This window comes from Carassius auratus, unplaced genomic scaffold, assembly GCF_003368295.1.
Source record: "Carassius auratus strain Wakin unplaced genomic scaffold, ASM336829v1 scaf_tig00024100, whole genome shotgun sequence".
Lineage (NCBI taxonomy): Eukaryota > Metazoa > Chordata > Actinopteri > Cypriniformes > Cyprinidae > Carassius > Carassius auratus.
This window is the reverse complement of record NW_020525317.1, coordinates 1-72,089: the sequence shown is the minus strand read 5'-3', so window position 1 is coordinate 72,089 and position 72,089 is coordinate 1. Positions and strand designations below refer to the sequence as shown.

Below are 72,089 nucleotides of genomic sequence, written 5' to 3'. Positions count from 1 at the left end.
TGGTTACATACGGACCACAGTTCTGCAATTACAGTATCTGACACAATACAGTATATCTGGACCCTGCAGCATTCTCCACTCATTGGGCGGTTGGGTGGTGACACCAGGGTCCTTCGTGTCAACAGTTTTAAAATCCCTCTATTCATCATGCAAATAATTTTGTATTAATTTTCGATTTAGCTTAGAAATGCGTCAGCAATTTGTTTTAATTCCCTCTTGAGCAAATTACACCCTGCTAATAATCCTAATTACTCCTCCTAATGTATTTCCCCACAAACATTTCCTCCAGGGTGAGCCATGAGTGTAGGGCCTATTATGGTTGCTTAAAGGGATAGTTCACCCAAAAATAAAAATTATGTCATTAATGACTCACCCTCATGTCGTTCCAAACTCACATTCATCTTCGGAACAAAGTTTAAGATATTTTAGATATAGTCCAAGAGTCAATCTTTCGTTCGTTATCTGGCTTGGCTCGGTGTTCACCTTCAGTTCTCTCTTCACAGCAGTTCAGTCGGTGTACTGTTTGATTAAATAAATTACTCCGGGTTATTGGTTTATTTTGATTCAGAGGGAGTGTCAGCCTCGTTAAAAAAGTTAACAGTTTAAGTAATTTGTGGATTAATGCTTATTGGAGACACGAACCATTTCAAACGATTCAGTTCAATTTGATGAACTGGTTCAAAAAGATCCAGTTACATCGAATGATTCGTTTGCGAACCGGATATCACTATACTGCAGTGAATGTGCTCACAACAGACCCGGAAGAGAAGACAATGCTGAATAAAGTAATAGTTTTTACTATTTATGGACCAAAATGTATTTTCGATGCTTCAACAAATTCTAACTGACCCTCTGATGTCACATGGACTACTTTAAAGATGATTTTATTATCTTTCTAGACATGGACAGTAGACCATACATGCACTTTCAATGGAGGGACAGAAAGCTCTCAGTCTAAATCTAAAATATCTTAAACTGTGTTCCGAAGATGAATGGAGGTCTTTGGAACGACATGAGGGTGAGTCATTAATGACATCATTTTCATTTTTGGGTGAACTATCCCTTAAAAAATGCTGGTGTAGTTTACACTTAACTATGATCAGTGTATTAAAAAGCTTTGCGGCACATATTCTTTCAATTGGCAAACAAGGTTATGCCACAAAACCAAATTTAAATGATTCCCAGTATGAACTTTGTAATAGCCTTCTGCCAATTAATAACACTTTTGCTTCAATGTCAGTGTTATCAGAGCATGTTTTTCTCTGCTGCTGAAAGCAAACATATTTAGAATGTCATAGTATGTGAGCGCTAAAGATCTTTAGCAGTGCTTTACACTGGCATTGCATTCGAGTAATGCTTTTGAACTCTGTTTTGCTTTCAGAGAATGCATGAAAGAGGTGTGTGCCAGTGTGCCATGTGTCATGGCATCGAGGTTTATTCTGCTCATAGATAAGAACACAGCATAAGCCGCTCTTCTCCCCAGTCGACAGGCCTTTCCACAGAATTATCTCCATCCAAAGTTGTTCTGGACGTCTGTCTATTTTTAAACTGGCTGTTTGGAATGCTAGGCCTGTCTTCTGCCATTATGTAAACTTTTTTCAATAAAGTTATTGCTTTTAGGACATGCCCAGTCAAAAAAATTACTTTTTGCCAAATTTTCTCTACATTAATTTGAGTTCATTTAATTGTAACTTGCATTAAGTGGATGATTAATTTGCTATAAGCCTTTCCATTCTTATTCGACTAATCTTTTGAGGTTTATGTGTTTTTAGGATTGGCGTTTGAGGGTTTAAACCCAAAATGTTGAGAATATCATCTTTTTATGACCATCAGTTTGCTCGTGTGGCTTATCTAGGCTTAAAGTGGAACAGGAATACCTTTGCTGATGGCACTGGGCATTAGGTGATTTCAACCAGGGCATTCACCTCTCCATTCACGATTCCTTCAAGTATGACTGGTTCAAATCTGGGCAGAGGAAACATAAAGGCTAAGGGTTCATGGATCAAGTTGTGTGAATGCATTCAGGTTGAAGTAGCCTTCTTAGCATGCAGTGGTGATATGCAGTCTGGCATCTGTCTGGGTGACTGGCTTAGTGCTGCATTTTGGAAGTCCAAGTTAGGTTAGTCATACAACAAAGACAGCACAAGCAAAGCCTTTACAATCCCATTGCAGTCATCTTCTGAGCAATGTTCTGTCTGCCTTACTTCTTGAAATCTTTCCCATGGTGGCAGTTTGTTTTACCACTGTTCCGCTGTAATGTGTTTTGATTGTCATTTCATACAAACCACTGATTGTATAAGGAATGCACACAGTTGATGTATAATTCTATGCTACTCACTATCACGGGATATAAATTCATGCAGCACTGTTCAATACCATTAATTTGCTCAGTTTATGCCACTTTGCTATTTCTAGAGCTAAACTATAACTATTACACAGTTTAAATATGTATGTACAGTATAATTTATTTGATATGTTAAATATACTGTATATCGCTAACACATTTTCTCTTAGTTTTATTCATTTTCACAAGTTTGTTCTTTTGTGCTATTTCTTGCCATTGGATTTATATTCCATGGAGTTATATGTGGCATTCGTGTTCATAACATTAAAGTATGTAGCAAAATAGCACTTTTTTATTTTTTAAATAAAGTTTCCAATACATTAAAAAATTAATTAAGGGACTAAATTTAATATGTTTATTTGGAGAACTCCAAGCACTTCTGTGAGTTATAGCTCAGAATATCTGTATTTGTCATCATTCAGAATTCAGAAAGACTTCTGTATCTGCTGTTACATGTCATTCAAATAAATGAGCTATAATGTCAGAAAATAACATGAGCACTTATTAACATACATCTAATGTTTCTGCAGCTTTTAGTTTAAAGCAAACTTTGGCTTACCTCTTTTTTTTTCAGTGAGCTAAACTTAATGAATATTCAGTGGATCATTTTGGAAGGCTGATATATTTCTGACTGGCAGCACCAAAACAACTTCAGTCATTCCCTTTCGGCCATGAATTGCCTGCTGCATGACAATTACAAACTCACTCAATAATACTGCTGACAGCTGACACAAACACCAGCACCTTTAGTTTATTTATTTTGAGTTTTCAAAATTTGGCCATCTGAAATGTATGCATTTATTTGTCTCTGTGTGCCTCTTGGGAGTCATTAAAAAGTCTTACTTTCGGTTTCAAGAGCAAATGGGTTTGGGTCCACTGGATTCAAAACGATCTAAAATTTGCTCCTGTGGATGAATTGGTATGAGCTGCATGCTTAAAGATTCCTTTGCCATTTTAAATTTTACATTTTAAATTACCCACAATCTGTTGACATTAAATATTATTCAGTTCTGCCTTGAGTTATAAACAATTACACATTATCTCAGCAAGGCCATTGCATTACCATTACGAAATTACTCATGGTTTGTAGTCAAATATGTCCATGTTCTTGACAGCAATATACTATAATCTCATTTAATCTGAAAAATGAGTCTCAATATCCTCACCCAGGCCAGTGGATCCCAGGGGGTGTGCAGAAGCAGACAGGAGGCTGACTCATGGTGTCAATGCATGCCGTCCCAGGGTTGGTGAAAAGGACAGCCAGTTAACCACGGTCACAACCTTATAACATTGGTCCCTCAGAGCTGACAGAGAGCTGAGAGGAGTCTGGCCCACACCTCGACAGCTAAGTGGATAAATGACATCCAACCTGGGAGACAAGAGAGAAAGAAAGTGAGAAGGCAAAGGTGCCGCGGGTTCATTTATATATGGTAGTGGCAGTAACAGGAAGTTGTGTCTAAATGAAATCCAGTCTGAATGATTTATATATAAATAATAATAATAATAAATTACATCTCTGTCTCTCATTTTCTCGCAATAAGTAATTCTGTTTCTAATCAGAATTTTTAGACACTGCTTCCCCTTCTTTTGTGTCAGTTTATCTATCTCTTCTAAGCCCCTTTTCTGTTTTACGTAAAAGCGATTCAAAAATCAGTCAATACAGCGAACTCTGATACACATCGTCTCATTCTATTCCATTTGATGTTCTTCACTTTTGCACATTAGGACTATTGATTTCTGTAGAAAAATTTAGATGATCACAAAGCTCCAGCTGCTTTGTGTTGTAGATGTATAGAATAGTTTTGTGTGCTCAGTCACTGGGAAGTCACAACAGAGTTGTTACAAAACAACAGTAAAACAAGCAGTAACAATCGTAACCAATAAGTGACACTGTTTGAGCTCCTTATCTGTCTGTATGCTTTGTTTTCTTATGTTGCCAATGAGTTTTATTATAGATATTTTTACACTTCTTATTAGGGCTTGTGAGATATGTTTCAGATAGTTTCTGCCAGCACAAATTTAGAAACAAATATTATCTCCATTCACAAAATTACCAAGAACAAAGTATCTTGCTTGCAGACCTTGAGAGTGAAGAAGCCTTGTGTACACGTTTGTCTGGATAATTTATTTAAGAAACACTCAGGAGATGAACTGAAGTAGCACAGTGCTGCATAATCTTGTGAAACAATTCAGTTAAGTGGAACAATTAAAAATTAATAAGCACACAAGCGTTCTTTCCTTTGACTATCAGAGTGGCCACATTGCCTTTTAATTTAGTGTGGTTTTGTTTGATAGCTTGATGAAAGCCAGTGTTTTCCCAGGAGGGTTTTTCACTTACCAAGATTATGTAGATGAATATGTTGAATTTCTTCCTGTAATTAAGGAGATGATTGTCACACAACAATAGAAAGTGTAAATGGTTAGATTATATTTTGACAGGATGTCAGAATTACTGTGTTGATGCAATTAACATATTCAATTAATTAATGTTAAAAAGCATATTTTTTTTTTATAATTCTTCTTAACAAGTGTGCATGTACGTTTGACGCTTACCTTTTTCACAATGAGCATGTGCTCCTAAGTTCAAAAATAGTACATTTACAAACACAGTTATTTAATTAACCCTAATACAGAAGTGACACAAGGTTTTTAAATAATTTTCCTTCAGATTTATTTTTTTATAGTCCTATTAAATTGTACATTAAGTATGTGACGGTCACAATAGTCATTAAAGCTTTTATCGAGGCAAATAGTTTTATCACAATATATTATTAGTAGATAAAAAAAGTGTTGCCCTCCTAACGTCAAATAACTTTATTAAAGATATTTTACTAAAGAAATACTTTATAAAAAAATAAAAAAATAATAATAATAATAATAAAATAATATAAAATACACAAAAATATAAAGTAAATGGGTCTTTCAAGACTAGAAAAGATTAAAGTTCAAGTGAACGGAAGAACAAGGTAACATTTTACAATAAGGTCACATATTAAAGCAGGTTAACATTAACTAACTATGTGCAATAGCTAATTATTAGTTAACGATGATTAATAAAAATACAACAATTTATTGTTAGTTCATGTTAGCTCCCTTAAATAATATTAGCAGACACTATTTTTGATTTTATAATGTATTATTAAAAGTTTAAATTAAGATGAACTAAGATCTTGTCATTGTTATTTCACTTTAACTAATATAGTTAACTAATCTTTATGGAACCTATTAAGAGTTACTGAACAATAATAATGAATCAGTAATTATAGGTAGTCTAGGCCATGTTTTAGATAAAAATAAAATAAAATAATAAAGTTTGAAAATAAATTGTTAAGTCTTTAAGTGTTAATAATTAGGTGCTTTGGTGAAGACTAAAGCGAATATAAATATCTAAATGTTTGAAACGCACAGTTCAGAAAGTAGGCCACTATCAGATGACTGCAGATCAAGCACTGATCTACAGTGTACATGCTATCTGCATACATTCTTCCCCTAGACCTGTTTTAGCTTCTTGATAAATGTGATCTGTAGTGTTGTCTGACAGGGGACAGTTAAAACCACCCTCCAGTCTACATTTGGCCAAGCGTTCTCACTTCCACTCTGTCTGCCAGCATCAAATGAAGGATCGCTTTCACAGCATGTCTCAGCTAAACAGTTTGAGTGAAGAGAACCCTCATGCATGTCCAGACTGCATTATCAAGCCAATTGGAATGAAGTTTTGAATTGTTATGCCATTTTATTGCCCCAGATATCTTAAAATCATTTTTTAATGACAAAATTACTAATTATGCTGTAGATAATGGCTAAAGATATTTGTTGCAAATAGTTCAGTAACATGCCAAATTAGATTTAAACCAATTACAGATTCACAATGTGATTGTCTTTTGATGTTTCCTTTTCACTGTCATTCTTGTAATATAGGCAGTTATGCAGCTGAATGGCATCTGATTTAATTACTTGTAGCGAGTTCCATATTCCCATCAGAGGGCGGAGGGATGGAGGGGGATTGGCAGGGATATCACACCTCTCTGCCAACAGCCAGCCTCTCTCTGCCGCTGGTTAGAGCCCCACACACCCTCCGCTGGAGAGAAGTGTTAATTTCTCAGTGAAGAAGCCTTGATAGATGCTCACATATGCACATTTATCTATCTTTATCTAAAATGATACTGGTTTAATGTATAGTTATTTGCAACATTTTTATTTTGATACATTTAAGCTTTTCACTGGATTGATTTGTGCTACTGTGAAACAGTTTGTGCTTGTGCCTGTCTTTATTTGTCATTTCAGAGTGACCTATTGTTGAGAAAACACTTCAAAATTATGGCTGATTATGTTTCTCTCAAAGGGCTTTGCTTTTGGGGTGTATAAAACTAATTCGGACCTCTCTTTGAGTCATGCAAGATGCTGTGTCTGACCTTTTACCTCGCCGATATATCGCCGCAAGTGATTTTATAGTTTTCTCTATTCTTTGACTTGACTTCCTGGTTTGCTGACAACAGAGGTGCTGAACATAGCATAGGAAGTTTTTGTCTTTAGATAAAAACTCGTTTGCCAAAATCTTGCAGCAGAATCTGGGGCAGCTGTGAGTCATGAAATATACAGTGGCAGATAACACAGACAGGTGCTACTGTGATTTAGTGACTCTGTGTATGTGTAAGCATGTGTTTGTGAATAGTGTGTTCTAGCTCTCTTACTGCCAGGCCAAGATTATAGAAGTAACATGTGCATCACTTCCACCTCTGGCCTAAAGAAAGTCATATCTAATAAAATTATTCAGATGCAAACCAAAGAAAGACATTTTCTCTCTTAAAGAGAGTGACATAAAGAGAAAGCGAGAGAGAAAAATACAAGAAAGATATTTTAGCTGAGGATAGGGAGGGATTTTTCTGTGCCATTTTGCATCTAAAAATCACAAGCCCCCGCGCAGAACTTCAGTCGGAGCTGTCAGCTGCATGGATCTCAAGGAAAGATGTGTCAGACAGAGCCAAGAGAAGTGGCTGAGAGTCAGAGCTAAGGGGCCTGCTGGAGAAACAGATGGAATAGCAGAAAAGGAGATAGGAATAGATTGACAATAAACATCAATAATGAAAAAGTTTGACAATAAACAATAAATAAAGGAAAGAAGGGTTGGGACAGAAGGAGAAGGATATGGAGTAATGTTCAGTCTGTAACAGACATAAATAAATATTTTAATAAATGTGGGTTAGAATTGCTTTGCAGTTATATATATATATATATATATATATATAGTTTGTCCACAGATTAAAAAATAAATAAAGTTATTTCAGGCCTATAGATTAGTTAAATAATAATATACTTTTTTTTTTCTCTACATATGAAAATATTAACCTTAAAGAGTTAATCCAAAACTTAAAATGTACTTACCATGAAAACAAAGAAACACTCAAAACATGCTAATATACTGATTTGGTGCTCAATAAATATTTTCATATTACTATAAATGCTGAAAACAAAACATAGAAAAGTGCAATAATTTTGTTGGGATACTATCTTTAGTACCTAAAGTATTTTAGTTATGTTTGTTGTGAACTCATTATTCCAGAGGACAGAAGAAATAGTTTTGCCTTTGATGGAATACGTAAAAAAGGAAAAAAAAAACATTTGTATCCATTCAAACTGAGGAATTCTAGGCCAACTTGTTTACTACACACAACTTTCATGACTTTTATTTGTGCTATTGAAAACCTGCATGAAGCCACTTTATGTAGAGAAAAACAAATTATATTAATTCATTTTTAGGTTTTAAAGAGTTATGGAAAAGTTTTATCCCTGTAATACTGTGTGATGTTGACTAGAGAGCACTTTAAACTCTCCATACTTGATTGCCCACATATTCTTGTGGACCTCCACGCTGAGCCCCAACAAATGTAGAATGAGAATGTGGGGCATTTAATGCTATTTTCTGGGTTCTCTCATTAGATTAGTCTCAAGGCTTAATTAGTCACTTTAAGAGAGCTTAATTCATCTTTTATTTCTGAAGAGTGGAGTTAATCAGCTAAGAAGGTTCTTTTAAAGTTTTTTATGGTAGCTTGTCAGAAAGCAAATGAGTCCATCTGGACTGAAAGACATCATGGTTTCACTACACATGGGAAACATTTTCATGCTTAGAATGCATATTCACATTAAAAAAAAAAGAAATCTTTTTTGCACAATTTACCAAGGCAATGCTCTTTCTCAGTATCTGTTTCTCACCCCTGTCTTTCTGTCTCTGTAAATACAAAGGATGTTTGTGTGTGTTCTGTGTGCGTAAGTCTAGCAGAGTAAAGAGGATTGTGCTCTGGTCCCTAGAGTCATCTGTCAATCATATTTCACATTCAGTGGTAAAATAAATAAATAAATAAAAAGGAGTAAAATAATCCCTGGCAGGTGGGTCAAAGAGGCTTCACTGATCTACAGGGGTGGTAGGAACAGAATTTAAAGATCACTGAAGCTGTTTGCCACACACAGAGGACATTCAAAGTCATATTGAGTTTAATCATCCCACAGTGCTCCAGTCACACAGTGCTCCAGTGATGTGTAAGATTTTTTCAGTGTATCCACAAGTGATTGTTCTGGCGCCTCCATGTTCTGCAAAGCGGACTTCAGATTCCACTCTCTGTGCAAATTGTTAGATATAGCACACATTTATCTAGGTTTAACATTTACACATTGTTATGCTTGAACTGTTTTATATGTATAGATTTTATTTTAGGCAAGTCATGATGATTTGAGAAGACTAAATGTGAGGCCGGGCAGGGCTTTAATTAACAGTAAATGAATGTAGGATTGAGCGGTGAACTAATTTTTGGCAGCCGGTATTTCGGTGCATCTCTAATTATTGGCGACATCAGAAATAGATATTAGATGCTTTTTTGAACATTTTAGCTAATGAAAAATATTACAAAATGTTTTCTTTTACACGACACTCCAGTTGGGAAATTATGCATTATGTCATATGAGATCAAATTACTACTTGACAACAAAAATATGTCTACAACTTTTTATTGTCAACGTTGTCGATAATGCCGGCTAATCGTTTTAGCCGTAACTGTCAGACATGCAACATAAACCAAATTAAACACAAATGGAAATATCACAGCCAACAGTAATTGATGTAAAACTCCCTGCCTGCATAGCAACTCTTAAGCAGAAAGTTGAATGGGTGTTCTAGGGGTCTGAGATTGCAATGGAAGTTTTCTCATATCAAGGCACAATTTCTCTGTCAAAAAGATACAAATCCCAGAGAGTTGATATGAAATTCTGCAGAAACCCTTAGGCTGCCATTTACAGGGATTCACCAATGGCTGAAAAATGACTTTTAAAATGCAAGCTTCAGCTGGCAGGAACAATTTGGGTCCATATCGCAGATCTTTATAAGACATTATGAATTGAGGCAATGTGATTTACAGATCTCTATAAACAACCCTTGTCTCCTTGCATCTAGCCCATTACTATTATCATAAAAATATTAGTCTTTTGGAAACACTATAAAATCGAACACCTTACTAGGTGAAATGAGTTTTCTATCCTGGGCGCCCTCCAAGGAGGATTCGGTCAAAACAGAGACACTTTTTCATTCAGCCATAGCAGTGTAGCAGGCTCACAAAATATGAACGTCTGACTGAAGGAAAGAAAACACAGAGGGAGAAGGGCTGAAGAAAGAGGAAATATGATCTGTCAGTCAGTTTGAGACAAGGCCAGGATTATCAGGTCTAAGGCACCATGGACAGCCTTAGCCTCTACAACATCTGCTGCCATAGTAACCTACACCGTGGTCCCAGCCATGCACTGTGAATGATGCTTTGTTAACCACCAATATGTTGTGGTTATGATGTGGATGATTCCTGTGGGTGGCTCATTGAAAGAGTGTGTAAATAATTCTGTAAGAGCCAATTCATATGATTTAATCAGCTGATCAACTGTTCCAGTCCCAGTGTTTTATAAAGGGGATATATTGTGTATTGTGTAAATTATATACTTTTATCACATTTAATGTTTATAATATAGTACATTTATCCTTTTGTCATTCCAATAGAAATTCTGGTTCAGCATTTTGAGATTTGTGGCCAATGCAATTCTAATTCAGGCTCATGGATTCAAAATGAGCCAATTCTTAATTTCTGATTTTAAACCCATTCTAAATATTTTATCTAAAGCACCCTTAGAATTTTTGTTAAACAGGTTTCTACATTTAAATAACCTCTGATTAAAAGCTAAAATGTTTTAAATGTGAAATGAGTAAAACACTTATATGTTTCAGATTTGCTGTCATGTCCAATAAATTTGGTGCTTCCCCATCCTTCAGTACTAGCCTCTTCACAAAGCCTACATTGTGAATATGCATGCAACGATACCGTTTTTTAGAACCAATCCGATAATGAAAATTATGAGTATCTGTGGATACCGACACAATCCGATACCAGTGAAGTTTTTTTTTTATTCAATGTAGAATTTCTATACTTTTCTTTGTTGACCTGATAATCACTTTTTTGTGTGTTAAACACGATCTACTACATATAGACAACTTCATTTGAATGAAAAATAACAAATGAAATGACAAAATTATTATTATAAACTAGGTTAGTGGATAGTTCAGCAGCAAAATATACTCTAGAAAAATCAAAGGTGCACAATAATTAAAAAAAAAGTCAAATATTTCATTTACAAATAAAAATGATGTCTAAAATCTGGTAAAATGTTACACATTGCTCTTTGTATAGTTGTAAAATACATTAATGAAAAACAAGTATATACATTTATATATAAATATATATATAAATGTATAGCACCGTAATAGAGGCAGCAACATGTGATAGATAGAGCAGAACAAGAAAGACTATTAATAATCTTTGATTGCTCAGAAAAGTATTATAATACTAAAGATGCCAGTTTAGAGCAGCACAGAGCACTTATGTGCATCCCATGCGCAGAATGACGAGCTTGAAACAACACGTAGTCACAGTGTGCAGACTTCACTCCGAGTGCACATAGAAAAGTTGGATTTGATTCGGTCTTGTCTGACAGATAGCCGATCCGCAGAAAATGCCAGTATCGGCTCGGATCAATGCATCCTTAATTTTTGCAGAGCGATATGCACTAAACAAAACCATTAATAGAAAAATGTTTGGCAAACATTCCTCACACTTAACTTTAGCTACTAATTGGAAAAGTATCTTTTTCTGGTGTATGAAATACTAATATCTACTTCCTACTTCTTCCTTATTCAATTATTGGACAAAGAGAAATAGAGACCCGAATAGGTTTTTATATGAGTAGTTTCCATAAATGGAGATAAATTAGAGTATTTCTATAGTACATTAAATTAGAACACTTTTCCATAAATTAGAGTATTTCTATAGTATATTAAACTCACTTATTTAAAAAGAGCAAGAAAATGCTGTTTTTCATGATACTGCATCCCTTTAAGGAGTGTACATTTGGTATGTCAGACTTTTGTTTAAAGTTAGGGTATTTTTCATTTCATGTGTAAGCATAATGTGTGTGTTGGTGATTCTGTGCTCTGTAGTAATATTGCTGATTAGTTCTGGCAGATCAAAAGAAAGAATAACTGAGTGAGGCAGGTCATCAGACAACTTTGTGTGGTATTTTTGATCTTCTGTGATTGTCTAATGAGATCAGCTATGGGTGCTTCCCTGCATGTAAGGGCTTTTTATGAAGTAAATAAATGGACACTCTTTATGGCATTGAAAAGATGAAATAATTACTACCACTTGAAGTTGTGTTTATTACTACTCAGAACATTAGGGGCGGAGCATCTTACTTCGTTCTGACTTTATACATACAATCATACACTCATTTTCAAGCAATCAAAGACTTGGCCCTTACATTGCTGACCCAGCATAACAAACAGACACAAATGCAAGCCGGAGAGATTTTAGCTGTCACTGCACATCAGCTTGAGATCGGACATGTAATCACCCTAAATGCTAATATGATGCCCTTTTACTCGTGACAGGGCTTTAGTGCATCTCTTTTACACAAACTTCACAGACCACTTTGACAAACACATAAAAAGTGTGGCAGATAGCGTCATGTTTGTAGATGAGGATGTTTCATGTGGTTTTTAAGTATTAGGGAAACCAGAACAAACTAAAAATGGGGGGGGGGGGTTCTTTTCTTGGTTTTCTTTATGTTGTGCCATACAACTCAATATAAAATATAATTTAACAGTGCTTGCAATGTAAAGCTTTGTATTCCCAGGGCTTGCATTTTTAATTGTTTATTTAAGCTGTGATTATTTCAATCCAAAATATGTCACACAGATTTTCATAATTAAAAATGCAATAATTCATATTCACCTTCCAGAATTCACTTCCAAAATCTTGAGTCTGTTTAAAGATACGATGTATATAAGATGTAAATATTCGACAGGCAAATTTTAGTCCATTTTATTTGACTTTCCAATTCGCTTCCACAAATTAATTATTTCAAATTCAGCAGAAAATGCAGTTGCACATCCGTGAGCTGCAGGAATAGCAGTAGAGCACCTAGAGCAGATGGCGCAAGCGGCTGTTGATCAAAACCGAAGCAACAGGTGGATTAAGTAATTCATTCACAAAAATTGATTTACAGAAATAGAGCAAGCGCTAAGTAGAAGTTTTGATTATCGGGACCAGTATAAACGTGGAAAAGCTGATTGTGTGTATGTTTAGTTCAACATCTTCCCTATTTCCCGTAGCCTACATGAAAGCAGCTTTCTCTACCACCAAGGAGATTATAATGCTATTTTACCCAATGCTGATGTACAGAACTAACATTAAATCTGAGGAAGACATATATTGCTTTCGGTTGCTTAGTTTCGGTAACTTGTATCATGGCTTGTGTGAGCTGTGCTGTAATACTGGGGTTCTCCTCATATGTCACACTCCAGGATTCCCCAACAATGCGTGTATAGCGCGTCAGTGCACTAAATACAGTGATTTAAGACCTCAGATATCAGAAAAAACTTTTCTGATAATTAGGCCAACAATAATACAATTAAACAAAATATATAAATAAAACAATATTACAGGCAAGCAAACGAGGTCAGAAGAACGCAGAACAACTATGTTACATTTCAGGACATAAAAATGCAAGCCCTCGAAATACAAGGCATTAAAATGCAAGCACTGTTAATGCAATGCATTATTTGTTCAGTTAGTGCTATTAAACATACTTTTTTGTTTTAAAGACATGTGGCTTTATCTTTTATTAATTATAGTAAGATACATTTCCCTGACTCCATTCATCTATCTCTAAGGCCTATGAACCTTCAAACTTCAGGTCTTTTTAAACTTTTTTTTTTTTTTACTTTCAATCAAGACTTTGTCAAGGCAATACTGAATACTGAATGTTCATATTGACAGACTTTAATTATTAAATGAAATAAAATTTATGCATTTAGCAGAAATTTTTATCCAAAGCGACTTACATTGCATTCAGGCTATCCATTTTTACCTATCATGTGTTCCTGGGGAATCAAACCTCTAACCTTGCGCTTGATAGCGCAGATAGCTCTACCAATTGAGCTACAGGAACACATTATAAATTATATAATTAAAAGTTAGTTAAATTTCTTTGAGTTTTAGTATACTTTACCTTACTTTTAAATCTCAATTATTATTGACAACCCTGTTACACTACCCAAGTATTGATAAGTCATGCAAATTCCCCAGTAATCACTGGCTGCAGTTCAAATGGTCAGTGGCAAACTGGGTCTTAGTTAATACTGTCTGATCTCCGAGAGTCTACAATACTCTTCAGTGGCAAAGTTGCTGACGCTCCATAGAGTTCAGTGCACTGGGGAATGTTGAGAGTCATGTGAAAGTGCCTTCAGTCTTGATCTTGCAATGTCTGAGATTATCAGCAGGAAAATAATGGGAGTCATTACTGAGAGTAAGCGTACGCTGTTGATTGTGGCTGTAAAGAGGCAGGATTTTCACATGGCTTTCACTTGTACTGTTCTGTTTACGACAAATTATTGCTTTGATAATACATCTCCATTCCACAGCAATATGTGATCAGCCGTGAGAAAAATGCTCAGCCAAGGCTGTGTTTAGGAAACGAGTGTTAGTGTGATTCATGACAACTATGTGAGTGTTTGTTGGTGTGAAATTACCCAGAACACATTTAATGGGGACAAAAGGCTCGGATTAGAACAAGCACATGTGCAGGACATCTGTTTTTTATTTGTCTTTCTCTTGTTTCGCTTTCTGTCTCTGGCCCTCTTTCTTGTTCATCAGACTTCATCAAGCTCCTTGTGTATGGGATCAACCTTATACTGTTTGGAGCCTTGCACTATCATTAGCACCAATTCACAGAAAGCCGTCTGCATTTCAAAACTGCACTCAGCCGTCAAATTCCCTAACCCTGGTCCATATATCCTGGGTGTCCTGATCAGTAGAGCAATAATAGAAACAATTACTGATCTTTGTCAGTGTGCCATCTACAGTATGTCAGTTTTTCTAATGCAAGTCAAACATTAATCCTTGCATAAAGCTCTCAGTGGCATGGAAGAACTGGACACTTGCTTTTCAGTGGCTGTGTTTAAATGTGATGTCTTCTCTCCGATAAATGGGATGTTTGCAGTGACTGGGAAAAAAACACTTGATTAATCTTTATAAGGCACTGCTGTGTGGCCTATTTCTTCAAAAGAGCCTTTTCTTTTCTATGCAGCTGCAACACTACAGATTATTATCCTGTGAAAAAAAAAGTGCTCTGCATTTAAACCATCCAAGTGCACACACACAGCAGTGAGTAGTGAACACACACACCATGAGCAGTGAGAAGCCATTTTGCCATGTCACTCAGGGAGCAGGTAGGGTTTTGGTACTATATTCACTCCCCCTACCTACAATCCCTGCCAGTACCAAGACTCAAACCCTTATATATATATATATATATATATATATATATATATATATATATATATATATATATATATATATATAGCCACATATAAGGAACTCCCGCACACTATCTTAACTTGCAAATTAAAATTTTAATCACACCAACGTTTGGGTCACACGCCCTTCGAAACGTTGGTGTGATTAAAATTTTAATTTGCAAGTTAAGATAGTGTGCGGGAGTTCCTTATATGTTGATACGACCCACCTGGTCTTTATTTTCTACGCACCTATCACTTACAGGTGTGCGATGGAGTTCGTTCACTATTTATATATATAGCGAAAGGCTGATAACAGCAGTCAGTAGAGAGAACAATGTCAAATTTACCATCACTCCCATAGATGCTGTATTAGAAAACACAATCGCATTAATGTTAACATTTATTTATTTGTAATTTGACTATAAATGTACATATATTAAAAAGATAAAAAATATAATACAAAAAACTTTGGAGGATTTAAGATGCATCACAGTCTTGTGAAAACAGTCCATTATATTTTATATATAAATATGTTTTCATTACAGAAAGAGTCTTTCAGCAAGTATTTTCTGATTGTATATACACACTAAGGTGTTCAGAAGCTTTTTAATGCCTTGATAAGCAGATAATGCTGGGTGATAGCTAGGTGGTTGATTACTGGATTAAGTCAAAAGGGTCCATCGTCAACTCTTTCTAGATATGGCATCAATGTAATTGTGTGCAGTTTGTTTGCCTGTTTTATTGTCAACCAGGAGGAAAAGTTAATGCTCACGTCTCCTTAAAAAGTAGTGCAATTTGAGTTATCATTAATTTTCAAAATTTTCATCTTAATTTAGCTTATTTATTTGTGCAAGGGATTTGTTTAAAGGGGGGGTGAAATGCTCGTTTTCACTCAATATCCTGTTAATCTTGAGTACCTATAGAGTAGTACTGCATCATTCATAACTCCAAAAAGTCTTTAGTTTTATTATATTCATAAGAGAAAGATAGTCTGTACCGATTTTTCCCGGAAAAACACGACCAGCTGGAGGCGTGACGTGTGGGCGGAGCTAAAGAATCAGGAGCGAGTAAGCTTTTGCGTTGAGAGCGTTTGGAAGCTGTGACACAGGGAGGACAAAAACAACCAAAACAAACCATGGCTAACAGTCAGATTCAGCGTATATTTATGATCCAGAATCAGATCCAGAGGCTGAAATTTAACAAGAGCAGCCTCAGCAACGACGTCTCTATGTGGTATTAACTGAAACTGTATATATTTGCTTAGCGGTTTTGGAAAATGACTAAGTTCCACTTTATGTCGTCTTTTTTTTTTTTTTTTTTTTTTTTAAGCTGTACATGTGGAAAGTGCAGTTTGATGACAACATCGCATGTTGTTTACTTGATGTGCTTACACGCCGATAGCTAAGTTAACAACACAGAGATATTTGAAGCAGTTTTACTCACCTCCTGGGGTTCCAAAACACGATCGTGACCCTTTTTCGTTGGGACTGCATTATCCTTAAGAAATAAACGATGTGCAAATCCGGCGTCAAACTGGACCTTGTTTGTAAACAAGCATCTTCGAAATGCAGGGAACAAACACAAACACTTGCACAACTCCGTTGATGCTCTGTAAAAATAAACTCCATCCACTGGTCCCTTAATGCTGTTTCTCTTTTGGTAATCTGTGCAGGGTTGTCTTGCCCTGGCAACCAAAAACACACTCCTTTTGTGACATTTCGCGACGCTCTCGCTCTGATCAGTGAAGTCTGTTGTGCTCTCAGTGCTCTGCTATACGGTAGCGCGCGCTCTTCCGGCAGAAGTGCCTCAGGACCCATATAAGGAAATTCCGCTCCATCTAACCTCACACAGAGCCATACTCGAAAAAAAAACTTTCCAAAACTTGTGACAAACCGGAAGCAGTATTTTTGGAACAGAAATACTCCTTCAAACGTACAACTTAATTTTTGAAACTTTGTCCATGTTTAGCATGGGAATCCAACTCTTTAACAGTGTAAAAAACTCAGTATGCATGAAATAACCCCCCTTTAAATCACCTAATCACACACTCCAAGAATAAGCAATAGTGATATTGATACTTGCTAGCTAAATGTAGAGTGCTATAGACACCAATTAGTTCTTCTCTTCATAGTAGGTGTAGTGCCTAAAGCACACGCTAAGATAGAACAGCATGAATGAACAGCTCTGCCCTCTTGACAGGATGGTCTAGTGAGAGGCATGTGGACTCCACTGGTGGGTCTGATCATTCTTCAGGCTTATGTGCATGGTTGTAGAGGACTGACTGGAGAGCATATTAATTCCACTTTGTCAGAATTAAGAGGTTAAATGGTTGTCAAGGCTTCGTTGTCACATTGCCTTAGAGGACAAGGCAAGAGGAAAAGCCCATTAACAGAAGTGGTCCTTTTTTATCCCCTGTGTACCTCTCTGCCACTGTGTCACTGATTTTCTTGTCCGCAGTCCCTTTCTCCACCTATGCTTTATCACCATGCTCTTCCCGAGCGTCCAGGCCTGCAGATTCCCACAGAGAGACAGACATCTCCCATTTAATCAGCTGCTTTGTTTCTTGTTCAGATAAATTGGAGCTTGTTCCTCTTGAGTGGTAGTTCCTGGAGGATGCCACCACCACCCAACAGTATAACAGCCCCACGAGCCCCTGCTTAGTGCACACCAGCATATGGTGCAGCAGAACATACCAGTTAGCTGATTAGTTTGAGAGGATGGTACAGAGTGAGAAAGGACAGTTGTCATCAGAGCATCAGAGGTCTTCCCCTAAACCAATGGCACTCTAGCTGACAAAAGTGCACTTTTGGGTGTCCTTATCTCAAGGTGCAGAACAAGGTAGCTTTTATGCAAAAGAATGACTTGAGGAGAGTGTATTTCTTTTACATTTAGTCAATCTGACCTTCATATATTTTCTCTTTTTATAGAGCATTTTTACATGAATCCCTGTCCATTTTTACCTCTTTAGAGACTCCATTCTCTTGTTCTTTATGATCATGGATTGATGGAACTTAAAACAGGGAATAATCTTCGACTGGTTTTACTGGTTGTCTGCATGAAGGAACTTAACTTTAAATGGCTCTGTAAAAGATCTATGAGTCTTTGAGCATTTAATGGCCAGTCTTTATCGGGAATTAGCCAACAGCTGGAGAACAGATTCAACCACTGCTCCGCATCCATAATATTGCTCATGTACCATCAAGGACAGTGCCTTTGAAATATGAATAGTCTTCATTTCAATAGCCTGCACCAGCCTTTACTCCATATGTGCACACACATGAAAAAACTCATTTAAAAGCACTTTTGTTTGGATACTCATTTAATTGTTGTCTTCTTTATTTGCTTTATCTTGTAGGAAAACCCCTATATGTGCAACAATGAGTGTGACTCAGCCACAGAAGAGCTGGCCCACCCACCTGAGCTGATGTTTGACCATGAGGGCCGCAACCCCACCACCTTCTGGCAGTCCACCTCCTGGAAGAAATACCCTAAACCTCTGGCAGTCAACATAACCCTGTCATGGAACAAGACCATTGAGCTTACCGATGATATTGTCATCACGTTTGAGTCGGGTCGGCCGGAGCAAATGGTTCTGGAGAAATCTCTGGACTATGGACGTAGCTGGCAGCCCTACCAGTTCTATGCTACCGACTGCCTTGACGCTTTCACTATGGAGCCCAAATCGGTGAGAGACATTACCCAGCACACGTTGCTGGACATCATCTGCACCGAGGAATATTCCAGAGGTTATGTGTGGAAGAACGACAAGAATGTACGGTTTGAAATCAAAGACCGTTTCGCACTGTTCGCCGGGCCCAAGCTGCACAATATGGCTTCGCTATATGGACAACTGGACACAACCAAGAACCTGAGAGACTTTTTCACCATTACTGACCTGCGCATACGTCTTCTCAGGCCTGCCACGGGCGCCACCATGGTGGATGAGTACAACCTTTCCAGATACTTCTACGCCATCTCTGGCATTAAAGTACATGGCAGGTAAGACATTTAACTCAGTTGGGAAGTGCTGCCCTCAGCTCTTTTCTTTTTTCATTCTGTAGTTCTGTGTCTTGGGAGGCAGGCAGGTGTACTTTGCTTTATATTTTAGGGGTATGTTTTGTGAGTAGGCTTGAGTTATTTCAACAGCTAGACAGAACTACAGTGTATCGGTCTTACAATTATTTTTAACAATATATAAAAAAGATCCTGGGGGAAACATTTAGTGTACACTTGGAATCATTCATTTCAGTGTGCATGTTTTTGTGTGTGTGTGTGTGTGTGTGTGTTTTTTCTTTCTCTCCAGAATGAGAACCTTAGTGACATTAGAAAGTTTTTTTTTTTAGATCGTTCTTCGTGTTTTACTAAATTCTTGCATAGTAAGGATTTTTGCAGTGTTCTGAAATATATTTTCTCACTTGAAACCCTGTGATCAATCTCTAGACTGTGAAATTCACTGTTCTGACACCCAGGCTATAAACAGGGGTTCATTCTCTAATTATACACGTATCAGGGGCCATATCCACCTCCATCTCATCTCACCTTTAAATGTTCATATCTTTCAGTTACAATTTAAATAAAGTATATTTTAAAATATCTAATATAGGTGAAACTTTCTGACATTTTATTTTGTTGTATGCTTTATTTTTTATCTTTTAATAGTACACATAATACAGGAAATTCTACAGTATTTCATAAATAATTAGAACATGGATTGTTTTACTATAGAGGAATTAAATAGCAGGAAGTAAGCAACTTCACATCAGAGTGCCGTGTTTTGAGGGTGTGAATGTTTCCAAACCTGTTACTAGGTGAAGATGACAGTTGATCACAGAAGGCTGTAAATTTTAAACGTCCCTCAAGGCTGTGTTCCCATTAATGGTGCAGTGTGATGATCGGTGAGTGTCATCTCTGACGGATATTTATGAGAGCAGTGACTTGTCGTCTTGTTTCTAAAAAGGTAATCCAGAGTTCAGCAGAATGTGTGTTGTTGTTGTGTTTTCCGTCACTCCCTGTCATGGAGAATCATGATTCATCTCCCTCCACATGCTCACAGAAAACATACGCTCCTTCATCCGCTGAAATGCGTTTCTGCTTCACAGTGCATGAGCCACTAGAGTCTGGCAGGAGGCGGATGACCCCAAGCACAGGAATTCCTGATCTCAGTAGAGATTCAGTCTATATTGGTATGACACAAAGGAGCCAAGATGCAGCCCTAGAACAGAGAGATAAGTAGGTCAACAAAATAAAAGTAAAGAGAGGAGAAGGTACGCTTTAGTCATGTGTCAAACACTAATTTTTGTTGTGTGGAGATGCTGTTATTATTAATAGGGGTGGTTAATCTGTCTGATTTCCCGATTCGATTCGATTACGATTATTGAAGTCCCGATTCGATTACAGTCGATTTTCGATTATTAACGATTCTCGATTAACGATTATTGATTTTCCATTTCACAACAGTAAGTAGTAAACAAACTGTGTAAATCATTACTAATAAATGGTAGAAACAAACCGAATGCATGTAGCGGTTGGGATTTTCAGTTTACTACATGCAGCAGGCATTCTGATTCCATGTATGGGGCACATATATATTATTCATATGACACACAAACACAAGTAGACAAGACCTTTTTAGTTCAAAATCTATGCCCCGTGTCACATCGCCTCTGCTTCTGCTATGAGCAGCGCGACCATATCTGCCTCGCGCACGCGCCGAGTGTGCACAGCTCGGACTACTGTCAGTGTCATTGCGACTCCCCACCTTGCCTCCTAACTGTCCTATGAATACTTCGACCTCGTCTAACATACCCAGAGGCATTAGACAAAGTTTCCACTACAATACTGTCACCGCGATTGCGGAGAGGTGCGGTCAGAAGACAAATATACATGTCTAGCGCGGAAAAAATCTCCCGCTTCGTCCACGCAACTCTAACACGCCTGCTAATTTCGCAATGAACACTCCGACCCCTGCAAACATTGTTCACACCTCTGACATTTGGCAAAGGACCATTTACATTGGGCAAAGGATTCACCGTTTGTGCTTGGTGTACTTTCACTTTCAATATCACCGTCATCTTCTGAATACAGATATTCCCCTTCAGAATCAGTGTCCGCGAATAGAAGTCCCAACACTTCATTGCGGGTTTACTGAAGCCTTATTGATGCCATTAGATAATAATAAAAATAATAATGATAATAATAATAATCTAATGCCAATACTCGCTGACTTTGACAACATTGGTCAGATAAAATGGCTCACTCTCACAGTAGCTCCGCTTTTTTTTCGCACTGATTCAATGCGCTCTCGAATATTTTGTTAAGGAGCATTACGTTTTTTTGAGTCAGAGATTAAGTATTACATGTCTGCTATCTGGTGCAGGGGAGGTCGCGTGGAATTTGACACCCTATTTGACAAAATCGGCCGTTTTATTCAGTGCCGCATCTTGTCGAGTAAACTCGACCATGGTGCCAAGAGGGTTAGAGCTCCTGCCATGAAAACCAAAATAAATCCACACGCTTGCTTTGAGCCCAGATGGAGCTGGGTGGTTCGGTTGGTTGCTCGCTCCTGGTTTTTCCATTTTACACACCTGTTCTGGCTGCTTGCTAACTGGAACTGGGCGCGTTCGTGACGTTCAACTCCCGGTATAATTTTTTTTTACAAAATAAAATAATGCAAAAAAAAAAAAAAAATCGATTTTTGAAAATTTAATAATCGATTCATACTCGTCCATAACATACTCGCGATTAATCAATAATCGATTTTTTTCACCACCCCTAATTATTAATAATATTTTTTTGTATATATATTTTTTATAATAATCATTTTATTATGAGGGTCAAGCAGTGTTGTGGGTAACGCGTTACAAAGTAACGCGTTAGAGTACTCTAATTACTTTTTTCCTGAAATGTGTAACTTAACGCGTTAGTTTCGTGCGTAAGTAATCAGTAACTTCGTTATTTTTTTAAAAAAGTAATCCGTTATTTTAAGGAAAGGAAAATCCCGACTGCAGCCTGCTTTTTGTCAGACAGTAGGCCTAGGTCTACTGTGCCACCTGCGGATGTATCAGCGGAGCCGAAGCTCTGTGATCGTAAAGTCAATGGCTGTGATGCGTCTGTGCCCTGCGCCTGACCCTGTGTGTGTGTGGGTTTTTTTTTTTTTTTTCGAACTCCCGGCAAGATAGCAGAGAGGACAGCGTTTGGTTTATGGAAGTACGCACATTATTTTCAATTTGTCAACGAAAAAGAAAAGAACATCACGGTAAAATGCACACTCTGCTTTGGTGAAAAGCTTCTGTCGACCGCCAAAAATTCTACCTCAAATTTAACGCTACGTTTTAATCACTACTTTGAAGAGTAAATGTAAGAGGACTGTGTTAAAGCGAATTTAGGCTTGTGACTGTGAGTGACACTTTAATAATAATTATTTCGGCTATTAAGCGATTTGTCATTTGCCTGTGTGGCAGTGAAGGATTTAATTCGGTTTGTTATCATTTTTGTTTGACAGGCAGCTGTTAATTTCTGTTAGATCATTGGCTGGCTGGTTGTTCATCATTTCTAAATGGATTTAAATACAGCGGTCAAGCCAGCCGCACTTCAGAAAAACACCGTCAAGCCAGCCGCGAGTGAAATTTATATGCGCGTGTATTACTATAATTACGGCAATAGCAGGAACAACAGAGAGGGAACGCGCTTTCAGAGCGCTTTTCATCTATACGTTCAGATTTGATCTATGACGACCTTTTTCGCCCATCTGCTCTAATATTCGTGTAACTTATTTTTTTCCTTGACTGCTCTGTATTACTATAATTTTCAGCCTTTCAAAGCATTACAATTATTAGTAGAAAACGAGATATGGGACATTCATTGATTTAGAAGACACTTTTTTTATGATGAGAAAGAAGCAATTAAAGGTCAGTTCTTAAAGAAGACATCCCATACTATATCCATACCTCACATAAAACCATTTTACTGGAGCCTTTTAGAGATATAGGATAATATTACACTTTACAAGTCTTTTAAGATCCCATTTCTAACAAGTAGAAAAAAACAATGGTCAGTTCTTATAAGGGACTTCGCATACTATATGCAAACTTCATATCAAACCATTGTACAACAGCATTTTTGAGATATGGGACATTATTACACTTTAAAGGGTTATAAAGATCATATTTCTAATAAATAGAAAAAAACAATGGTCAGTTCTTATCAGGGACGTCCCATACTATATACACAAAAAATCATTTTGCTAAAGCATTTTTGAGATATGGGTCCATATGGCGATTAAGAGGGCTATAAAGACCCCTATAGCGGAGTACAAAACTTTTTATCCACAGGAAGAAGGAGGCGGAAACCGGCCATCAATCAAATAAGGCTTTTAATAACAAAATAAACAAAAAAAACGGCGACAGCCCTTCACGGACGACTGTCGCTTACAAACAAAAACCAAACACAAACTAAAATCATGGCCTGGCCTGGCCTGGCCCTCTCTCGTTGTTCACTGTCGTCGCACCCGTTTTTGTATCCTTCCATCTCCACCGCGGGACGCGAGACCGGTGAGTGGAGCAGGCGTCGCTCATTTCCAGTCACTCCACTGGCCTCATTCCGTTCTCATGGCTCGCGGCCCCGCCCCACTCATCACAACCCTATTTCTAATAAGTAGAAAAAAAACAAAGGTCAGTTCATATAAGGGACATCCCAAACTATATGCAAACCTCATATCAAACCATTTTACTGCAGCATTTTTGAGATATGCGTCCATATCGCGATTTAGAGGGCTATAAAGTCAACATTTCTAATAAGTAGAAAAAAACAAAGGTCAGTTCTTATCAGGGACATCACATACTATTTGCACCCTTCATATGAAACCATTTTACTGCAGCATTTTTGAGATATGGGACAATACAATGATTTAGAGGGCGATAAAGACACCATTTCTAATAAGTAGAAAAAAACAATAGTCAGTTCTTATCAGGGACATCCCATACTATATGCACACTTCATATGAAACCATTTTACTGCAGCATTTTTAATATATGGGACAATACAATGATTTAAAGGGCTATAAAGACACCATTTCTAATAAGTAGAAAAAAACAATAGTCTGTTCCTATAAGGGATTTCCCATACTATATGCACACCTCATATCAAAACCTTTTACTGCAGCATTTTTGACATATGGGTCCAAATGGTGATTTCGATGGCTATAAAGACACCATTTATAATAAGTAGAAAAAAACAATCGTCAGTTCTTATAAAGCACATGCCATACTATATGCACACCTCATATCAAAGCATTTTACTGCAGCATGTTTGAGATATGGGTCCATATGGCAATTTAGAGTGCTATGAAGACCCCATTTCTAATAAGTAGAAAAAAATAATAGTCAGTTCTCATCAGTGACGTCCCATACTATGAGCACATCTCATATCAAACCATTTTACTGCAGCTTTTTCCAGAAATGGGAAATTATTACACTTTAACGGGCTGTGAAGATCCCATTTCTAATAAGTAGAAAAAAACAATGGTCAGATCTTATAAAGGACATTCCATACTATATGCACAAATCATATCAAACCATTTTACTGCAGCATTTTTGAGATATGGGTCCATGTGGCAATTTAGAGGGCTATAAAGACAACATTTCTAATAAGTAGAAAAAAACAATAGTCAGTTCTTATCAGGGACGTCCCATACTATATGCACCCTTCATATGAAACCATTTTACTGCAGCATTTTTAAGATACGAGACATTTTTACACTTTAAAGGGCTGTAAAGATCCCATTTCTAATAAGTAGAAAAAAACAAAAGTCAGTTCTTATCAGGGACATCCCATACTATATGCACACCTCATATCAAACCATTTTACTGCAGAATTTTCGAGATATGGGACATTATTATATTTTAAAGGGCTATAAAGATCCCATTTCTAATAAGTAGATAAAAACAATGGTATGTTCCTATAAGGGATGTCCCAAACTATATGCACACCTCATATCAAACCCTTTTACTGCAGCATTTTTGAGATATGGGTCCAAATGGTGATTTAGAGTGCTACAAAGACCCCATTTCTAATAAGTAGAAAAAAAACAATGGTCAGTTCTTATAAAGGACATCCCATACTATATGCACACCTCATATCAAACCCTTTTACTGCAGCATTTACGAGATATGGGACATTATTAGAATTTAAAGGGCTATAAAGATCCCATTTCTAATAAGTAGAAAAAAACAAATATCAGTTCTTATCAGGGACATCCCATACTATATGCACACCTGATATCAAACCATTTTACTGCAGCATTTTCAAGATATGGGACATTATTACACTTTAAAGGGCTATAAAGATCCCATTTGTAATAAGTAGAAAAATAGAATAGTCAGTTCTTATCAGGGACGTCCCATAGTATATGCACACATCATATCAAACCATTTTACTGCAGCATTTTCGAGATATGGGACATTATTACACTTTAAATGGCTGTAAAGATCCCATTTCTAATAAGTAGAAGAAAACAATGGTCTGTTCCTATAAGGGACGTCCCATACTATTTGCAAACCTCATATCAAACCATTTTACTGCAGCATTTTTAAGATTCGAGACATTATTACATTTTAAAGGGCTGTAAAGATCCCATTTCTAATAAGTAGAAAAAAACAATGGTCATTTCTTATAAAGGACATGCCATACTATATGCACACCTCATATCAAAACATTTTACTGCAGCATTTTCGAGATATGGGACATTATTACACTTTAAATGGCTGTAAAGATCCCATTTCTAATAAGTAGAAGAAAACAATGGTCTGTTCCTATAAGGGACGTCCCATACTATTTGCACACCTCATATCAAACCATTTTACTGCAGCATTTTCAAGATATGGGACATTATTACACTTTAAAGGGCTATAAAGATCCCATTTGTAATAAGTAGAAAAATAGAATAGTCAGTTCTTATCAGGGACGTCCCATATTATATGCACACATCATATCAAACCATTTTACTGCAGCATTTTTGAGATATGGGTCCAAATGGTGATTTGGAGGACTATAAAGACATAATTTCTAATAAGTAGAAAAAAACAATGGTCAGTTCTTATAAAGGACATGCCATACTATATGCACACCTCATATCAAACCATTTTACAGCAGCATTTTTGAGATATGGGACATTATTACACTTTAAATGGCTGTAAAGATCCCATTTCTAATAAGTAGAAAAAAACAATGGTCTGTTCCTATAAGGGACGTCCCATACTATTTGCATACCTCATATCAAACCATTTTGCTGCAGCATTTTTGAGATATGGGTCCAAATGGTGATTTGGAGGGCTATAAAGACATCATTTCTAATAAGTAGAAAAAAACAATGGTCAGTTCTTATAAAGGACATCCCATAATATATGCACACCTCATATCAAACCCTTTTACTGCAGCATTTTTGAGATATGGGACATTATTACACTTTAAAGGGCTATAAAGATCCCATTTCTAATAAGTAGAAAAATAGAATAGTCAGTTCTTATCAGGGACGTCCCATATTATATGCACACATCATATCAAATCATTTTACTGCAGCATTTTTGAGATATGGGTCCAAATGGTGATTTGGAGGGCTGTAAAGACATAATTTCTAATAAGTAGAAAAAAACAATGGTCAGTTCTTATAAAGGACATGCCATACTATATGCACACCTCATATCAAACCATTTTACTGCAGCATTTTCGAGATATGGGACATTATTACACTTTAAATGGCTGTAAAGATCCCATTTCTAATAAGTAGAAAAAAACAATGGTCATTTCTTATAAAGGACATGCCATACTATATGCACACCTCATATCAAACCATTTTACTGCAGTATTTTCGAGATATGGGACATTATTACACTTTAAATGGCTGTAAAGATCCCATTTCTAATAAGTAGAAAAAAGCAACAGTCAGTTCTTATCAGGGATGTCCCATACTATATGCACACCTCATATCAAACCATTTTACTGCAGCATTTTCAAGATATGGGACATTATTACACTTTAAAGGGCTATAAAGATCCCATTTCTAATAAGTAGAAAAAAACAAAAGTCAGTTCTTATCAGGGACATCCCATACTATATGCACACCTCATATCAAACCATTTTACTGCAGCATTTTTGAGATATGGGTCCAAATGGTGATTTGGAGTGCTATAAAGACATCATTTCTAATAAGTAGAAAAAAACAATGGTCAGTTCTTATAAAGGACATCCCATACTATATGCACACCTCATATCAAACCCTTTTACTGCAGCATTTTTGAGATATGGGACATTATTACACTTTAAAGGGCTATAAAGACCCCATTTCTAATAAGTAGAAAAAAACAATGGTCAGTTCTTATAAAGGATATGCCATACTATATGCACACCTCATATCAAACAATTTTACTGCAGCATTTTTGAGATATGGGTCCAAATGGTGATTTGGAGGGCTATAAAGACATAATTTCTAATAAGTAGAAAAAAACAATGGTCAGTTCTTATAAAGGACATGCCATACTATATGCACACCTCATATCAAACCATTTTACTGCAGCATTTTCGAGATATGGGACATTATTACACTTTAAATGGCTGTAAAGATCCCATTTCTAATAAGTAGAAAAAAACAATGGTCTGTTCCTATAAGGGATGTCCCATACTATTTGCACACCTCATATCAAACCATTTTACTGCAGCATTTTTAAGATACGGGACATTATTACACTATAAAGGGCTGTAAAGATCCCATTTCTAATAAGTAGAAAAAAACAAAAGTCAGTTCTTATCATGGACATCACATACTATATGCACACCTCTTATCAAACCACTTTACTGCAGCATTTTCGAGATATGGGACATTATTACACTTTAAATGGCTGTAAAGATCCCATTTCTAATAAGTAGAAAAAAACAACAGTCAGTTCTTATCTGGGATGTCCCATACTATATGCACACCTCATTTCAAACCATTTTACTGCAGCATTTTTCAGATATGGGACAATATAATGATTTAGAGGGCTATAAAGACCCCATTTCTAATAAGTAGAAAAAAACAATGGTCAGTTCTTATAAAGGATATGCCATACTATATGCACACCTCATATCAAACCATTTTACTGCAGCATTTTTGAGATATGGGTCCAAATGGTGATTTGGAGGGCTATAAAGACATAATTTCTAATAAGTAGAAAAAAACAATGGTCAGTTCTTATAAAGGACATGCCATACTATATGCACACCTCATATCAAACCATTTTACTGCAGCATTTTCGAGATATGGGACATTATTACACTTTAAATGGCTGTAAAGATCCCATTTCTAATAAGTAGAAAAAAACAATGGTCTGTTCCTATAAGGGACATCCCATACTATTTGCACACCTCATATCAAACCATTTTACTGCAGCATTTTTAAGATACGGGACATTATTACACTATAAAGGGCTGTAAAGATCCAATTTCTAATAAGTAGAAAAAAACAAAAGTCAGTTCTTATCATGGACTTCCCATACTATATGCACACCTCTTATCAAACCATTTTACTGCAGCATTTTCGAGATATGGGACATTATTACACTTTAAATGGCTGTAAAGATCCCATTTCTAATAAGTAGAAAAAAACAACAGTCAGTTCTTATCTGGGATGTCCCATACTATATGCACACCTCATATCAAACCATTTTACTGCAGCATTTTTCAGATATGGGACAATACAATGATTTAGAGGGCTATAAAGACACCATTTCTAATAAGTAGAAAAAAACAATAGTCAGTTCTTATCAGGGATGTCCCATACTATATGCACACCTCATATCAAACCATTTTACTGCAGCATTTTCAAGATATGGGACATTATTACACTTTAAAGGGCTATAAAGATCCCATTTGTAATAAGTAGAAAAAAAGAATAGTCAATTCTTATCAGGGACCTCCCATACTATATGCACACCTCATATCAAACCATTTTACTGCAGCATTTTCGAGATATGGGTCCAAATGGTGATTTGGAGGGCTATAAAGACGTAATTTCTAATAAGTAGAAAAAAACAATGGTCAGTTCTTATCAGGGACGTCCCATACTATATGCACACCTCATATCAAACCATTTTACTGTAGGACTTTTGAGATATGGGACATTATTACACTTTAACGGGCTTTAAAGATCCCATTTCTAATAAGTAGAAAAAAACAATGGTCAGTTCTCATAAGGGACATCCCATACTATATGCACACATAATGGTTTGATATAAAACCCAGTCTACTGCAACATTAATGAGATATGGACCTATATTGTGCTTTAGGCGGCTATAAAGATAAAGGGTATATTCACTTCAGAGGCTCATAGAGAAATGTAATGTTTTCTAAAATCTATGAGTAAATCCATGGAAAACATTTTACTGTATGTTTTTTTTAAGAGCTAGCAAGTATTTCACATATAGAGTTATAAAACATTACATTTATCTATTCCAATAATAATAATAATAATAATAATAAACAATTGTCATAAGGGACATCACCAAATATGTGCAGCCATTATAAAAAACATTTCAGTTTACCAATCTGGAACTGCATGCATTCAGAGTCAGTTCTGAGACTTTGCATAACTTTGAGACATGTAGAAATGTCAGCTTATAAAAGTAGAGGAAAACGATGCCCATTTCATGCAAGGCACCTCCTACTTTATTAGCACAGCTAAAATAAAATCTGGGTACTTTGGCAGTTTGGACTTACATGTATTCTAATTCAACAAAATGCTATTTAACTACATAAGTAGGAACACTTACTATTTTTAAAAGGCACAGAATAATACTACCTTCGTGCAGAGTTCAGTGTCAATCCTGCTCCAGCAAACCTTTCTGTAACTATGAATTGTTCCTGACTCTTAATTAGATTAGGGTTGGAACTGAACTTTAAGTGAGATTTCCAGAAACAAGACTGGGGATACGCTATGATCCATTCATCCATTGAATGCAAGCTACTCTAAACTTTCACAGAGCAAAGACTCCATATTTGGTGTTTAGAAAGTGTGTGAAGTATAGTGTGACAGACAAGTGTGTGTGACTTCATATTTGCTGAAAGAATAGGGAGTGCCTTGCATGCAAAGGCCATTATTTTTATCTACTGTATGTATTTAACCTGATGTTTATATAAACCTCAAAACTGGGGAAAAAATATCCAGTCTATAATATATATATAAAGTAGCTCATATTCTATCAGCACAGATAGTCTGAAGTCTGATATATATATATATAAATATAAATATATATATATATATATATATATATATATATATATATATATATATATATATATATATATATATATATAATATTTTTAAATTTGGATGTATGCAACAAACTGCCAAAGTACACAGACTTCAGATTATCTGTGCTGATAGAATATGAGCTACTTTGTAAGAAAAGGCCATTATTTCTTTTAAGTATTTGAAAAAAACATTTCTATAGGTTGCAAAAAATTAGGAAATATTAAAATGTATTTGAGTGTTTTGTTCTATATGAATGCATGCTTCTACAAACTGCCACAGTACACAGACTTCACATTAGGTGTGCTTAAAATGTAGGAGGAACTTTAGAAGGAACAGTGATGGGAATAACGGCGTTATAAATAACGGCGTTACTAACGGCATTACTTTTTCCAGTAACGAGTAATCTAATTGATTACTCTTCTCATCTTAATAACGCCGTTACCGTTACTGCCAAAAAATGCGGCGCGTTACTATAACAGATGATGAAGCTGTTCTTTTTTTTCATCAGACCAACTAGATCTCTGAGCGAGAGGCAAATATTTTTTTTTTACTGTTCTTCCTTGGTTAGTGGGCAGAGCACGAGACAAGCCCATAAATGCTGACGATTGGCTGAGGTAGAGTAAAATTTAATTGTAAGCCAATCAGAGGTAGAGTTGGGCGGGTGTTCGAAAGCACGCATAGTAGTGATGGGAATTCGGCTCTTTTGACTCAGCTCACTGAAAAGAGCCGGCTCTTTGGCTCACAAACGGCTCTTTAAATGACTTTGACTATAATATTTCAATTTTTATTACATAATTATTTAATTTCTATAGGCTAAATTTGAAAAAATAGACTCGGCTCTTCAGATATGCGAGCCAGCTCCCGAAGTTCAACTAAAAGAGCCGGCTCTTAGAGTCGGCTCATTCGCGAATCGCGAACGACTCATCAAAAGCTCATTCGCGAACGAGTCGATCCATCATCACTAACGCTCATTCGCGAACGACCCATCATCACTAACGCTCATGAATTGCGAACAACCCATCATAACGCATAGTCGGACAGGACAGGACACACAAGGAACAACACAAGCCAGTCAGTCAACGAGAGACAGGTATGGCGACGAGCCCAAATAATCCAACAGTAGCCTTCTCTAAATAGAAGTATACATTACTTTTTCCTTCAAGAAATTAAAGAAACAATAAAAGGAAATATCAAAAGTTCCCAAAAATCTATCGTGTTATTTGCATTGATCCACTATATAAACATAATATCTACATACATGGAATTTGATTGGAGGCTAGTCTCACTTCAGATGTGTGTACAATGTTTCATGTTTCTGTTAATAATGTATTGTATTAAGTGTCCATTTCATTATACTATTCAGATTTATCATAAATAATTGAACATGCACATGTATTTTAAGTTCCTTTAAAGAGGGGTAGAGGTGGGGTCACATTTGAGCATTTAAAATTTAATTTTACTTGAAAGTAACGCAATAGTTACTTTCTTAAGTAACTAGTTACTTTTAAAATTTGTAACTGAGTAACTAATTTAGTTACTTTTTGGAAGAAGTAACTAGTAACTGTAACTAATTACTTTTTAAAAGTAACTTGCCCAACACTGAGAAGGAATGGCCTTTTTTTAAACTTATTTGAAATAGTTCTCAAAACTGGAGTTTCTGAGGATTTTCTTGATTTTTAACCCCAAATTGCTATCGTAAAATATCTTTATACACCAAATACTTCAGTAAAATAGTTTTATATAAGGTGTGCTTGTGGGATGTCCCATGTACTAACTGATCATTGTATTCTTCTACTTATTAGAAATGGGGTCTTTCTAGGCCTCTGAAACAGAATACATTTCAGAAAAACAGAAAAACATCTTTGCAAAATGCTAGAAATGCAGTAAAACTTTTTTATATAAGGTGTGAATATAGTATGGCAACTCCAATATACAAACTAAATATTGTTTTTTTTTCAACTTATTAGAAATGGGGGTTCCACTTTATATTGTGTCCCTAATACCTGTGTACTTAGTAATTAGATGTGTATGTAGTATGTAACCACAGTGTAAGTACACATTGGTACATAGTATCTATAGCTCTAATGTTTGTGTAACTACATATTTGTAATAACCCATTGAATGGTATGTGTAAGTACAAATGTGCAACAGGACATTGGTGATAAAATTTATTGGTAAGAAAGTACACATGTGTAACAGGACTAATAGCAATATTCAATTTATTATGTAATTACCCCTATGTTACACTGCAGTGGCAAGTAAATTAGGCTTTACATATAAAATGTGGTTGGTGTCCACAATGTTGCACTTTAAATGAAGTCGACAGTTCCTGAGGAGTTACCATGTAAGTACACGGGTATTAAAGTGGTGCACCAACTCCTCCCACTTTACAGAACCCTAAACCCACCCATCTCCACCACCTGGATCAAATGGTTCAAATTACTCTTATACATATTGTTGTAATAATGTCCCATATCTCGAAAATGCTGCAGTAAAATGGTTTGATATGAGGTGTGCATATAGTATGGGACATCCCTGATAAGAACTGACTGTTGCTTTTTTCTACTTATTAGAAATGGGATCTTTACAGCCATTTAAAATGTAATAATGTCCCATATCTCGAAAATGCTGCAGTAAAATGGTTTGATATGAGGTGTGCATATAGTATGGGACATCCCTGATAAGAACTGACCATTGTTTTTTTCTACTTATTAGAAATGGGATCTTTACAGCCATTTAAAGTGTAATAATGTCCCGTATCTTGAAAATGCTGCAGTAAAATGGTTTGATATGAGGTGTGCATATAGTATGGGACGTCCCTGATAAGAACTGACTATTGTTTTTTTCTACTTATTAGAAATGGTGTCTTTATAGCCCTCTAAATCATTGTATTGTCCCATATCTGAAAAATGCTGCAGTAAAATGGTTTGAAATGAGGTGTGCATATAGTATGGGACATCCCAGATAAGAACTGACTGTTGTTTTTTTCTACTTATTAGAAATGGGATCTTTACAGCCATTTAAAGTGTAATAATGTCCCATATCTCGAAAATGCTGCAGTAAAGTGGTTTGATAAGAGGTGTGCATATAGTATGGGATGTCCATGATAAGAACTGACTTTTGTTTTTTTCTACTTATTAGAAATGGGATCTTTACAGCCCTTTATAGTGTAATAATGTCCCGTATCTTAAAAATGCTGCAGTAAAATGGTTTGATATGAGGTGTGCAAATAGTATGGGACGTCCCTTATAGGAACAGACCATTGTTTTTTTCTACTTATTAGAAATTGGATCTTTATAGCCCTTTAAAGTGTAATAATGTCCCATATCTCAAAAATGCTGCAGTAAAAGGGTTTGATATGAGGTGTGCATATAGTATGGGATGTCCTTTATAAGAACTGACCATTGTTTTTTTTCTACTTATTAGAAATGATGTATTTATAGCCCTCCAAATCACCATTTGGACCCATATCTCAAAAATGCTGCAGTAAAATGGTTTGATATGAGGTGTGCAAATAGTATGGGACGTCCCTTATAGGAACAGACCATTGTTTTTTTCTACTTATTAGAAATGGGATCTTTACAACCATTTAAAGTGTAATAATGTCCCATATCTCGAAAATGCTGCAGTAAAATGGTTTGATATGAGGTGTGCATATAGTATGGCATGTCCTTTATAAGAACTGACCATTGTTTTTTCTACTTATTAGAAATTGGGTCTTTGTAGCACTCTAAATCACCATTTGGACCCATATCTCAAAAATGCTGCAGTAAAATTGTTTGATATGATGTGTGCATATAGTATGGCATATCCTTTATAAGAACTGACCATTGTTTTTTTCTACTTATTAGAAATGGGGTCTTTATAGCCCTTTAAAGTGTAATAATGTCCCATATCTCAAAAATGCTGCAGTAAAAGGGTTTGATATGAGGTGTGCATATAGTATGGCATGTCCTTTATAAGAACTGACCATTGTTTTTTTCTACTTATTAGAAATGATGTCTTTATAGCCCTCCAAATCACCATTTGGACCCATATCTCAAAAATGCTGCAGTAAAATGGTTTGATATGAGGTGTGCATATAGTATGGGATGTCCCTGATAAGAACTGACTTTTGTTTTTTTCTACTTATTAGAAATGGGATCTTTATAGCCCTTTAAAGTGTAATAATGTCCCATATCTTGAAAATGCTGGAGTAAAATGGTTTGATATGAGGTGTGCATATAGTATGGGACATCCCTGATAAGAACTGACTGTTGCTTTTTCTACTTATTAGAAATGGGATCTTTACAGCCATTTAAAATGTAATAATGTCCCATATCTCGAAAATGCTGCAGTAAAATGGTTTGATATGAGGTGTGCATATAGTATGGGACATCCCTGATAAGAACTGACTGTTGCTTTTTTCTACTTATTAGAAATGGGATCTTTACAGCCATTTAAAATGTAATAATGTCCCATATCTCGAAAATGCTGCAGTAAAATGGTTTGATATGAGGTGTGCATATAGTATGGGACATCCCTGATAAGAACTGACCATTGTTTTTTTCTACTTATTAGAAATGGGATCTTTACAGCCATTTAAAGTGTAATAATGTCCCGTATCTTGAAAATGCTGCAGTAAAATGGTTTGATATGAGGTGTGCATATAGTATGGGATGTCCATGATAAGAACTGACTTTTGTTTTTTTCTACTTATTAGAAATGGGATCTTTACAGCCCTTTATAGTGTAATAATGTCCCGTATCTTAAAAATGCTGCAGTAAAATGGTTTGATATGAGGTGTGCAAATAGTATGGGACGTCCCTTATAGGAACAGACCATTGTTTTTTTCTACTTATTAGAAATTGGATCTTTATAGCCCTTTAAAGTGTAATAATGTCCCATATCTCAAAAATGCTGCAGTAAAAGGGTTTGATATGAGGTGTGCATATAGTATGGGATGTCCTTTATAAGAACTGACCATTGTTTTTTTCTACTTATTAGAAATGATGTCTTTATAGCCCTCCAAATCACCATTTGGACCCATATCTCAAAAATGCTGCAGTAAAATGGTTTGATATGAGGTGTGCATATAGTATGGGATGTCCCTGATAAGAACTGACTTTTGTTTTTTTCTACTTATTAGAAATGGGATCTTTATAGCCCTTTAAAGTGTAATAATGTCCCATATCTTGAAAATGCTGGAGTAAAATGGTTTGATATGAGGTGTGCATATAGTATGGGACATCCCTGATAAGAACTGACTGTTGCTTTTTTCTACTTATTAGAAATGGGATCTTTACAGCCATTTAAAATGTAATAATGTCCCATATCTCGAAAATGCTGCAGTAAAATGGTTTGATATGAGGTGTGCATATAGTATGGGACATCCCTGATAAGAACTGACTGTTGCTTTTTTCTACTTATTAGAAATGGGATCTTTACAGCCATTTAAAATGTAATAATGTCCCATATCTCGAAAATGCTGCAGTAAAATGGTTTGATATGAGGTGTGCATATAGTATGGCGCATCCCTGATAAGAACTGACCATTGTTTTTTTCTACTTATTAGAAATGGGATCTTTACAGCCATTTAAAGTGTAATAATGTCCCGTATCTTGAAAATGCTGCAGTAAAATGGTTTGATATGAGGTGTGCATATAGTATGGGACGTCCCTGATAAGAACTGACTATTGTTTTTTTCTACTTATTAGAAATGGTGTCTTTATAGCCCTCTAAATCATTGTATTGTCCCATATCTGAAAAATGCTGCAGTAAAATGGTTTGAAATGAGGTGTGCATATAGTATGGGACATCCCAGATAAGAACTGACTGTTGTTTTTTTCTACTTATTAGAAATGGGATCTTTACAGCCATTTAAAGTGTAATAATGTCCCATATCTCGAAAATGCTGCAGTAAAGTGGTTTGATAAGAGGTGTGCATATAGTATGGGATGTCCATGATAAGAACTGACTTTTGTTTTTTTCTACTTATTAGAAATGGGATCTTTACAGCCCTTTATAGTGTAATAATGTCCCGTATCTTAAAAATGCTGCAGTAAAATGGTTTGATATGAGGTGTGCAAATAGTATGGGACATCCCTTATAGGAACAGACCATTGTTTTTTTCTACTTATTAGAAATGGGATCTTTACAGCCATTTAAAGTGTAATAATGTCCCATATCTCGAAAATGCTGCAGTAAAATGGTTTGATATGAGGTGTGCATATAGTATGGCATGTCCTTTATAAGAACTGACCATTGTTTTTTTCTACTTATTAGAAATTATGTCTTTATAGCCCTCCAAATCACCATTTGGACCCATATCTCAAAAATGCTGCAGTAAAATTGTTTGATATGAGGTGTGCATATAGTATGGCATATCCTTTATAAGAACTGACCATTGTTTTTTTCTACTTATTAGAAATGGGGTCTTTATAGCCCTTTAAAGTGTAATAATGTCCCATATCTCAAAAATGCTGCAGTAAAAGGGTTTGATATGAGGTGTGCATATAGTATGGGATGTCCTTTATAAGAACTGACCATTGTTTTTTTCTACTTATTAGAAATGATGTCTTTATAGCACTCCAAATCACCATTTGGACCCATATCTCAAAAATGCTGCAGTAAAATGGTTTGATATGAGGTGTGCATATAGTATGGGATGTCCCTGATAAGAACTGACTTTTGTTTTTTTCTACTTATTAGAAATGGGATCTTTATAGCCCTTTAAAGTGTAATAATGTCCCATATCTTGAAAATGCTGCAGTAAAATGGTTTGATATGAGGTGTGCATATAGTATGGGACATCCCTGATAAGAACTGACTGTTGCTTTTTTCTACTTATTAGAAATGGGATCTTTACAGCCATTTAAAGTGTAATAATGTCCCATATCTCGAAAATGCTGCAGTAAAATGGTTTGATATGAGGTGTGCATATAGTATGGCATGTCCTTTATAAGAAATGACCATTGTTTTTTTCTACTTATTAGAAATGGGATCTTTACAGCCATTTAAAGTGTAATAATGTCCCATATCTCGAAAATGCTGCAGTAAAATGGTTTGATATGAGGTGTGCATATAGTATGGCATGTCCTTTATAAGAACTGACCATTGTTTTTTTCTACTTATTAGAAATTATGTCTTTACAGCCCTCCAAATCACCATTTGGACCCATATCTCAAAAATGCTGCAGTAAAATGATTTGATATGATGTGTGCATATAATATGGGACGTCCCTGATAAGAACTGACTATTCTATTTTTCTACTTATTAGAAATGGGATCTTTATAGCCCTTTAAAGTGTAATAATGTCCCATATCTCAAAAATGCTGCAGTAAAAGGGTTTGATATGAGGTGTGCATATATTATGGGATGTCCTTTATAAGAACTGACCATTGTTTTTTTCTACTTATTAGAAATGATGTCTTTATAGCCCTCCAAATCACCATTTGGACCCATATCTCAAAAATGCTGCAGCAAAATGGTTTGATATGAGGTATGCAAATAGTATGGGACGTCCCTTATAGGAACAGACCATTGTTTTTTTCTACTTATTAGAAATGGGATCTTTACAGCCATTTAAAGTGTAATAATGTCCCATATCTCAAAAATGCTGCTGTAAAATGGTTTGATATGAGGTGTGCATATAGTATGGCATGTCCTTTATAAGAACTGACCATTGTTTTTTTCTACTTATTAGAAATTATGTCTTTATAGTCCTCCAAATCACCATTTGGACCCATATCTCAAAAATGCTGCAGTAAAATGGTTTGATATGATGTGTGCATATAATATGGGACGTCCCTGATAAGAACTGACTATTCTATTTTTCTACTTATTACAAATGGGATCTTTATAGCCCTTTAAAGTGTAATAATGTCCCATATCTTGAAAATGCTGCAGTAAAATGGTTTGATATGAGGTGTGCAAATAGTATGGGACGTCCCTTATAGGAACAGACCATTGTTTTCTTCTACTTATTAGAAATGGGATCTTTACAGCCATTTAAAGTGTAATAATGTCCCATATCTCGAAAATGCTGCAGTAAAATGTTTTGATATGAGGTGTGCATATAGTATGGCATGTCCTTTATAAGAAATGACCATTGTTTTTTTCTACTTATTAGAAATGGGATCTTTACAGCCCTTTAAAATGTAATAATGTCTCGAATCTTAAAAATGCTGCAGTAAAATGGTTTGATATGAGGTTTGCAAATAGTATGGGACGTCCCTTATAGGAACAGACCATTGTTTTCTTCTACTTATTAGAAATGGGATCTTTACAGCCATTTAAAGTGTAATAATGTCCCATATCTCGAAAATGCTGCAGTAAAATGGTTTGATATGATGTGTGCATATACTATGGGACGTCCCTGATAAGAACTGACTATTCTATTTTTCTACTTATTACAAATGGGATCTTTATAGCCCTTTAAAGTGTAATAATGTCCCATATCTTGAAAATGCTGCAGTAAAATGGTTTGATATCAGGTGTGCATATAGTATGGGATGTCCCTGATAAGAACTGATATTTGTTTTTTTCTACTTATTAGAAATGGGATCTTTATAGCCCTTTAAATTCTAATAATGTCCCATATCTCGTAAATGCTGCAGTAAAAGGGTTTGATATGAGGTGTGCATATAGTATGGGATGTCCTTTATAAGAACTGACCATTGTTTTTTTTCTACTTATTAGAAATGGGGTCTTTGTAGCACTCTAAATCACCATTTGGACCCATATCTCAAAAATGCTGCAGTAAAAGGGTTTGATATGAGGTGTGCATATAGTTTGGGACATCCCTTATAGGAACATACCATTGTTTTTATCTACTTATTAGAAATGGGATCTTTATAGCCCTTTAAAATATAATAATGTCCCATATCTCGAAAATTCTGCAGTAAAATGGTTTGATATGAGGTGTGCATATAGTATGGGATGTCCCTGATAAGAACTGACTTTTGTTTTTTTCTACTTATTAGAAATGGGATCTTTACAGCCCTTTAAAGTGTAAAAATGTCTCGTATCTTAAAAATGCTGCAGTAAAATGGTTTCATATGAAGGGTGCATATAGTATGGGACGTCCCTGATAAGAACTGACTATTGTTTTTTTCTACTTATTAGAAATGTTGTCTTTATAGCCCTCTAAATTGCCACATGGACCCATATCTCAAAAATGCTGCAGTAAAATGGTTTGATATGATTTGTGCATATAGTATGGAATGTCCTTTATAAGATCTGACCATTGTTTTTTTCTACTTATTAGAAATGGGATCTTCACAGCCCGTTAAAGTGTAATAATTTCCCATTTCTGGAAAAAGCTGCAGTAAAATGGTTTGATATGAGATGTGCTCATAGTATGGGACGTCACTGATGAGAACTGACTATTATTTTTTTCTACTTATTAGAAATGGGGTCTTCATAGCACTCTAAATTGCCATATGGACCCATATCTCAAACATGCTGCAGTAAAATGCTTTGATATGAGGTGTGCATATAGTATGGCATGTGCTTTATAAGAACTGACGATTGTTTTTTTCTACTTATTATAAATGGTGTCTTTATAGCCATCGAAATCACCATTTGGACCCATATGTCAAAAATGCTGCAGTAAAAGGTTTTGATATGAGGTGTGCATATAGTATGGGAAATCCCTTATAGGAACAGACTATTGTTTTTTTCTACTTATTAGAAATGGTGTCTTTATAGCCCTTTAAATCATTGTATTGTCCCATATATTAAAAATGCTGCAGTAAAATGGTTTCATATGAAGTGTGCATATAGTATGGGATGTCCCTGATAAGAACTGACTATTGTTTTTTTCTACTTATTAGAAATGGTGTCTTTATCGCCCTCTAAATCATTGTATTGTCCCATATCTCAAAAATGCTGCAGTAAAATGGTTTCATATGAAGGGTGCAAATAGTATGTGATGTCCCTGATAAGAACTGACCTTTGTTTTTTTCTACTTATTAGAAATGTTGACTTTATAGCCCTCTAAATCGCGATATGGACGCATATCTCAAAAATGCTGCAGTAAAATGGTTTGATATGAGGTTTGCATATAGTTTGGGATGTCCCTTATATGAACTGACCTTTGTTTTTTTTCTACTTATTAGAAATAGGGTTGTGATGAGTGGGGCGGGGCCGCGAGCCATGAGAACGGAATGAGGCCAGTGGAGTGACTGGAAATGAGCGACGCCTGCTCCACTCACCGGTCTCGCGTCCCGCGGTGGAGATGGAAGGATACAAAAACGGGTGCGACGACAGTGAACAACGAGAGAGGGCCAGGCCAGGCCAGGCCATGATTTTAGTTTGTGTTTGGTTTTTGTTTGTAAGCGACAGTCGTCCGTGAAGGGCTGTCGCCGTTTTTTTTGTTTATTTTGTTATTAAAAGCCTTATTTGATTGATGGCCGGTTTCCGCCTCCTTCTTCCTGTGGATAAAAAGTTTTGTACTCCGCTATAGGGGTCTTTATAGCCCTCTTAATCGCCATATGGACCCATATCTCAAAAATGCTTTAGCAAAATGATTTTTTGTGTATATAGTATGGGACGTCCCTGATAAGAACTGACCATTGTTTTTTTCTATTTATTAGAAATATGATCTTTATAACCCTTTAAAGTGTAATAATGTCCCATATCTCAAAAATGCTGTTGTACAATGGTTTGATATGAAGTTTGCATATAGTATGCGAAGTCCCTTATAAGAACTGACCATTGTTTTTTTCTACTTGTTAGAAATGGGATCTTAAAAGACTTGTAAAGTGTAATATTATCCTATATCTCTAAAAGGCTCCAGTAAAATGGTTTTATGTGAGGTATGGATATAGTATGGGATGTCTTCTTTAAGAACTGACCTTTAATTGCTTCTTTCTCATCATAAAAAAAGTGTCTTCTAAATCAATGAATGTCCCATATCTCGTTTTCTACTAATAATTGTAATGCTTTGAAAGGCTGAAAATTATAGTAATACAGAGCAGTCAAGGAAAAAAATAAGTTACACGAATATTAGAGCAGATGGGCGAAAAAGGTCGTCATAGATCAAATCTGAACGTATAGATGAAAAGCGCTCTGAAAGCGCGTTCCCTCTCTGTTGTTCCTGCTATTGCCGTAATTATAGTAATACACGCGCATATAAATTTCACTCGCGGCTGGCTTGACGGTGTTTTTCTGAAGTGCGGCTGGCTTGACCGCAGTGTTATCAAAGTACAAGTATGTTTAAGGTTGTGTTTACAAGTAAGCATACTTGTACTTTGATAACTGCATTATTTAAAGTTAAAGAAAAATCAGGAGTTATCTTGTGGTGCTCATAATATACAGTAGCCTCGGCTACCCGGGCTGGGTAACGTTAGGTGCGAATTTTGATTAATAATATGTTCTGTGATAATAAATAAATAAAACGCCATGTGGAATAGCCGATTGCTTACTGTCTTTCCTGTTATTGTTATCCTGCAGTGTTAATTTAGTCGGATGACTGACGTTATTCATTGTCGGGAGTCACGACTTCTAGGTGCATTTAAAGGGGCCGGGGGCTATGTCTGTCGTGTGTGAGCCGCTGCAAACGGCTTTTAATTTTTGGTAACGCATGAGTACTCTAACGCGTTACTTTTATGAATAGGTAACGCTGTATCATAACTGATTACTTTTAATTGATGGTAACGTTGTAACCTAACTAACTACTTTCCAAAGTAACTATACCCAACACTGGGGTCAAGTATGTAATTTTTGGAAGAGCAGATTGATATCTAATAGTGGAAATAAATTGGAGTGGTGTTTGTTTGTATGAGAAACAGTTAAAAACTGAACAATCACTGTGAAACCTATTAGATTGTAGACTATATTCTAAATGGAATACTAGATTGCTTGAATTGTGCACTGTACATATACATGCATACACACTACTCTGGAAATGGAAGTTTAAATAAGCTATTCCATGAAGTAAGCATTTTAGCAAATGCAGAAGGTCACATAATTAGCATACTTTGCACTGTATACATACTAGATACTGTACATCAGCAATAGTAATAGTTTATCTCTCTCCCTCTCGAAAACTGCATACAACACTTATTTATCCCTGTCCTTCCATGTCTTTCTTTTTCTTTCTTTAACTTCATTCCTCATTCCCCCCTCCATCTGTGTTTGATCAATAGAGTGTAATTAAAGGAGGGATGAAGCAGGCTCCTGCAGGAACAGCTTTAGTAAGACTCTGTCTCCTCTGACACACTGCTGGCCCTCACTCGTTCTGATATATAATGTATGCATTATACATCAACCCTCTCTATCAACCACAGTCACTGCAGGACAACCGAAGACTCCTACTGTTCCTCGTTAGCTTGCAGTGAAGAAAAAGAGGGGTGTAAATGATTCATTCAACAGCCATAACTAAAAGACAATCTTTTAATTTGTGAATCACAACTGTCATGCTGTCTTCTTAGATTGATACATCATTTTGCAATACATTATAAACAGTCTGGACAGAAATTGAGTTAGCAAATCTTAAAGAACAGCACTAACCCGCTGAGGTCTAAGGGTATTTTTTGGGGCCTGGAGAAGTTTTGTCATGCCCTGACATTTGTGCTTTTTCAGTTTCTTATAAATATCTAAATGGCTAAAGTCTAATCTCACTGTAATCAGTACAAACTGGGCTATAATAATATGTGAGCGGCATCTATGTACATTAGGGATGCACGATAATATCGGCACAATATCGGTATCGGCCGATAAAAGCTTAAAATGACCATTATCGGTATCGGCCGATATGAATATTTCTGCCGATGAGCCAAACCGATATTCTCCAAGTGAAATAATTGACCTGTTTTTCAGATGTGAATGTCTGTCTACATTTGTAAAATAATAAATTTATGGTAGAATCAGTACAGAAGAGATACATGGATTTCTCTTCAGTAAAATTAAAGTTTAAATATATCAGTATATATTTGTATATATATCGATATCGGTATCGGCATCGGCCAAAATTATTTTGAAAATATCGGCATATCGAATATCGGCCAAAATCCAATATCGTGCATCCCTAATGTACATGATTGTTTTTTTGGGAAAAAAATGTTATGCATGGTTAGTGAAAAACACTTGAAAGGCAATAAAACACATACAGAACATTGGTTCCCGGGACTTTTGAGAATTGGAGCTTTTTTTTTTTTTATAGGTATGCACCAATGTATCAGCCGCCGATACTTATCGGCCGATTTTTCCTCAATTTACAACCATCTGCATATCGGCTATATAAGGAAGAAGGCCGATATAAAAAAACAAAACAATGGTTTATTAATTATCTGCATGAAGGCACTGAGCTGTATGATGTCTGTTGCATAATCCTAATGCTGCTATGTGCACTTTAATGCTAATCAAATAACAAAAGACAAAATATCGCACATTATTCTTGATTTAATAACTTTTGTAAGTGAAGCTGACGCCATCTGAATGATGACCTGATGTTTTATTAGGTTTATTGCATCCTTTTTCATGCCCCTCCAAAAAGAAAAAAAAAAGAAAAGATTCACCAAAGAGCTAAATAAAACACAGCACCAGAAGTGCACATTAAACCCTCTCTCTTTTTCTGTTTCATTATCATCAACATACAGCATATTAAACAAAACACTCATTACAACTTACAGTAAACAAATATATGTATATATATTTGGGGGTGGGGAGGTGCTTAGTAAATTGACAAACTTTAAATCTGAAGAACTGCATGCTTTATCCATATAGCTCCTTAGACCATATTTGTTTTTCTTAGTATGTTCACACTAGAAAATAGAGCTGTTACTCCATTTCAAATACATTTCTGTTATCTGTGCAAAACCGTTGCATTTTTAGTTAGGCCCGGATATAGTTGTCTCCCTTGGGGATCGATGATGTAGTGATTGATTGTTTAATTGTGGTCCTCCTTGGCTGCTCATACAGGCATCCTTTCGCCGAGAAGTCAATGTGCTTTTCTCTTTTTTTTCCTGGCCTGCTTGGGCTGTGCTGAGGCCAGGAACCGGAGGACAGATAATCTATTTGTGCTAATTTCGAGAGTGCCCCCCACCCCCCACCCCCGCCCCTTCCTGAATAAGTCATTCTGCACTGTATCTTCCTCTTGCCATCTCATGTGCTGCGCTCGGCACTTCAGCTCTTCCACATCAGCACATTTCATTGGTCCGGTCATCTGATGCTTCAGCAGTCTCCTGTTCCACATGCTCTTTCACCTCAAAACATAATCTAATCATGTTATAACCTCCCGGCCACAGATGATTGCGATCTGATTTGCATTTCTCAGATTTTATTGAAAACATTTGATATAGATATATTCTATTTGACCTCTTAACACCATTGTGACTCAACTTCTCTGTTGTTCGTAAGCAGGCAGTTGTAGTTCTTAGAATGAATGAACAGCAGATAGGTCGCATCACTCAAGGTAATGGATGGTGACACCCGGCTTGTCAGCCAGTTACCATTAGACCTGCAGAAGCTCGTTTTAAGCATCTTAACTAGTCACAAAACAGAAACACTGCCACTTCTGCAGTCCAGAAAATCTCTCAGTTAATTTCTTTCTCTTTCCATCGTCTCTCTTCCCTGTCTCTGTACCACCTGTGCACACTCTTTAACTTATTTACGGATAACAGATGTGCTCGTTGGTGTTTCACAGCCTGTGGTTTTCATCAGGTTTTATACAAAGAGCTTCACATACTGCCCAGAATATCCTGTCTGAGCACATGGGGCTCACTGTTCTGTCTCTCTCCACCATCGCCTCACCATATTAAGATACCCACTGCTTTGTGAGTTCCGCAAGCAGAGCACCTGCAGTCCATAGAGACAGAAAAGAGTAGAAGGAGTGAGAATGGTTGTGCTGCAAAACAGAAGCAAAAAGCGCCATATCTGGGTATCCCAGCTGCCAGGTCCCAGATGTGTGTATGTGTGCATGTGAATGTCGTGCTGGGCTTGATGCGTGACTGCCATGCTTGGTCAGAATTGAAAGCGGGAGGTCTAATCTATCTCTGTTCCATGTGGATCATTCTGCAGCTCACATGTTTAATTAGCTCAAGTAAAAAATGCTGGTGTGCTCCTAGTTTGTCAGGGCAATTGATTTTATGAATTATAAAGGACCAATTTATGATAGCAAACTAAATTCAGTCAACACCCTGAAGGAAATATCTAATGAAATATTCCAATGAAATTTTTAAGTAATATCAAGCTAATATTCAACCTGTAGTTTTTAATACTAACCAATTAATTAAATTAAAAGGTATATTTATTCCTAAGTATTATTATTTTTTTCAACATTTGAGTGCCACTTGTACTGTAGCCGCAACACTCTGAGACAAGCACAGGAGAATCCTATTAGAAAGTGTTAGAAAGGAGCTGTCTATCAGTCACACAGTGCAGAACTACTGACATTGCAGGTACATATATATATATATATATATATATATATATATATATATATATATATATATATATATATATATATATATATATATATTTATATTTATATATATATATATATATATAATTAGAGTAGTGTGCAAAAATCTTAGGCTACTAGTATTTTCACCAACAAAAAATGTTTGTCAGTTATTTCTATTTTTTGCTGTAGTGTGTCAATAGGACATATCAGTTTACATTTCCAAACATTATTTTTGCCATTAAATGTGATTTTTGTTTGCACAAGGAGTCTGACAGCAGCCAGTTCTCCACACAGAGATCTGATCTCATCGTCATACAGTCTGTCTGGAATAACATGAAGAAACAGAACTCACTGAGACAGACTAAAGTAAATCTAGAAGAACTGTGGCAATGTCTCCATTGTAAACCCTATTACTCATTTCACATGCGATTAAAAATATATTTCAAAATCAAAAGGGTAAAAACATTTTCAGTTGCTTTGTAAATAAAACCTGTGGCTAATGTTTTATTTAAAAAAAAAACATTTTTAAAAGATAAACAGTGACAACATTAAATATTAAGATAAAAAATAAACACACATATGTAAGATTCTGTATATTTTGACGTTTCCTCAGCAATTAGTTTTGCAGAGAGCCAGTGTGTTTGCAAGCACAAATGTAGCACATATTAATTTTGAAATCAGTCATTTCATTTGCACATTAAATGCAGATGATGTGGCCAGTGATTCATGTGTATTTTATGAAAGTGCTTTGGGAATTAGTGTGAATATTTCTTGAACATCAGTGTGTGCGTGACTCTGAATCACTGTTTAGATGCACAGTTCTCTCACACTGTCATAAAGACTCCTTCCTCCTAAGCAGAGCTGATTTGCATTCCACTCCACTCACCGTCTCTGTCTGTGTCTCTCTCTTTATCTCTCTCTGACCTGATCACTCACAGATGGCATAGTCCTTCTGTTCCTCCTCCTTTACAGAGTACTCAGCAAAGAACGTGTGCAATCACAACCCAAATGGATCAATTATGTGTTTCAGGGTAGAAAACCTCAGTAAATTCATATTGTATACAAACTTGGTGGGCAAAATCAACACATGCAGACAGACGTCCCTTGCCACAGAAATTTGCAAATTCATGTAAACAAATGCATAAATGCACACACATGTATAGACAGTTTAGCACCATAAGCAGGACTGATACTGAGGTGATGTGAGGATTTTTACAGTGCAAAGTCACGGTGTTACCCTGGAAAGGCTGATCCCATTTAGAGGTTCCAGCAAAATCCATGTCACATTCAAAGCCATTGACTAGAATAAAGCTATTAGCTTCCCTTCAGATAAACACTGTAAAGCAAAAATTATTATGTATATGTGTCAAAATCATGGTTGTTTATTATTCTTTCTGAAGAGTTAAGTTTGGGCCATCATTAGTCACTATCTTGCTTTGTAGAAAGTCCATCTTAAATGGCGCTTGATTATATCCATGTGGTGTCATTCATGACTTTTTAAAAATGATTTGGTGTAAAAATAAAAAACAATCTTTCTGCAAGCCTAAAAAAAATGTGCATTAATGCAACATAGTATAATGGAGCCAAATCTGAGAAGGGATTTGAGAAGTTCTCACAGTTTCCAGTACATGTAATTGGCTCTATCTCTCTCTCCTATTCACCTTGATGGGTTCACATAGCTGCATTTTTTGGTGTTGGATCATAACTGAACATTAAACACTAACTGGTCTTTATCTTTACTGAAAATACATTAACTCCCGGTTTCACAGACACAGCTTAAGTCTAGTCCTAGACTAAAATGTAAATCTGAGCTGTTTCAACTGAAAAAATAAAATAAAAAAAATCTTAAAAATGTCAGTGCTTTTGTTTTGTCTTAAAATACACAACAGTAAGGCTTTTTTTTTTTTGTTAGCATGTTTATTAAAATTACTTAAATGTTCTAATTGAACAATAGCTTAATCCTGGCTCAGGCTAAGCCCTGTCTATGAAACCAGGCATAAATTACACTTGATTTCAACATTTATTTCCTAATGCAGTCCCATGCAAAACATCCTGGAAACTACAGACACACTGCCCTGTTAGTTTTCAAAATGACATACACTACACCATAATAAAATCAAATTGTGACAAAATGTTAAAGAGTTGTGTTGCTTCCGCTCATTTTAACAAAGTAATTAGAATTCATTTATTTATTTATTTATTGGAGTGCAAATTCCTCTGCATTTGCTCATATATTTAGAAAATACTCATGAATAATCCTTGCTGTGTTCACAAAGACTGTAAGAGCAGTGTTTTGAAATAATTTCCACCTTTTTCATTTTTATTTTAGCTGATGCCATCTGCATTCATAGGCATGACCTATTTAATTAGTAAGAGGGGGAGGGGTGTTTTGTCACTCATAATACAACTGTTGACGGATATCTATGAATAATCCCCTTGATGACCTCACCTTCACTCAATATATCTGCCTCTGATAACCCCCTCCCCCATCACCACCACCTCCACCACACACAAACACACAAATACACAACATTCGAGTATGTCACCCTGCTTTAGATAACAGTGATGTTTCTTTTAATCGGCTATGTGTGGCAAGCTTTTACATTCATTCTGAACATCTATTCTTTCTAAAGGAGCTTTAGCTAAGAATTTATGAGATGCTTACATCTAATATTTATCTCCTCACTCCGGGCTGATGCCTGTTGTATGGGACAGTTGAAGGCACAAAGCACTGTAGGATCCGATCGTGGACTGCCCTCTGACTCTGGCTACATCTGTGCGGTTCGGGCTGCCTGTGATGATGGATTAAGAGTCTTTAATCAGAGCGTCTGGGGAGAACTTGGCAATCTGAGCCAGGCCAATTCACCAGCCCCATGCAGCCATGCATCATTAGATCACAGATATATAACTCTCCACACCCTCCTCCGTCAGACCCGACACATTAAAGGAGTCATATGACATTGCTTAAAAGAACTGTGTATTTGTTGTAATGCAATGTGTTAATGCAGTTAAAAAAAAACATTATTTTCCACATAATATAAATGATTGTTGCTCCTCTATGCCCCACATTTCTGAAATGCATAGATTTTTACAAAGCTCATCGTTCTGATAAGCGAGTTGTATGCTGATTGGTCAGTTATCCAGTGCGTTGTGATTGGCTGAATACTTCAAGCGTTATGTTACAACCCTTACCATACTGTGATGCCTTGTCCCTGCACGAGGAGACAATAAAACCTAATACAAATGAAGCATTTGCTGCATCCATTGGGGACAAAATTCTGATTATAATGACTTATTCTGTCTTTTTACGTATTGTGTATACCGCCGTGTAAACATAAAACCATGTCTGCATTTGTGATCAGAGAAACGACAAACAACAAGCACTACACTGCATAAAACTCGCGCTTGAATCTTCAGCAGGAAATTCTTTAAATATAAAAAAAAATACTACAGCAAGGATAAAAGTTATGCCTTTCTTTGCGTGAACATTTGGGTGGTGTTATGCAAATCATCCCATACACAGTGACGTAGACATGTGGGATTGTGTTTAAACAAGGTGTTTTCAGAGGGATGTGGACAAGTCTTAACTTTTATAAATAGTATCTCTTTGGGTTTTAGGCTCGAGTCTTTGCAACTTTAGGGATCTTGCACGAACAGCTTATAACAGTCCAAAGAGAAAGAAAAATAGGAAATTGCATTATATGACCCCTTTAAGATTGAAATAAATACATGCCTCATCTGCCACGTTACACATTCAGCAATCGAAGAAGGTTCTGAACCCCTTGTTTTACTAGAATACTGAAACAAAAGCTGTTTGCTGCAGTGGTGTGAAAGGGAAGGGAAACGAGACATCAGATTGGCTGTGTAAAGTCAGATTCATGAGTTTTTCTTTAAAATGAATTCCCACAGAGATACTCCATCAGCGAGAGCCAAGTCGTCTGTGTGGTCATGGCTGGCGTGTGTTGTGCTAAGCTGTCAGACATATAAGAGCTTTTGGTGCTTGGGCAGTGAGATGCTTTGTAAACTGTACTGGGGATCTGCAGATGAATAGGAATTTCTTCCTCTTTGTCTTTGCATTTTACAATGGTTGCAATGCCATTTTTCTCAACAAATTTATTAAATGTTTAAGAAACACCCATTATTGTCAAACTTGTAGAGCAGTTTTGCCTGTCATACAATACAGTATTGAATAGAAAATGACATCAATTCAGTTTCAAAATTTGAATTAAGGGAGCAAACATAAAGTATAATTTAAATTCAAAATTGAATGTAAGGAAAATACATAGACTGTATTGTGTTAAGATATATTTATCTTATACAAAAATCTATATATATATATATTTATATTTATTTAATCATATTTAATCAATTCACTTTTGTGGACCAGGGTGGAGAAACATTTATTTTCCTGAAATGTAACCTGTGTTACATTTCTTTGAATTGCAATTCAATAAATTCCACCTCCACTGACATTTATCTCATAATCCTCCCCAGAGTCTGCCTTTATTATCACCAACAGAATACACAAGTTTCATGCAGATTTATACAGCAACCTGTTAATTTATCGTATTAAAAGTAATTTCTTTTGATCAAGCACCTTCATACTTTTACATATCTTTTTTATTTGTCATATGTCATGTATGTTTTGCATTAGCCCACTTAAATTAAACCTTCCTGCCAAGTAGAAATTTTGATGCAGAATTAGCCAGATTTGGCCTTTCCAGTTTTTCCTGCTTTTCTATATCATGTAATTAGTTTATTGACTCTGAATACTATGAATGTCTTGAGGCTTACATTAACAATCTGTAAAAGCTTGTGACTGATGCATTAAACAATAGTAGGATAACTAAATGTTCTTTAAATCGCTAGATTAATTGTAGGTACAATGTTTCAATTTCAGTGGCAATGTTTGGCTTTAGGATCATTCAGATTTATTCCAATTTAGCTCCTCACTGTATCTTGCCTAAATCTGTGTTTTGCAAATGTGAAGCTGTCTAATAATTGTGAGCCAAGAGCCTTAGACAACATCCACAGTCCTCTTTTTAAAGTAAACAATGTCCATTAGATATCCACCAAGGCCTCTTGAATTTTCATGCTTGTGGCTCATTAGCAGTTGAGTGAGAGGATTGATGTGGTGCAGGTTGTTACAGACTATTTTTAGTAAGTATTGGTACATCTAGTTAAACCCAGAGGAGTCTGTTGGTTTCTCAGGTGGTCATTTTCGGCTCCTCAAAATATTAAGCTGTCTCTGAATGTACCTTCTCTGGCTGTCAGCAATAGTTATACAGATCTGTCACAGAGAGATTGCACTCACTTCTCACGTCCTGTGCTGTTCTGTGAAGCAGTCAACTGTTTTTGTCATGAGGCAATTAGAATCCGCACAGAAGATGCCCTGTTTCATTTATCTCAGATTCAGAGTGAGGTACAGTACTCAGGCCTCCCCTTGTCAGCCTATGACATGCTACTGTTCACAGCCAATCCCAGAGAGTCCGAACTGGCTGAAGTAATCACTTTACAGTGACTGGAGAAGGAAACACTTCACAGAGAAGGGAAAATTTGTCTCTACCTTGATGGGGGTGGGGGGATAGATGCAGTCGGATCAGTGATACATGCTGTGGAGAGACATTAAACACACACACACAAAGCAAGTGTATGGAATAAGGTGATGTGGTTCCATAAGAAAATGGGCCTCAATGTCTTTGTTAAACAGGAAGTAAACCAAATCTGGAGGATACCTTAAATGAACAGTCATCATTTACTCACCCTCATGTCATTGCAAACATCTTCTTTCTTCTGTGGAACACAAATAAGGGTATTTTAAGGAAATTTTTAATATGTTTGACCTTTTTTTAAAATGATTTTGAACTGTTGTTTGAACCATACAGTGAAAGTCAATGTGGTCCAACACAACATTGCACCCTGTTTACTTTCATTGTTAGGGCAAGGGCACTAAGCACTGAACCCCCAACTGCTCCCTGGGTGTGAACTTTGGATGGGTTAAATGCAGACCACAAATTCTGAGTATGGTTCACCTGAGTATGGTTGTATGTCACGTCACTTATTATATATAGTGTTTATTTTGGGAAACTTTTTTTGAACCAACTTTCTATGTAAAATATGGTAAAGCCTAGTATTGGATCAACTACAAGAATATAAACCCCTAACCCATCATCAAAATTCTTTAACAACTGAAAAACAAGATCATATGCTTCTGAACAAAATTACATTACAGGATGTGTTAGTCTGGATGTTTGAAAGCAGCACTACCCAGCATTGCAATTTCCCCATCTGCTTCAAAAGCTTAGCCATTGTTACTTGATAAGCCCAAGATACCATAACTGAATTGCTGCAGATGTGAATTCAGCATTTGGGGACTTGAGACCGTTTTAAAACAGTAGCACTTTGCCTGCGCTCCAAGTGCTTTACAATAGACACAGCAAATGTTCCTATATTTTCCAAAGGAAAATATGCATTTTTTAGTTTTGTCTGTTTTTGTCTGTTTGCTTCCTCATCTTAACAACTTGCACAATGGTTTTATACACTGACATGAACCAACAATTATTTTAGTGAGAGCTTTGACCTTGTTCTCTCTATTACAATAACACCTGCACATTTAATTAAACTTAATTACTTCACTTAGCTCGCTCACAGGCCATTCTGTCTTCGCTCAGCCTGTTGTGGTTGGATCAGCATGCTTAGTCGTGCATGTGTAAGCTTCATTTGGAGATAATTGCTAATAATTATCCCCTGATAAGTCAGTACGGCACAAGGCGGCTTGAGAACCGGGGCTGTTTTGTTGTTGGTTTCAAAACTATTATATATTTAAAGAGAGAAACTACAATGTTGTTTGTGCTCTTATAGTCAATCAGGTTTCCATTATTTTGGAGGTCACAGACTCTGCGCTTCAGGCTAGTATTTCAATAAAATATAAATAAATAATCACTATTTACAGCATGTTCTTCCTACTGTCTTTCAAGGAGGACATTTAGCCTTTCAACTTTTTTGTAGACTCAAAGGTGACTGAACAAAAATGTCATTATTCTAGTCTGTAGCATGTTAGCCATCTGTTTGACCATACAACCTATTTTCTAGAATTAAACATTTAATTCTTCACAATGATTTCCACGTTTTCCAAGGAATAGTTCACAAAACAAGCAGAGAAAGATACTAGCATCATGTTGTTCCAAACATGTATGTATTTTATTCTGTTACACTGTAGCACTACAAAATATATATATATATATATATATATATATATATATATATATATATATATATATATATATATATATATTGAGTGAACAATTCCTTCACACAACTTGAGGTTTCAATGAATATACACAGGAGAAAATGAAATTTAAGGGTCTTGATGGAGGGCAAGATTTTCAGTAAATAACACAACTTTGGTTGAACTAACTTCAGAAGACTTGTAATATAGTAAAGTGTCCATTTTTGAGCTTGACAGCCATTATTGTAAAGAAAATAATTTCATGGACAATCAGCAACATACATACATATATATATATATATATATATATATATATATATATATATATATATATATATATATATATATATATATATATATATATTAGTTATTGTGAGGATAAATGCAATCCTACCATGACTTATTTAATATTCAACATTGATAGACTCAAAGGTGACTGAACAAAAATGTCATTATTCTAGTCTGTAGCATGTTAGCCATCTGTTTGACCACACAACCTATTTTCTAGAATTAAACATTTAATTCTTCACAATGATTTCCACATTTTCCAAGGAATAGTTCACAAAACAAGCAGAGAAAGATACTAGCATCATGTTGTTCCAAACATGTATGTATTTTATTCTGTAACACTGTAGCACTACAATATATATATATATATATATATATATATATATATATATATATATATATATATATATATATATATATATATATATATATATATATTGAGTGAACAATTCCTTCACACAACTTGAGGTTTCAATGAATATACACAGGAGGGTCTTGATGGAGGGCAAGATTTTCAGTAAATAACACAACTTTGGTTGAACTAACTTCAGAAGACTTGTAATATAGTAAAGTGTCCATTTTTGAGCTTGACAGCCATTATTGTAAAGAAAATAATTTCATGGACAATCAGCAACATACATACATATATATATATATATATATATTAGTTATTGTGAGGATAAATGCAATCCTACCATGACTTATTTAATATTCAACATTGATAAACCATGGTTTACAACAAAACTCAGACATCTTCTTCAGGCCAAAAAGGATTCCTACAGAAGTTGGGACAGAGTCTTTTACAATCAGGCCAGGAACACACTGAATAAAGAGATTAGTGTGGCTAAAAGGACCTATGCTAAGTTGGAAGATCAGTTCACTTCCAGTGACTCAACTTCAGTGTGGAAAGGTCTGAGAGCCATCACAAACTACAAGACACCATCCCCCTCCACTCAGGTGAATCAAGAACTTGCTGATGACCTGAATGAGTTTTATTGTAGATTTGAAACCCCCCACACCCATTCTGACCATCTCTCTACACAACCGTTAACACCTCCTGCAATCCTCCTGCAATTTGCTTACCAAGCAAACAGGTCCATGGATGATGCAGTACAACATGGGACTGCACTTCATCCTGCAACGTCTGGACAAAACAGGGACTTATGTGAGGATCCTGTCTGTGGACTTTAGTTCGGCTTTCAACACCATCATCCCAACATCCCTCCAGAACAAACTAACCCAGCTCTCTGTTCCAAACTCTATATGCCAGTGGATCACCAGCTTTCTGACAGATAGGCAACAGCTAGTGAGACTGGAGAAATTCATGTCAAACAGCTGCTCCACCAACACTGGTGACCCTCAGGGATGTGTTGTCTCCCCATTGCTCTTCTCCCTATACACCAACAACTGCACCTCTAAAGACCCCTCTGTCAACCTAACGGTGATGGGTCTGCCTACAGACAAGAGATTGAGCAGCTGGTTGTCTGGTGCAGTCTTAATAACACGCTCAAAACAGTGGAGATGATAGTGGATTTCAGTAGAAACGTCCCTGCACCCATCACCCCCCCCCCCCCCACACACACACACACACTCACCGTCATATACAGCACTGTGGCTGCAGTGGAGTAATTCGGATTCCTGGGAACCACCATCTCTCAGGACCTGAAGTGGGACAATCACATTGACTCCATTGTTTTTAAAAAGGCCCAACAAAGGTTGTACTTCCTTCACCAGTTGAGGAAGTTTTAACTGCCACAGGAGCTGCTAAAACAGTTATACTCAACAAGGCACTATTTTGAATATATATATATATAACTTTTTTAAAAACATTTCTTGAGGCAGCTATTGCACCTCATGTCCCCTGGTGACCAGACTGGAACGAGAATGTTTCGTTTCTGTTAGCGTTGCTACCATGCCGACGGCAAAGAGACCCGGGTGGTCCTTGCTGTGTCCCCTTCATTACATCAGCAGCACAGCTCTGCCTCGTATCAACACTGTGATTAAAATGTTACTGGTGATAAGAGGATATGAAGGTCAAGCTACAAGGAGTGCAGCGTGGGATCTGAGACCTCCACCTGAACATAACAAAGAGGCCTCATCAGAATGCCATGCATGCCTTCTACTCCTTGCAGCTCGATGGCTTTGTTTTGTTCAGTCTCTGGTCCAACCTTGTTAGTTCAGGCTGGAGAGCCATTGCTTGAATTGTTGTATGTCACTGTAAAAAACCCTGTGTTATGGTTTTTTACTCTTGTGTTTTTTTAATATGTCTCAGAAGTCTATTACTCACTATCTGCAGTTTAATGACCCAATATAATATCAGTGACTAGTTTGCATCATATGTCATTATATGGTGGGAGATTTTATGTGTGCAAGCTTGCTGACATTTCATAGATCTTTGCTTGGCTGACAGGTGCCAGTTTAAAAGAGAATGTCTTAGAATCTTTTCTAGATTTGATATGCCCTTCTGTTAAAAAAAAAAAAAAAAAAAAAAAAAAAAAATATATATATATATATATATATATATATATATATATATATATATATATATATATATATAGATAATGAGATGCAAATCAGGGTGTCTGGAGAATAATGCCCACTCATTTATTCTGCCCATGTATACTTGTGGGGACTGAGCAGTCATTTGTCACTTCCAAACGTGATTCGGTGCATCACATTTATCAGCCCCTGCACGCGCAACTCTTCGGACACCCCAGTTTTAATGGTTTTAATAATGCTCCTCTGTGCCCACACAGGGCAGAACGTACACCTGCGTGAGAAAGAGAGACGGCAGACATCAAGAGTCTGGTTATGCCTGTAATCCATGAGGAGCCTCAGTCTGGAAAAAAGTTAGATCAAAGACTAGCGACTGATCAGCTTAGATTTTTTTTTTAAGTGTTACTTTAATCTGTTAGAATGATGCAGTGCAACTTTAAAGGAATTCTGTTCTTTTTTCCTGACTTAATATCTATGGACAGCATTGTGACCACGAGGTATTATTTCAGCTATAGTAATAATGTAAATTATTTATAGTAATACATTTACATTAGAGGCAATTGGGCCAAGTATTCATTTTCATCATTCATGTATAAATTCTGTTTTCTATTTCCATTTTTATTGTTTTTGTATTCTATTACTCCACAAAAATTGATTAATTGAAGTCACACCTAATCACAAAAATAATTACATTGACACAGCTATCGATGACACTGTAACGGGAAACAGGTCAATTTAGCTCAAAGGGAATCATTTAAGATTTTAAAGGGAATTTGAACAGAATCACTGTTTCACGGCTGGTCACGGAGACGCCGTTTAACATCAAATCTGCGCTGGATACTAATATCCAAACTATAGTGAAAACACTATTAATTAGCACAGTAACAAGATCGGCAGTTTAAGACATTAACTTGTAAGCACAAAACACAAGATACTTCTCTTTTCAATATGAATAAGGCTTTATTAGATAAATCTAAGACATATAAACTAATCTAACACATGAACGCACGCACACACACATTCACGCAAGTTGCAGGAAGGTCGAAAGTTAGAGAAAGATGAGTTTAAGAGAATGGAAATATGGAATTCCAAGTTTACAGCAATACGTTAAATTGCATAGACATGAACAACCATCAATCACGTAATTAGCGCTCGCATTGAGTTCCTCAATGGGGTTAAAATTATATTAGATTCACCAGCACAACAAATATCTGGGAATACGTTGCCTTCATTTGCTGTGAAAGGGACTCCAGTTGAAAGGGGTATCCCGGTGTCGCTGATTGGCTGGAAGTTCAGTTGGCTGAAGTGACGTCTTGGGGAGCCCGTGCTTGGGCGTTGGCTGAAGCTGGAGTTGTGTGGCTGGTTGGAGTTCAAACGCGCAGACGAGGTCGACGTTACGAAACTTAACTCAGAACACGAAACTCTCAAACGGAAAAGAAAAGAAATAAAGTTTGACGAGACTAGGTTGTGTTCCTTCTCATTGTGGCATAGTAGCAGCAGGCAGGCACGCTGGAACCGCGCTCAAAGAACAATGATGACTAACCGCATGGCTAGATGCTACAAGCTAAAGCTAGGTAGCAAAGCTACAAGCTAAAAGCTAAGAGCAGGCATGACTAATAGCATGACTGATAGCACGAGCAAGGCTGGAACTAAAAGCAGACTAAAAAGCGAAATTACCTCGTGTCCAAAGTATTTAAACTTCCTTGTGGGCCACCCCTCAAATGTTGCCTTGACCAATCAGATATGGTCTTGGGTATCATAAATCATTTGTTTATCTTACCAAGCATGTGGTTCTTGCCTCACAGGGTCTAATTTTGGACATGATTCCTATAACATGATTATGATATATTTTACAAATAAATGATTGTCAGGACAACATCAAGCAAGAAAATTAGATTATATCAATACTAGACATGATTATGTATCCTATAGTTATCAAAAGACATACACAATAAGTGATTATACATGATAGTCAAATGTGTGGGTTACACATAAATGAATATGGAGTTAAGCAATGGAACGATTCATTTATAAGTCCTTTTGAGTTCATTCTGGTCCATATATAATGTACAACAAGCAGTTTCTTTGCCATTCTCTGGCAAAGGGACTTTTCTGTGAAGACAAAGGTTTAAAGCCCTTCCCCCTTAGGAATTTCAGTCTGGTTCTGCCTGATGGGGGAAGTCAGTGCAAGTATTTAACATGATCTCCTGGGTTTACATGTGATGTCCAGCGTTGCATTTCAATCACGAACAATACATTTGACAATCTCTTCTTCGAATTAAAATTGTTAATAATTGTTCTATTGGTGTTAATGTTGAAAGCTGTTGTGTGAACAAGTTGGTTGGTTGGTTATCTTGCTTGGTTCTTGTGGCACTAGAACTGATTTATGACTTCCTGAGGAGTTCGGCTCTCGTTTCAATGCACACAGCTCTGATAGACTCTTTGATTTGTCTGGTTTGACTCTTTTCTGCTACAACACAGATATCGATGAAGTTAAAGACAATTGTGTTATTCAGTAAATGAGTAAAAAAATATTTGTGCAAGTGAAAGTCAATTTATTTTTAAATTAGGAGCAAGAATCACAGGTGAAATGAAAAATAGACACACATATAAACAAGTTAAGCTACCAAATTCTAGCTGCAGAACAGTTTCACATAACTGCATCACATTTCTTTACATCAGTACAGCATATCTGCCACAGAAATATCCATCTTTTGCCTTCCTGCATACAAAATCAATTTCTGTGCTTAGAGAGGAAACAGAGGAGCAAACCTCCCTGCATAGTGTGTGAGGCAAATGCTTGCATGGGGTTCATCCCTAGTGGCCATGCTTAATTTATGACCAAATACTAAGGATCACGATTTTTGAATATTTGATTAGTTGATTTAATTATAGAATATTGAATAGGCTGTGCGATTATTGTCTTAAAAAATCTCGCCATGTTTTCCGTGCTGATGCAGTGGTGAAATGTAAGCAGAGGGTGGCACTACCAATAACGCACCTAAAAGTTGTCAAATGCAACAGAATAACACATTGCCTCATGCTTAGACTTTCTGTAGTATAAAAATGACTGGTGTAGCATATAATGGTTACAGTAACTTGGGACAAGTCTGTTGCAGATCCCGAGCAGCACAGACAAACATCTAATCTTGTCAACTGTTTGGTAAGTACTGCAGAGTGCTGCTCTGTACGTACGTGTGATCATGAATCTTGAAAGTGAAAGTAAAGAATATATTGAAGTAACGTATATTTCGCTCCAATCTCACATCTATAGGGGTTCCAATTTTTAAAAGTGCCTTATGATCAGTTGATGATCTTTCATGATCTCATTCTAATCGATGGAATGTTATGTTAATAAGTGCCATCATTCGGTTATGTTTATTATATTAATATGTTTCAGCACATTACAATCATTATCTGGCTTGAGTTAAGGTAGCCATATCATCTTCTAAATTAACAGTTCATCATACAGATTGAAAGCGTGAATACCATCTCTCTCCCTCTCTCTCTCTTTTTATGGGTGTTTGTGCGTGCATATATGGAGGGGTGCAATTTTCAAATAATAATCAAATAATACCCAGTGATTTTCAAATATGACTTTTGCTTGGAATGCCCATTCCTAACAAAAACATTTACACTGCCTCTTAAAGGATTAAAGACATTCACAAGTGCTTCAGGATTTATTAATATTAAATAGAATATATAGCAAAGATTCTGTAAATGATCAAAGTCTGCAGCATATATGGCAAATATACAGCACTTCATTTTTTTATATTATATTATTTTACTGTTTTCTTTCTCTCATTGAATGTGTGACGAGTATGTAATTATTTATTTTCCAGTAGGATAATTATAAATAACCTATCTTTCGAGAGGAAAGAAACAACAAAAATAAATGATGTGGATTTTGCAGAATCCATGTGCAAGGCTTTGAAGTCACTCTCTGGAAGCTTCAGAATACCTCCACATGCATGCATGTTTACTTGAAATGCAAATGATTTACAAGGTCACTCTGGTCTCTAAGTGTTGGTTCAATTTTTTCTCCCTCATGGGTGTAATTGAACTCCACGATTGAAAATACACAAGGGTATATGTTTTATTTCTTATTCCTTTTTTTTTTTTTTCAACATGACAGGTGCAAGTGCAACCTTCATGCCAACAGCTGCATCTATGACAAAGAGAGACTGACTTGCGAGTGTGAGCACAACACTACGGGGCCTGACTGTGGCCGCTGTAAGAGGAATTATCAGGCAAGAGCTTGGAGTGCAGGATCCTATCTCCCCATCCCCAAGGGCACAGCAAATATCTGTGAGTACAGACAGACTCTCACACACACACACGTACACAAACTTTCCCATTACACTTACTGGAAAGAACAATATGGGCTCTGTGTTTGTGGATAACAAGGCTCACATGTCCTTTTATTCTGATCATAAACCATCTCTCTTACTGCTGTCCTACGTTTCACAATGCACTCATGGTGTCTCCCCGGAAGCCATTACCCTACTTCCAGTTTAAAACTAGGTCCCCACAGGAACTCTGACACTGAACAGTACAGTCACTTTTAAACTTCTAAGAAAGGCTATCAAACATTACACATTACTAACTAAACCCTTGTTTTTGTGTACTGCTCTGAGATAGTGATTAAGTCCAAAAAGCGGTGGTAATTAGATACACACTGGTATCCTTTATATAAAAAAAAAAAAAAAAATATATATATATATATATATATATATATATATATATATATATATATATATATATATATATATATATATATATTCCAAACTATGTTACCAAAGTGCACTGTTAGTATTTGTAACAGATATGCAGGTCAGCGATTCATGGGTTAAATTCTGTTTTATAAATTCAGACTGTTGGTACTAAATGCCAGCCTGGCTGGACTTAAACTATTTACGATGCCCATGCGAGCTTCAAAGAAGAAACGAAAACCCCCAACCCAAATTCTTCCAACACTGGAGACAAAGGAACTTTTCGTATAAGTTCCTTACTTTCATTTTATTATTAATATGTATTTTAATTATGTTTATGGATTGCATAAAATGGTTAATCCTTGTTATGTGAAGAGTATAAGTTGCAAGCTTATACTTTAGGAAATGTCTTTCCTCACTTTAACTTCCTCAAAGAGAGCCATGTCTCTGCAACCCCCACTTTTGCAGGTCGTAAAGTTTACGACCACACTGGAGAGGAGAGAAGCCAAATCTTCTCCCCAATGCATTCTATGGAATGAATTTGTTACCTGTTAGTTTTTATGCTGTATAAATGTATTACGTATTCCCTTTTGGTACATTTAGATGTTTCCCAACATCTGCAGTGTTATCATGTGTTAAGCAAATCTTTCAGATGTAGAATTACACATATTTAATGTAACTTCATGTTTTGATCACATATACCTATTATGTTTAGTCTTGTTCTAATCGTCATGCTTTGACAGACCCATTTATCTAGAGCAAAGTAATGAAAAATGTATTTAATCTGGAATAATGAACTTGCTTTAATATTCCTGATGAAATCGGACAGGCCCTAAATCATCAGGGGTTTGTCTCAACCGAGACAAAGGAACTTTCCCTCCGCTTCAGATCGCGGACATTCATTGGATGCTCCCTCGAAAATGGGCGTGAACTATTTTAAGCTATAAGAATTGACCAAACAAGGTCCACCCTCCTCTTTTTGCTCTTCTTCCTCTTCCCCGTTCTCGGATACGCTGCTCTCCAACGTTTTTTCCGCGCGGCCATAGGCCGCGCTCCCAGCGCGAACCCCCTCAGCACAGGGGCTGAGAGGAAAAGCCATTTTAATGGCTCCTTTGGAAGCTTTCGTTTCGTTCGCTTTCTTTTCTTTTCTTTACTAAGTTTATTAAACTATTCGCCTCTCCCACGCAAGGAAGACGAATTCTGGAACAATGTTTGTTGAACCTTTCAAATACCGCGCGAGGACAGAACAAAGGACCACGTGCTCCACGCTCACGCCAAGCGCAGCGTGCACGCGCGTCACATGGCCTCCGTTTCATGGCACATGGCTGTTTCAACGCGCAAAGTTCACAAGCTCGACGCCGATCTCACGCCACACTCACATGGGACACCTTTTGCAAGTATCACTTTCTCTATGGAGATTTAAATGCTGCTTTAAAGTGTTGTTATGATCTGATTTGTTGTTGGCTTCTAAAAGTTACTGACTATGATTTTCATACCTGAGCTCCTTATGTGATTCCATTCTATTTTCTCTCTCTCTCTCTCTCTCTCTCTCTCTTTCTCTCTCTTTTATTTGGATTCGTTATGTATTGTATAAAGCTTATTGTCTGTATTTTCGTACGCATATTTTACTCTGTGTGATTTGTAGTTTGATGTATTACTAGTTGAATTATTAAAACTCATATATAAAATGATTGGCTTTGGACTCCACCCCACTCACATTACGAGTCACTGAAATGTTTTGGTCTTTAGCTACAAGCTCTAAATTTAGAAACTAAATTTATCATAAGGATAGGATAATATTTTCATGGCCAGAGAATACTTTTCCTTGAATTATAAGGCGTGATAACTTTATTGAAAATTGATAGGTCTATAGTGGTGTGCTGGACATACCACGGTTTTGATCTGCAATAATTTACAGTAAGAGATATCACAATAATTGATATGAAGAATGTAATATTGACATATTAATGAGTAAATTACAGTGCCCTGTGATTTAGTATTGGTATTGGCAATTGAGCTATTTTTCATAATCAATAAAATTAAATGTAACTGTCATCTGAGATATATATTAATCAAATTCTTGATTAATTATTCAAATTCCCTATATATCATTTGAGTTAATTACTATGTAAAACTCAATGTTGTTACATTTTGGTGGAGAATGCGGGCATTTCAAACTTTGTTTTGTGAGCAATCAATCTGTGTATATGGTTTTTAATAATTTCTGCACGTGCGCTATGAAATTATGTAACGTTACTTGTGAGATAAGTCGCAAGACGCGAACTCACTCCTAACTGACTGAGGCAAAAAGCTGGTCAGTAAGCACCTAGGTATTTATAGAAACTTAACAGTATAGTCACTGTTAATTTTAATGAAAGTAATCTGCAGTATAATGTTAAAAGTATCCTGTTAAGAAAGACCAAAATCTTTTTACAGTGAAAACATTTTAATATGAATAATTAAAAGATAAAGAAATCTTTTAATAGTTGCAACATGTAAATCTGAACCTGAGCGATGTTCCTCTGATTCAGTTAAAAAGGCCTTGCTTATTAGATATCGTTATTGAATTCGTGGTAAACCACAATAATATTCAAAAATAAAACGATAAAAACTCCTGGTCTAAAATTGGCTTAGCTACCCGATTTTTAAACCTAAAACATTTAAATCATAAGTGCTATTTTGATAAATGTTTATTGGAGTCAACAGTTGGAAAATTCCTGTTTTTATTACAATTGTGTTTTGGAAGTGAACGGATCCTTCTTCAACCTATGTTAATATAGCACCTCAGAAATTAAAACTTTCTGTTTGTTACTTGTGATTTTTGATGCAGAAAATCAGCCTGACAAACGATCAGATAAATTCTAAGTCATATTGAAATTGTAATTCCTCTATCTAAACACTAGAGGGAACGTGTGGGTTAGAAATTTCAGGGTACGCCCTGCTTTCTGATTCCAGTTTACATGAGTGCAAAGCTGCCCACCTGTGGCCATTTCAGATAATGCACTCTGATTGCTAATTTATAATCCCCTGTGATGTATATTTGAATTGGATGTCTAAATTCTCGATAAATATTTGCATTTACAGCTTTGCTCGTGCGAATATTATTACAGGGAAACAAAAGAATGTTCCCTGCCTTTGACTGTTTACATTTACTTTGAGTTTGTTTCAAACATGATTTGAATTAAAATGTAATTGTTAATAGTGGAAATCTAGATGTTTCAGGTCAACCACTGATTGACCTACTTAGAAGGTAAGCCATCTAGTGGCAGTCTCCTGTTAAATCGACTAACAGACCTCTGTCTTTTCCTTTCTGTTTGAAACTGCATGTCTACTTTTACCCCTTTTGATTAATCTCACCCTGTTTGATTAATTTCATGATCATTAATGATAACTTACAAGCTATCAATGGTTATTATAGGATATTATTCCGATTTTCCTTTTAATTCTTACATGCTTATTTTAAATTTTGATTTAAACCAGTTTTGAATTTCTAATTTGAATTAAGTTTTCTGCTCAGCAGGTTAAAGACAGAGAAGCAGTACTTACCCCCACCTTGTGGTGAAAACCAGCTACTCCTTCTCCCTTGTTTCATTACTGTTTTTTTATTTGATGTTTATTATTTTGCTTCTCTCTTTTGACTTAGGTTATTTTGATAATTACCATTATTATCATAAATTCCTTTGTTTTGTTTTATCATGATTAGGTAAAGCTGTTACCTTTCCTCTCTACATATAGTTACTCAATTGATGTTAAACAAACCAAACCTTAATTAACTTTAAGTTTCCTTTGTTCATCCTTTGTGTATTTAATTGTAGAACTCCCTTGGTGATTGGACAGTCATCTCAGGTTTCCAGTGAGCAAGGCTGCCCGATCGGTGTTACCGATACTGGCTGCGAGTGAAACTCGGTCCCTCTTGTCTCAAGAGACATCAGCAATTTTGGCACTCCAAAGGTTGTGCTAAAAGTCACAAGCCGTGCTGTCCTGCGACACGCCAGAGTAACACAGGACCGGGGACACTGCGGTTCAGTGTTTGGGGAGCACCGGGGAGGTTGACCAAGCCACTGGTTCCCACCTGAATGACTTCAATTCAACCAGGTGAACCAAAAGTGATAAAACCTATCCACTTATTATAAGCCACAGAATATTAGATATTCCCCCGGATATATTTTAAGTGTTCTGACCCTTTTGCTTCTTTAAGCCACACCATATTTCTAGGTTTCCTACCCAGATAGCCCACTCACCTGTTGGCCCTATCTTAAAACCTAGCAGTAGGCTTAGGCCTCCTTATTCTCACTAACACGTTGTGTTTCTATTGTTTTCATCTCATTTCAAGTGTTGTGTTTCACTTTGATCTTTTTCTACCACCTGTTCTGTTGTGATTTGTTTCTTTCATTTCACATAGAGACAGTAACCTGGGAGCCACCAACGAAGTTAAATAGTAGAGCGACCACCAGCAGCCGGTGTCATCACACGACCCGCTAGGCTACTGCCTGTCAAATCTCCATTTCAGGTCCTTCGTTGACCCAAGTTAATTGGCTACTTAACTGTCTGACTGTTTGCATCAGTCAGCCCCAAAATTCTCATAAACGGCACAGCCCGTATGAATATAGCTCGTTAAACGTAGAACGAACTTGCATTGGTCTTTTTGTGTGTGTGTGCTGTGCTTCTCTCACCGACAGAGAATCAGGATGTTCCAGGCATCCAGTCCAGCAGTCCACGGGGGCCACCTCTCGACATGGTTGAAAGCAGTGACGACCCCCTTCCTGCCCAAGGATGCCATTAACCTGCAGCACCCAGAGCAACTAGACACCGAGCTAGATGAACTGATGGCACGCGATCCAAACCAAAGCGACTACTACAGAGAACTCGCCAGGATCTTCGGAAGCCTAGTTCACATTCTCGTCACCCAGGCACGGCTCAGTGAACGGAGCAACATCGCGGAGGAGGCCTGGAAGGACCAGGCCCCAACCCAGAGTCATCTTGATCAGCTCCTCCTCGAGACCCAGAACCAGCGCGAGAAAGAGGACGACACAGATCCAGAGCTACGGACAGGAGTTGAAAGACTTCACAATGCCCTGCAAGATCTTCGCCTCGACACAGATCAAAGAGAACAGCTGGAGAGAGAAGCCAGGAAAGACCTCACCAAAAAACTCCAGCAAGGTGACGCTCTCCTAAAAAGAGCAGAGACTGAATTGAAAGAAAGAGTCTATAAAACCTGGGCCTGCAAAACACACTTGCAAGCGGCCCAAGCTAAATTCAACAAGCTTACTCTGCAGAGAGACAAGCTCCAAGATGAACTTTACACTGCTCACACAGAACTGAGACAATTTCACAGATTACAGAGTGGCTGGATCGGAGAAACGCACACCACAAAATTTCTCCCGGGCCGCCACTCCAACCCTTTCAGCCAAGAACCCAGAGCTGGAAAAGGGGGTGTAATCTCCCTTCTAAGGAAATCACCAGCCAGCTTGCAAGAACATCTGTCAACAACGGAGGGAAGAGAACCCTTCCAGAGAACGCATGTCACCAAACCCTGCACTGCTCACAGAGAACTTCACAAGCTAGCCAGAAGCATCTCTACATTCAATCCAGATCCTGCAGGAGGACATGACGTTCATGCTTCTTTACAAGCCATTGACTTTCATTTGCAAACTGTCGCTAACGTGACAGATGTGAACACATTGTACCTGTTAAAAATCACGTCCAGCCGTGATGTGCATTGCTTTCTGGATCGTCAACCAGAGACTGTCAAAGCGTACTACCAGCAACTGCTACAGACTTTGATTCTTGAATTCTCTGATCCAAACTCAGATCATGGGCTCCTTATTGCTATGGACCTCAAACAGGGCCGATTGGAAAACCCACAGACTTTCTGTAGTCAGCTACGAAACACCTACTTCGGAGCATGCAACGAACCAGGTATGGAACAGGATTTCAACTTAAAAACTCTGTTCCTCCCAAACCTACATGCCAGTTGGAGTTTTCATCTCAGAGTCCCAGCGTGTCCCCGTAACAGGACTACACAAGAGTTACGGAACTTAGCCCACAAAGCTTGCACCAAGCAAAAGACGATTTGTGAAAAGACTGTGAAATACCCCAAAGTCTCTGTCTCTGAGCACTGCTTGGAGTTAACCCTAGATGGCGCCCTACAACACCACAGTCACAGACATCTTTACAGAGAGTCAATACCATTCCAAGCCAGCAGAGGGCAACACAGTGCAGCCACGTCTGAGACAGCAGAGATCCTGAGGGTGCTGAAAGATCTTCTTCACATGAATACTCGCAAGGAAGATGAGCCAAGCACCCAGAACACTGCCCGAGCTCCACAGTCAACAGCTACAGCTAACTGAACGAGACAGCACAGGTCCTCACACCAGGTACCACAAACACAAGGTACCAGAAAATGCTGTTTTGACTACCTGCCTTCGCAGCGAGCTACACAAGACCGGTCCTCATCACCCACCGATCGTCCCACCTGCCCTAATGCCAACATTCCTGGGCAGCCCTGTCAAAAAGGGGGTGGGCCGAAAAGGAGTCAACAGGGAAGACCTGATCGACACAGGATTAAACCTGACGGTGATCTCATCTTACCTTTTCAAAGACTCCAATTTGAAGCTAAGAGACAAGATCGAACTCTTACACCTCAAACTTATGAACTGAATGTACAGGTGTACAGACAGGATGACATCCAGTTTGAACAGGTTGTTTCCATTCACCTGACATTCGTTCCGATGAGTCTAATACATCCCATGTATGTCCCACCAATGAACACTCATACATTGCTCATCGACAAAGACCTGCTAGAACACTTTGACCCTTTTCTGAACTTCAAACAGCTAAAAGACTTTGCTCAAGTGCGAGAACCTCTTTCTCTCCAGCCACACAGGTTGCTAGAGCCAGACTGTCAGGTCGCAGAGGTCACGGGAACTCCCACAGAGCCAGACGGTCAGGTCACAGAGGTCACGGGAACCCCAGCAGCCAGCCATGAGTACAACGCCCTAACAACAGGCCCAAGTTCAAGCCTCTGTACCTTAGTCAACAAACAGGGTACGGTGGTACCAGCTTACACCAAAGGGGTCGCTGTTCGACTCAACCTGCAAGGTGGTCAAACCTTACACCACACGCTGGGTTTCTTCCAATCCTCACCTGAATGTGTGGAACTCGGACTCACACTTGCAAACAAGCATGTCAAACACCAACACCTGTTCCAGCAATGTGATAACATCACAAAAACACACAATGTGATCGTGTACTGGAAGAAGGAAAAAGGACACTCAAAGTTACCAAGTCTAGACGAGGACTTTAAAGATCACACTGACACCCTTGCCAAAACTGGCACACTAAACAACATTCTGTGGTCACTCCCAACCCACCCACCCACATTCAAGGTTGAAGTGATTACACACAGCACAAGAACTTTACTAGCTAAACTGCCTACCTCAGAATCGCTTACGCAGGCTCCGTTGTCTACACAGACCAACACAGCGGACATGCGGGCTTCTGAAACCTTGATAATGACTTTGTTTTACCACCTCTCAGACCCCTCCATCCACCCTGGCAACCAGTCTACAGTCACTGACAACCAAAGCCCCAGACCACTGCATGATACACAAACCATGCTGCGTGCACAGAACAATATTGTGGGTTGTGCACCGTCTGACATCACAATGCCAGGGCGTGTAATGCCACGGAGCAAAAGGGGGATACTGCCAATATATTTCCATGACGCAGCATGTGCTGCACCACGCAGCACCAGAGCCACTGACACAACACTGAGGCAAGCGTCATGCCAGCAGCAAGATGTGGCAAAACATGGGCGAGGGCGAGCTAAACCCAGTCGCCGCCCACGAAGCAAAGAGACTGTCCTGTCCAACCAAAGACAGGCCTTGTTTGTTTCTTTCTCCCCTTTCTCTCTCTCTCTCCCTATTATCTGTACCAGGATGCTGCTGTGGTTTGCCGTGCTGTGCTGTCAGCCAAAGAGAGGACAGCTGCCACCGAGAAAACCGCTGAGACTCCTGACTACCGATGACAGGGCACACTACCCCAGCACTGTAACCGAATACAGCTGTACAAGGTTCCGATGGAGAGAGGACTCCCTCACTCACACTGAGGCCGATGTCAAACACCTGTTCAGCCAACATGAGAAAGTGACGGTTACACAAATGGAGTTAGGTGGACACCACCACCGCTCCAAACAGTTCCCGGGAGCTTTGCTTAGAGCCGCTGCTGCCGCCAGAATGTTTAACATTGTTATGTCCAGTGTCAATGCAGCGAACCAGACTGTAAACTCCTTGAAACCACTGTTTACTGCCTTCCAGAAGGACTTTACCCAGACTCAGCTGTTAACAGCATTAACAACAGCCATGCTGTGGGAGGTTAGCTCCTCCAAAGACAGCCTAACCACGAGTAAAACCCCACCATACATGATACCCTTAAGCCTTGTGTTAACTGTGCTGTCTTACGCCATCACCATGCCAGCTGACCTGCTACAAATACACCTGGCCAACTCTCTGAATAGCGCCTTCCTACGGCACGTAAACCCCAAACAGAGAGAAGTGAACGTGCCCCTGAACCAACTCATCAGCGAGTCAAGCCAAGTCTACAGACCTAAAGACATTGTCAGTGTCAGGATGTGGAAGAGCAACACCCACACCAAAACACACATTCCAAATGTGGTGGCCTACCACGAAAGCGACACACAGCTGTACCTGGCCCCAAACATGCACATGTGTACTTTAACCAAAAACATTCATTATCTCTGCCTTAGCAAACCCTTCCTCAGACACAACTCTGAAGGAATCTGCGAGCTGCAACCCTGGGTCAGCGATACGCGCTGCCCTGCTGAAGCCAAGCCTCGTACACAAGTCACAGAAACGCAAGCAGAGATTGTGGGTAACAGATGGCTCGTCAACACTCCTGTGCGCTCAGCTATGCTGACCTACGACCAGCATGACACCGCCACCCGTGCCAACCTGCTGGACCAAGTACTGAAAGGTACCACCCAACACATTGACATTACTCCTGTCGATACAGCCCTCCAAGCACTGTCTCGACAGCCCATTCTGAACCAGTCATCTGCGGTCCTAGCCTGGACTGCTGCCGACACTGCACGGTGCATCTCCACCGTCATTGGTCCCGCCCTGACTCTTGGCGTGACCTTCATCCTATACAGGATACTCAACGAGATGCAAACCTCTACAGCCAAACTCACGACAACTGTGGCTGGAGGTCCCCGATGGAATCCCCGGAAAGGGGGTGCCAAGTCAAAGACAACACCGAACCTCATCAAGGGGAGTCCTCAGCTTCAGGAACCACCTGCCATCATGACCCACCTGCTACATGACCATCACGATTCACCTTTCATCTGCCCATCCTGATGATTGCCGTCCGATGATGTCCACACAGGGACTTCATCTGACGAAAGGGGGAGATGTAACAGATATGCAGGTCAGCGATTCATGGGTTAAATTCTGTTTTATAAATTCAGACTGTTGGTACTAAATGCCAGCCTGGCTGGACTTAAACTATTTACGATGGCCCATGCGAGCTTCAAAGAAGAACGAAAACCCCCAACCCAAATTCTTCCAACACTGGAGACAAGGAACTTTTCGTATAAGTTCCTTACTTTCATTTATTATTAATATGTATTTTAATTATGTTTATGGATTGCATAAAATGGTTAATCCTTGTTATGTGAAGAGTATAAGTTGCAAGCTTATACTTTAGGAAATGTCTTTCCTCACTTTAACTTCCTCAAAGAGAGCCATGTCTCTGCAACCCCCACTTTTGCAGGTCGTAAAGTTACGACCACACTGGAGAGGAGAGAAGCCAAATCTTCTCCCCAATGCATTCTATGGAATGAATTTGTTACCTGTTAGTTTTTATGCTGGTATAAATGTATTACGTATTCCCTTTTGGTACATTTAGATGTTTCCCAACATCTGCAGTGTTATCATGTGTTAAGCAAATCTTTCAGATGTAGAATTACACATATTTAATGTAACTTCATGTTTTGATCACATATACCTATTATGTTTAGTCTTGTTTCTAATCGTCATGCTTTGACAGACCCATTTATCTAGAGCAAAGTAATGAAAAATGTATTTAATCTGGAATAATGAACTTGCTTTAATATTCCTGATGAAATCGGACAGGCCCTAAATCATCAGGGGTTTGTCTCAACCGAGACAAAGGAACTTTCCCTCCGCTTCAGATCGCGGACATTCATTGGATGCTCCCTCGAAAATGGGCGTGAACTATTTTAAGCTATAAGAATTGACCAAACAAGGTCCACCCTCCTCTTTTTGCTCTTCTTCCTCTTCCCCCGTTCTCGGATACGCTGCTCTCCAACGTTTTTTCCGCGCGGCCATAGGCCGCGCTCCCAGCGCGAACCCCCTCAGCACAGGGGCTGAGAGGAAAAGCCATTTTAATGGCTCCTTTGGAAGCTTTCGTTTCGTTCGCTTTCTTTTCTTTTCTTTACTAAGTTTATTAAACTATTCGCCTCTCCCACGCAAGGAAGACGAATTCTGGAACAATGTTTGTTGAACCTTTCAAATACCGCGCGAGGACAGAACAAAGGACCACGTGCTCCACGCTCACGCCAAGCGCAGCGTGCACGCGCGTCACATGGCCTCCGTTTCATGGCACATGGCTGTTTCAACGCGCAAAGTTCACAAGCTCGACGCCGATCTCACGCCACACTCACATGGGACACCTTTGCAAGTATCACTTTCTCTATGGAGATTTAAATGCTGCTTTAAAGTGTTGTTATGATCTGATTTGTTGTTGGCTTCTAAAAGGTTTACTGACTATGATTTTCATACCTGAGCTCCTTATGTGATTCCATTCTATTTTCTCTCTCTCTCTCTCTCTCTCTCTCTCTTTTCTCTCTCTTTTATTTGGATTCGTTATGTATTGTATAAAGCTTATTGTCTGTATTTTCGTACGCATATTTTACTCTGTGTGATTTGTAGTTTGATGTATTACTAGTTGAATTATTAAACTCATATATAAAATGATTGGCTTTGGACTCCACCCCACTCACATTACGAGTCACTGAAATGTTTTGGTCTTTAGCTACAAGCTCTAAATTTAGAAACTAAATTTATCATAAGGATAGGATAATATTTCATGGCCAGAGAATACTTTTCCTTGAATATAAGGCGTGATAACTTTATTGAAAATTGATAGGTCTATAGTGGTGTGCTGGACATACCCACGGTTTTGATCTGCAATAATTTACAGTAAGAGATATCACAATAATTGATATGAAGAATGTAATATTGACATATTAATGAGTAAATTACAGTGCCCTGTGATTAGTATTGTATTGGCAATTGAGCTATTTTTCATAATCAATAAAATTAAATGTAACTGTATCATCTGAGATATATATTAATCAAATTCTGATTAATTATTCAAATTCCCTATATATCATTTGAGTTAATTACTATGTAAAACTCATTGTTGT

At 37.2% G+C, this 72,089-nt stretch overlaps 1 protein-coding gene across 1 annotated transcript; it reads left to right on the top strand.

Annotated features, from left to right (window-relative positions):
* Nucleotides 1-18,587: 18,587 nt before the first annotated feature.
* On the top strand, nt 18,588-60,439 carry LOC113078054 (netrin-G1-like). The gene is made up of 2 exons (XM_026250329.1): nt 18,588-19,226; nt 60,043-60,439. The coding sequence occupies exons 1-2, from the start codon at nt 18,595-18,597 to the stop codon at nt 60,308-60,310; spliced, it is 900 nt and encodes a 299-aa protein (XP_026106114.1). The 5' UTR covers nt 18,588-18,594; the 3' UTR covers nt 60,311-60,439.
* Nucleotides 60,440-72,089: the final 11,650 nt, after the last annotated feature.

Coding starts and splice junctions, on each gene's coding strand:
- LOC113078054 (XM_026250329.1), top strand. CDS start 18,595: ATGTGCAACAATGAGTGTGACTCAGCCACAGAAGAGCTGGCCCACCCA. Junction 19,227..60,042: donor GGCATTAAAGTACATGGCAG/GTAAGACATTTA, acceptor TCAACATGACAG/GTGCAAGTGCAACCTTCATG.